Source organism: Triturus cristatus, chromosome 12, assembly GCF_964204655.1.
Source record: "Triturus cristatus chromosome 12, aTriCri1.1, whole genome shotgun sequence".
Classification (NCBI taxonomy): domain Eukaryota; kingdom Metazoa; phylum Chordata; class Amphibia; order Caudata; family Salamandridae; genus Triturus; species Triturus cristatus.
The window spans coordinates 119244080-119316168 of NC_140595.1; the positions used below are offsets into that span (position 1 = coordinate 119244080).

Consider the following 72089-nt stretch of genomic DNA (forward strand, 5'->3'; position numbering starts at 1 on the left):
TATACTCTCAAAAGCCAGACTTTTCAAGGAAATACAGGTTTGGTTGAATGTGCAATTGATACAGGTTTGTATATACTTTAGAAACAGTTTAAATTACTTATAAATTACTCTTGATTACTTTTTCGATGCTTTTGGATTACATCGACTACTGTGGGTGATTTGCCTAGATATCACACCGGGGATCCTACAATACAAGGTAAGTAAGACTTTTTTCAGGTTTAAGATAAAGTTACTTTTCTTCAATATAAACCATAGGTCAACACTTAGAAATTTTTAGGAACAGAAAACTTGTAACATTTGTTCCTACGGAGAAACATTGTTCGCGGTTTCTCAGGTAAGCACATGACTTATGAGTAAGAGTTTTGGGGGTTTGTACTAAGGTTGCCCAAGGACTAGATGGGCATTTGAGTTACATTGTTACACTACCAGCGGCACTGGGGCGGACGGGTGCAGAGTCGAGGGGCCCAATGTTGGCCAACAGGGCTAAGGGGGCCTTCGATTAGGGGCTGCTTATGAGCAGGCCACTAGGGTGTGGGAGCAAAGCTCCCGAGTTTAGGATTAGCACTGTGGGGGCCAACAATCAGCACAGGAGTTGCACCACCAGCAACACAGGGGTGGCCGGGTGCAGAGTGCCAAGGCGACATTGCTTGGACACCATTGGTGGGGTCACCCAAGGCCGGGGATGACCTTCTGCGATGGAATCTTCTGACCGCCTACGGTTGTGGTCCCATTCGTGAGACCGCTCCTGTCGCTGTCGTGGTTTTCTTACTGCCTGCGGTGATCCTTCAGGTTGAGGTTGCAGGTGTCATCTTGAGGCTTGTGGTAGGTCAGGGGTCACCAGACCCTAGGTTCGGATTTCTGGGGCGACCTCCTTGGTGTGTTGGGCCACTCGGGCTCAGGCAGCCGGTTGCAGAGTGGTGCTGGACCGTGGGACCATCGGGGTCTGGGTTCCGGTTTTGGAGTTTTTGGCTTGAGCAAATCTGATGCATCACAGGGGAAAGAGTTCATAAGGTGAGTGCAGGGCAGGTCCTCCGGGCCCTGGGGGCACTGCTGGCTGCTGGACATGCCAGTTCCTTCACTGTAGGCAGGTTGGAGTCGGGACAGGCTGGTAGGGGGCATTTCGGTCCTTCTTCTTTCTTCCTCAAATCTGAGGAGACAAGGTTCAGGGTTCCCCCTAAATACTAGATTTAGGGGCTTTAAAGGGGTGTGCAGGTTGGTACCAATAGGTCCCTTCTTGGGGTGGGTACAGCCTCTATTATGTCACCCTCCAGTGGAATGGGCCACTAGCCTCTCCCTAATTAGCTGAGTCCACCCATTTTCAAGATGGAAAGGATTGAAATGCGTGCTTCACCTCGCCTCCCCCACCTGAGGGGTGGGGTTGGCAAAGGTGGGCACACCTCTCTAACTAGCTTGGTTTTCCAGCCGATTCTCCCACCCAAAGTGGGGGCCAGAACCAGTGGGAGCAGTTGCTGGGAGCAGCATATGGCAGAGACAGCTTCCAAAGGCGGCAGGCCTTTGAAGCTTCCCTTCTTGTGGACCCAGCCCATCCAGGGGGAGGAGGCATGACACCTCTTCCTAGGATGGGCTTTGCTTCCAGACCCAGAGAGCGGAGGCTCTCAACCGAGGGGCCCAGAAACCTGTCTGGTGGTGGCACATGGCGGGCAGCCATTTAGGAGCCACACCTGGGCTGGTCGATTTTCAGGGGGCATCTCTAAGATGCCCTCTGAGTGTATTTTAAATGAAACCCAACACTGGCATCAGTGTGGGTTTAATGTGCTGAGAGGTTTGGTACCAAACTTCCCCATTTTTAGTAAAGCCATTATGAAGCTGTGGAGTTCCTAATGACCACCTCCCAGACCATATACTCTTTATGACTTTACTACACTTACATGTCTAAGAATGGCCGTTAACACTGTAGGGGTACAGGGCTCTTGCCACTGTACCCTCCCATTAGGTCTAGTGCACCCTGAGAGAGTGGTTATTTACCTAGGCCTCAGGCAGTGGGCTGCAGGCATTGCACACAGGGATGCATGCCATGTCAACTCTTTACTTTTCTCTGCACCAAACGATGCAGTCTGCAATGGCAGTGTGTGGATGTTAAGGTACAGTGCCTCTAAGGGTGGCACAATAGGTGCTGTAGCCCTTAGAGTCTGCCCCTGGTCACACTGCCCTTGGTACCATGGTACCTTGTACAGAGATGTGCAAATTGTGGGTACAAAGGTACAGTCTTGGGAAAGAACACAGGCCCTTGAAACCTGATTGGCAGGGACCCAGGGCACGTCAAGTCAGGTTGCGTCAGATATCATGCAAAATGTGGGGGGGCATGTAAAAAGGGTCACTTTCCTATAGTGTCTATAAGGCAATCGACCCCTCCCCCTTTTCTAACAAGCTAAAAAGGCAATACAGTCCAGAATACATGTAATAGACTGCTTAATATGCTTTGTGGTTGAAATTGTGTTTGGAAAATTTATATAGCACTTGTGTTTGACTAGAAAAGGTGATCGTTGTGTGCGAAAAGCAGTGTTTTAGTGGCTTTAGAATTAAGACTTACCTGCAGGGTTGAAAAGGAACTACAAAGTGTGGATTAAGCCTGACTGTATCTAAGGAGATTCTGAATTTAGGAGCACCTCCTGCCCCCCTGTACACCAGCCTGTGCTTAGGGTCACTTGCCCCTTATGTAACTTCTTACTGGTAGTTGCATCTGTGTTCTGACTGGCTTCTAGAGCTAGGCTAGATATAGGAATTAGGGCTTAGGGCTGGGCTTTTGATTGTTTGCTAGGATTGTGATTATCTGAAAAGGCCAGGTCTCTCATTGGTCCTGGGCTTAGGGCTTAGGTTCTCATTGGATAAAAGTCACCTGACCTAGGGCCATTCAACTTTAGGGCTTAGGGCATCTCAGTCTGGCCGTCGAGGCTAAGGCAGAAGGGACAAGGGACTTCCCTGTTTGGGCATGTTGGGGCTAGGTCGGGCCTACGACCAGATATGGTGCCCTTTTTCAATTCACCAGCTGCCACCTTAACCCACCCACATCCACAAAAATAATAACATACTCTCAGCAAATGCACACTGCACAAAACACCACTCTGTCCTATACCACTATCAAATCTATAAATCATAAACACAACACAAACCCACATTTTACATACCCCTAATCCCGACAAACATACACTTCATGTTCATACAAAACAAAAGTTCTACCCTCTACTTCTACAACTAACAGACCCCTTTCTATCATCATCAACCTACACTCAACCCTCTCTCATATCAACCACCACCAACACCCTCCTCTTCTTTCTACCAATACACAATCACACAATCCTTACCCTCCACCATGAATATTACCTCTTCTTGCTACCAAATTTAACACAAGCACTCATAACCCCTGTCCATTCCGTCTCACATACCACCACTTTTACCCCTCAACTTCCACTCACCAGCAGTAATTTACATTCAAATCCTTTGCAGAAATTGACATCAAAATCTCTCAGCAAAACACACAAGATGATGGACGGAATGTTGCACAATGGCAAAACATTCACCCCCAGTCACAGATCTGGGTTTAATCCATCGTTATTTTGCTCACCACGCCACCCCAATTCAGACATGGCCATATGCAAATCAGTCTTGACCCTGTGCCTCATGGGAACAGTCCAGCCCGAACTGCCAAGCCATGTCTTCCCTGGACCGGAATCAAGCATCCTAGGACCGGTTTCTGGCTATCAGCCGTCATCAGCAAGGATAGCTTGACTCCAGTGGCGTAGTGAGCACGGGACCCACGTCTGGGCATACCCTTCCCACATAGGGTGAACAGCAAAACACACAAGATGATGGACGGAATGTTGCACAATGGCAAAACATTCACCCCCAGTCACAGATCTGGGTTTAATCCATCGTTATTTTGCTCACCACGCCACCCCGGTTCAGACATGGCCATATGCAAATCAGTCTTGACCCTGTGCCTCATGGGAACAGTCCAGCCCGAACTGCCAAGCCATGTCTTCCCTGGACCGGAATCAAGCATCCTAGGACCGGTTTCTGGCTATCAGCCGTCATCAGCCAGATTAGCTTGACTCCAGTGGCGTAGTGAGCACGGGACCCACGTCTGGGCATACCCTTCCCACATAGGGTGAACAGCAAAACACACAAGATGATGGACGGAATGTTGCACAATGGCAAAACATTCACTCCCAGTCACAGATCTGGGATTAATCCATCATTATTTTGCTCACCACGCCACCCCAGTTCAGACATGGCCATATGCAAATTAGTCTTGACCCTGTGCCTCATGGGAACAGTCCAGCCCGAACTGCCAAGCCATGTCTTCCCTGGACCGGAATCAAGCATCCTAGGACCGGTTTCTGGCTATCAGCCAGGATAGCTTGACTCCAGTGGCGTAGTGAGCACGGGACCCACGTCTGGGCATACCCTTCCCACATAGGGTGAACAGCAAAACACACAAGATGATGGACGTAATGTTGCACAGTGGCAAAACATTCACCCCCAGTCACAGATCTGGGTTTAATCCATCGTTATTTTGCTCACCACGCCACCCCAGTTCAGACATGGCCATATGCAAATCAGTCTTGACCCTGTGCCTCATGGGAACAGTCCAGCCCGAACTGCCAAGCCATGTCTTCCCTGGACCGGAATCAAGCATCCTAGGACCGGTTTCTGGCTATCAGCCGTCATCAGCCAGGATAGCTTGACTCCAGTGGCGTAGTGAGCACGGGACCCACGTCTGGGCATGCCCTTCCCACATAGGGTGAACAGCAAAACACACAAGATGATGGACGGAATGTTGCACAATGGCAAAACATTCACCCCCAGTCACAGATCTGGGTTTAGTCCATCGTTATTTTGCTCACCACGCCACCCCAGTTCAGACATGGCCATATGCAAATCAGTCTTGACCCTGTGCCTCATGGGAACAGTCCAGCCCGAACTGCCAAGCAATGTCTTCCCTGGACCGGAATCAAGCATCCTAGGACCGGTTTCTGGCTATCAGCCGTCATCAGCCAGGATAGCTTGACTCCAGTGGCGTAGTGTGCACGGGACCCACGTCTGGGCATACCCTTCCCACATAGGGTGAACAGCAAAACACACAAGATGATGGACGGAATGTTGCACAATGGCAAAACATTCACCCCCAGTCAAAGATCTGGGTTTAATCCATCGTTATTTTGCTCACCACGCAACCCCAGTTCAGACAATGTTCAACACTCCGTCCATCATTTCCTTTGGTTTTTGCTTTGTTCGCCATAAGTTGGCAGGGTATGCTCAGACGTGAGTCCCTTGCTCACTTTGCCACTGGATTCAAGCAAGCCTGGCTGAAGACGGCTGAAATGCCAGAAACCGGTCCTAGCAAGCTTTTTTTCCGGTCCAGGGAAGACATGGCTTGGCAGTTCGGGCTGGACTGTTCCCATGAGGCACAGGGTCAGACTGATTTGCAAATGGCCATGTCTGAACTGGGGTGGCAGAGTGGGCTAAAGAACGGTGATGGATTTAACCCAGATCAGTTGACTGGGGGTGAGTGCTTGCAATGTTCAACACTCCGTCCATCATTTCCTTTGGTTTTTACAAAATAGAAATAAACAACTACTCCCACGACTACACAAATATTTTGGGGCCCGATTCACAGAACTAACTTAAGACAAAATCCTAAACTTACTACCATTTTGGTATTCACAAAAGGCACTTACTCATTTTGGTATTCACAGAAGGCACTTACTCATTTCAGTATTCACAGAAGTTAGGAGTCCTAACTTTAGGACTCCTAAATGCCTTCTGTGAATACCGAAAGTCTTAAAATTAGTATTTTAGACAGAATTCAAAATGCTAAACGTGCAAATAATGAATTTTATAAAATTCTCACAGAAGTCTGTAAACCTAAATGCACAAAAGGAACTCATCCCATGACTCAAGAATTTACTAACAAGCTGGTCAATCAATACACAACCAAAGCAGGCATGTTGTACTCTTATTTAATATAGAGGATATAGAGGAAAACCACCAGCACAAATCCATGTCAAACACTCCCCTCCAAGAGGAGGCATCCCCACTTTTCATTCCTTCAAACAGCTGTCACAAAGTGAATTTATGGATCTGGTCAAAGCAAGCAATCAAGCCAGCATACTGCCCTTCTGACCCTTGTCTACCACAAATCTTCAAGAACATTCTTTTAACTACCTCTACTGCCACATCAGTAAGAAAAATCATTCAATAATTCGTTAACTACAGGAATCTTTCCAGAAGACTTCAAAAAGACAACTACAGACCAATTACAAATGGACCTTTCCTATGCAAACCGATAAAAACAGCAGGATTTGCCCTGATGGCACACTTTATTGAAGAGGGGACTGCTCTCAACTGAATCACATCCTGCCTTCAAAACAGGAAAAATGTCATTGATACTCCCCCTTTCTCATCCAAACTGTACTTCACAAAAGCAGGGGCCTCTCAAGGCTCCATCATCTCACCCATGCTTTTTGACAGCTACATAAAGTCATTACCCGCAATGATCAATGAATTTCAGCTTGCATGCCATAACCATACTGATCTTTTTATACGAACAAGCTCCTGACCGTTAACTTTATAAGGCTGTTTATTGATTAAACAGACTCAGACCATTTTCTGATTCAATTGGTCTGAAGTATTTTATTTACTTCTCTTTAAATCTTTTTTTGCATATTCAAACATTATTGAAGCATGTCTTTCTAAAAGACAGACCACCTAAAACATTAAACATATATACACACTGTGTTTAACATTGAATTAGACATCAATTATATACAAAGTGCAACATGAATGAGTTTACAATCAAGCTATCACCAGTCAATATTGAACACAACAGCCATTTCGGTGATTATTTATAAGCAATTAGTCACAAATACTGTAAGGGCTGTTGCCTGCTGGGTACACATTATAGAAGTCTGACAGGGCAAAATTATTTCTAAAAGAATGCTCCACACAGAGAAGTATTGTTCATTAAGAATGTTATCCCAGTAGGAGTTAACGCCGACGCGTTTTGATCCCCTAAACAATTTTTGTGGTTCTCTTCAGGGCTTTTGACTGGATAAGATCTGTTTTGAAAACTAGTGAAACCTGGACTCCTTTGTTAATTAGGACTTGGTGTACAATTAAGTTGACTGCAGATTCTGGTTATTATTTATCGAGTTCTTTTCATTCATGTTAATTAAATCATGAAAAGGCGTGGTAGGCCTTGGCAGTTTGGTATTTCAAGCTGGCTCTTTCCTCTGCTTTTTCTGCCCGGTGGCTTCAAAACATGATTAGTTTATACATTGTCTTGCATTATTGTGTCCGAAACTTCTCTCTGTCTTGGTATGCTCGATCCTTCCACACTGCTGTAAAGTAATAACCATACTGATGACACAAATACGTCTTCAACTGTAAATCCCCAAAGACATTGGAAAGTCAAAAATCTTTATTTGCCTCAGAGCAACTGATCAGTGGAGGACTCAAGCCACCTCAAATTAAATTCTTCTAAAAATAAAATACTCATATGTGGAGACTGGAAAAATATTTGAGGGAAACCTACAATACAAAAAAATATAAAAATACACAAATATATTAGTTTTTACATAGAGCAACACCATCTATAGATCCAGACTTGCACATATGGAACTTTATACAGTACCATTTTGTATTTCTTTATTGTTTCCCTTTACACATGTATACACTTTCTATGTAGTTATGCATCCATATATTTTATTACTTTACTCCTACTGTAGAAAGAAAACAAATCCACTCCTCCGATGTACTACTCTGTCTTATCCTATCACTCTCTCAATATATCCTCTACCTCCACTCTCTGACTCATTCCAAACTTCATTCTGCTACAATGATCTCCCTAAGATCCTTCCTTGAATCTCCCCTCCTCGAATCACCCCAAAACTCAGTGTACTACTATGATCTCCCATGTAACCCTTTCTAGACTCTTCTCTCCTCTATCCCTCCTTGACCCACCCAAACCTCATTTGTCTATGATCTCCCTAATAATCCTTTCTAGACTCTTCCCTTCTCTAGCGCTCCTCTATCATATTCAATCAAACGAACAGACTCACATGTCCACCGCTCAAATTAACAACTTATATTTCCCTATACTAACCCACCACTAATCCTTTGGGTTCCAGAGTAGCATGGTATTCTCCAAAGCGCTTCAATGCCTCATCAGAGATAGTAAGTGATATATAAATACACTTATAATTTAACTCCCCTCTTACCATCTGTGTCTAAACCTTTTATGCTACTAGAGATTCTGAGATACTTCATATTTTTCTATATAAGCTCACCAAATCCTCTCTGGCCTTAGCATTCATTTACTAGCCAATCTACATTTTTTTTATTTATCTTGGGCTGGTTTGTGGAAAGAGAATTCAAAATGCTGAGAGCAACTGAACTTTGGATGAGTGTTGGCCGCGGGCAATGGTTCAGCCCGTGCCGCTTCCCGCTTCATTGGCGCGGACTGGACGCCTCCCGTGATGCCTCCCTTTTCTCCTCTAGCACGTTGCGGTGCTGCGCAGCGGCCTGCTGTTGCTGTTCTGGCATTGCGGGTGCATTCCACAATGCCTATTTTTTGGGTGTCGGGCACGCCGTAGATCCACGTGGTGGCCTGTTGCGGAATGTTTGACTTGTTAGGAATGCCGCAGCTCCAGTCTTGGAACTGCGGCTTCCAATGTAACACTCTGTTGGGCACATTTACACTTACCTTTCACTCGGCGATATATTTAACTAATTTGCTGATTTTCAGTCTTATATTGGGGCCATCTTGTTGCTTTTCTTCTTCCCATGATTCCATAGTCTTGTTCCCAGAAGGCCCTGGGAAGGTTTTGTTCTATCATTCTAAAATGGCGACCTTTCCTATTCTTTTCATTGTCTTCTTCTGATACAAGATGGCAACTAATTACTTCCTGTTACGTCACATCCTCTCTTTGGGCATATAAGGGACTGAACATTTCATTTACTTACGTTGCAACACTCCTTGCTTCCTGCTGGTATGTCCTTGCTTCTGTTGGTGCTTGATCCTGTCTGGTGTATTTTCGTTTCCTGTTAGCATTTCCTGTTCCGGTTTGGATTTCCTTGAAGCCTTCTGCTCTTGCCTGGAATTCCTGTCTTTAAGTCCATTCTTCTTGCTGGTGCCCTTTGCCCTTGTTTTCTGGGTCATCTATTTTTTCCTTTTCCGTTCCTGGAGTCTCTGCCTGCAATAGAGGTTTTTCGCTACTGGGTTTTTTCCCTTAAGACTCCTTCTGAAAGGCACAGTCTGCTTTGGCGTTCATTGGCGGAAGCACAGTGGCTACCAGAAAGGGTCGCCCTTACCTCGGAGAAACAAGAACCTTCAAGAACCGAAGTCAGGAACCATACCAGTGCACCAAAACTGGTAAGAAAGATTCCAATCGAGACAGATGAGCTGATCAAATCATGTTTTTGTTTGCTGCACTGGCTTTCATTGTTTCAGAAACATTTATGGATCACAATGTAAAAATCCCCAGTCCACTGCCTTGGCCCTCCACCTTTCTTGTCCTCAAATGTGGTATGTTACAATACCTATCTATCTATTGATAAATCTGTAGCATTTGACTTTGTGGCTGAGACCGTCACGTCCAAGAGCCATCAACATTGTGTATGGGATCCTTCTTGTGCGAGAGCTTCAATAATTGTACATTGTACACAAAGAAGGCGTAAATCTGTGGCATGGCCGTTCATGGTGGGCGAGCCTTAAACAATTGTTATTCATCTGCTTGGTTGGAGAGGCAGACCTTATATCTTGCTCTCTCCTATCAGCAGCGAGGGTTTTGCAGCAACAAGTTTCTTCTGTGGCATCGGTAATCATTCCTGGTTTTCCCACACGTGCTTTGGAAGCTGTTGATAAATTAAAGCTGTGACACTGATGAGTCATACTAAGCATTAATGATCTATCCCCTGCCAGGCCTGGGAGAACTGCCAGATAACACTGCATGCTCCAAGCAGCCATCCTTATTGCATCATCACCTCTGTCCCAACATGGCGTTCACAAGCACCAGACCAGTTCTGATAGTTCCCTGTTTTACCAGAATACAACTAATTGTTGAAGATGTCTGAACAGTGGTTGCATGTGCTTTGTGTTGTAGTTGGCTGGGCAGCACTATTAGTTTATTTGCTAAACCTATTACTCTCTGCATTAGCGGGGGACTTTACTTGCCTTCAGAAATCAAGCCCCACCAGCTCTGAACACTGTGGTGAGTGATGCTACATTTTCTGTGTCCACTGAACTGAGCCGCAGGGCTGCATCACCACCTCACAGTTTACCCGATAGCTAATAAAAACCCTCCTGTCTTGCTAACACTGGGGTGACCAACCGTCAGTAAATTTCACAGACCGTCTGTTATTTTGGCATGATGTCCATTGTCTGTTGTCAATGTCATCCCTTTTACGTACACCATTTCGCCGTAGTTTTGGGGATTGCAGCAAGCTGTGCTGTTCCCCTGGAGACGCCCTAATAAAAGGTTAAATGCTATTGCTATCAGGGCCAGTGATGGAGCAGGTAGTACAAAATGTTGTATACCTCCCCTATTCTGCATAGAAATATAAAATTAATATAATCTATTAACTATAATATTATTAAACGAGTTTCCATGTATATTAACCAACATTATTAATATTCGAATTACACGTGGGATTTGCAATTTGCATGGCTAAATAAACTTTATAACTAAAATCTGTACGCATACTAACAATAGTATATGTGGTAAATAGAATACTGCATGATATATGTTGCTTTTTGTAATGTTGCCCAAGAGGAGGACCAAAAAGGTGAATATAATGGCTTTAAATGTTGCTATATGCTAGATACAAGCACATAGAGGGATTAGTAAGGGGTTAACATTAGATTCATTATTTCGATGTATGAATTACTCTTTTGTGTTAGTTTAGCTTAAGTTGGCGTTTGGGCCTAAATCAAAGATGGCCGCTAACTCCACACGACGAAGTGGCCACTGTTCCATGAGGCGCGGAGTGAGCTGCGTTTGCGCACAAAATCTCCTAAACCTCGTAGCGACCTCTGTACCGCATGTCCCCGGTCAAGGATATAGGACGGGAAGCCTGCCAAGACGAGAGAACAATCAACCTTACAATAAACCGGAACAAGCCGATATTTGGACTAACTCATGACCTCACCCCTCGAACTGAACTGAAAACTTAAAATTGACATCGGACGATCTCAACCAGCCAATCACGACTTTCCTAAAATATTAAATTGTATCATCTTTACTTCATTGTGTTATAAAAGAAGTAGTAAAATAGAGAGGGTACGTTCGCTTCGCTCTTACTTTTGGGTCACATCGCTTTACGTTGCCTTGCTTCATTTTGCGCGTTCTCCTGAATTTTTGATGGTCCGGATGCTGCCCGATTATCTGATGACTGCGAACTTTTCCTAAAATCCACGGGCAATGATAGATGCTTGCACGTCTCTGGTCCTTTGCCGATCTTTGGGACTGTGGCATGCTGAGCTAAGAACTTTGAGCTTTGGCTTGCTTTCGGACAACTTACGACAATATTACGCAGAGCCAATGAATTAGAGGACTCTAAATAGCCAGATTAGGTAAATATGATGTTCTGCGATTTATTCAAATTTTGATATAAAACTTTCTAAAAAACTTTGACGAAACAAATGCGAATTCAAATCATTATGAAATTTCAGATAAACAATTATTGATTAACGAGAATTCATGAGTTGTGAGTCTCATTTAAGAGATAGATTCTGAAGTATTAAAATGTGTTTTAGCTGGTTCTAAATCACCATCAACCAATCCAACTAATTTGGTCCATTGACCGAAGTGAGAGGAGTGCCTTGATGTTTTAGGATTAAGGATCTGTAGGCAAAAGGGCATTAATGTATATTTTGTAAATGACTTTCCTTCCCTATAGGTTATAAGGTATTCCCCCCATATGTCCGGCGCTTGAATCATTCATCCCTCCTGTGTGTGCAGACCGGTGTGGAAGTAACGTGTTAGTGTTGGTGTTATGGGCCCCACCAATGACTGCATGTGTGAAGGAGTTAGTGTGACGTCGGGTCTGTGACGCAGGGAGGATATCAGTACGGGTAGTTTCCCCGTTGCTAGGGTTTTTGCGCTGGGTCACCAGCCTGCACTTCTCAAACTGTAGAGGCTGCTGGAGCCCCTCCCCGACTTCACACAGCCTGAGGACTGGCCCATGAGTGTCAGTCTGACTTCAGCTGATTGTCACACAGAATGACAATGGGCCCTTGGTTAGTTACAGCAGGGGGTGTCTGCCTTCTCCTGCATGTGCCTAGGGCATGGCATTCTGCTTCTGACGTGGAGCCATGCTGGAGGCATCAGCAAAAATCTGAATGAATGTGAACCAATGTTTTCATGATCTCGTGAGAGTTATAAGGTGAAGGTATTTGATTAATCTGGATGTTAGCGTTGCATTAATGTCCTACTGAGTGCCATTTAAAACACGTTTCATGTTATTAGTCATCCGATAGAAAAACCTGAGTACTATGCCGTTCAATAGAAGAAAAAAACCTTCTAGATGTGCGCTACACACTGGACTCTTTCTTCGGAGTGATCTGGGGAAAAAAGGTTCAGAAACCTACATATAAAATGTAGTTGGACTCTGGCATATGTAGGGTGACATATGTCAAAAGAAAAGGGTTTTCAGCAGTCATTGACAGTATATTCAACATGTCATCTGCACAGTTAAGAACATAGAACACCACATGATGACACAAACTCAGCTGAAGGTCACAGGGTTGACCCACAGCTGAATAGGTACATTTACTGAGATATTAGCTATGCAGGTTTTTACCTGCATTCTCCATACAGAAAAACGGTGAATTGCTCAATTGTGTCAATCTAATAAAAACTTATTTTGACCTTTTCTTATGTTGGTTGTCTATTTACTTACTTTTATACTATTGCACAACTTTCTCTGTGTCTGTAAAACATACCTTTTTTCCCAAATTGTTGTCCTGAATTTTGACCTTTTGTCCTAAATTTTTGTCCTGAATTTTGACACTTTGTCTTGAATTTTTACACTCATTGTCCTGAATTTGCACCCATGCCAGTTGGTCCCCCTAACAAACACAGTCAGTCTGTTCTGCTCTTTGTGTCATTTCTGAGGTAGCCCAGGCCTGCCTTATACACTGATCAGACTGACAACCCTGCTAATGATGCAAGGTCCATGTATGATTAACTGGTTCAGTCCAAGCTTTTATTTGTTTGCATTTTGGGAGTTGTAGTCGACTTTGTCCCATTATAAAACAAGCACTGCAGTCCCAGAAGTCTTGCGGGTGTCACCTGCCTCGGATACCCGCTACTTGGAATCTCTGAGTCCCCGGGGAGATGTTTGGTTGTGGCGCCGTTGGTTGCATTGGCAGGGGCGTGTGGTAGCCTACCACCATGAGTTGGCTGCGGCCTGCAGTGGCCTATCACTGCGAGTGAGACCCCGGATGGCAGAAAACGGCAGGTGGAAAATGAATTACGAGGGAGCGGGCTGAGTCACGGCACCCCCTCCCCAACTGAAGTGCCTGCCCGTGAGCTCCAACGGGGAGTGGGGCTTTGCTGCTGAATTGGCCTTCTTCCTGGGCCTTTACAGCCCCCCCCCCCCCCCCCGAGGACACCGTCGGCATGAGGGCCGTTGCCTTTGGAGAGGCTTGCTGCAGCTGTGGGGCTGGCTGGCCCTGCCTCCTCCGGGTGCCACCAGCGGGCCCCTCCATGAAGCTCTGCCGTATTTGTGCCACCTGCAGCGCCTGCAGCGCTGACTGCTGCCACAGTGGGGACACACTCGACCCCCGCGGAGTGAGCCTGGACTGCCTGGTCAGCGCAGTACCATGTAGTGGGGCCCCTGAGAGCTGCTTGGCACTGCAGCGACACAGAAGACAGTGACTTGAGAGGGGAGCCCCCTTGCTCCAATGAGGCCACACGTTGGAACCAAATCGACCTGGAACTGTGGGGCCTGCTGCTCCTGCAATAGCCCTGGCCCACGACTTTATTTTATGCCAGAGGCAGACATAACACACGTTGTCCTGCCATACCCTGGGTGCCTCGCCTCCTGTCTTTCCCTTCACCTGTGATCAACCCTACCAGTCAGGGAGTGGATGAACCCACGTCAATAGCCGCACCTTAGACGCTGAGTCGACGCTGGCAACTGTTGCCATTCCAGGGTGCAGGCATACAGCCCGGGACTCTCTGTGCCTTTGCCTGTTATAAATGGGCCACAGCTGACATTGTAACTGTCATCTTTTGCTGTGTGGTTGGTGAGACCCCTCTGGAAGCCCTAAGACTTAGGGCCTGCTAACTCCAGGCACCCTCATACATCCACTAGAAGGCTTAGCAGTACCTGCCGTACAGACTATCCCAGGGTGCAATCGCTACATTTGGGTCCTTGCAAAGCTCTCTCCTGGTTGGTCATGACCTGTCTCTCATGAAGTCTACCGTCGCAACATCCAGACACCGATCAGATGGGGAAACCTAGGGTTAAGATGGCGGGGGTGCCGCCTGAGACAGGGGACCAGTCCGGGCCCCTGTCAGGGGACACCAGTCAGCCAACCCCTCTGATAGATCCTATCCGTCTCCACCTGGACAAAATCCTTGCAGCCATACCACCAAAACCACTCTCCAACAAGATGATGGCACAGTGTTGGTGGGCCTGGGCCTATTTCAGGCAGAATATCTCAAACTGGCTGATAGAGTTAAACAAATTGAGACCTCAGCGGGGGAGCTACGACCCAAATGCTTGACACTTACCTTCCAGATGGCGGTGCTGTTGGACAGAGTACGGAACCTTGAACACCGAGCTGAAGATGCAGAAGGGTGTAATAGACATAATAACATATGGGTGGTGGGCCTCCCTGAAGGAGTGGAGCATGATGGTATGGCGTCCTACCTTGAGAACTGGTTTGAGTTGGCAGTGGCCCCGACCCTCCGAACCTCTTTTTTTGCACTGGAGCGCACGCATAGGGTTCTGAGTCGCTCACCGACTCCAGGAAGCCCTCCCTGCCCTGTTGTGGCTCGACTGCTTTGCTACAGAGGCATCATTCAACAGCAGGCACGTACTGGGGGCTCATCCATGGTGGAGCACAGTAGGGTGTTGGTGTTTTTGGACTTTACCACAGCGGTAAAGGCCAAACGGGCCTCCTTCTTTGCGGTCAAGAAGGTCCTCTGTTCTGAGGGTAAACAATATGCCCTGATGATCCTATCCAAACTCCGGATAACGCTAGATGGGACCACACACTTCTATGAAGATCCTGGAACTGCAAGAGACTGGATGGAGGCATACAAGGCAGGGAATGCCCCCCGGCAACTCATCCTAGACTTGACAAACCCAGTTGTAGATCCAGGAAGTAACTCGCAGGACCCAACATGCTAGATCACAGTGAGGACCATTTCCATCACAAACTGAACAGGAGAGAGCACCTACCCTCGAGGCGATGGCGGTTCTTGGGGTGGGCGGGAGGTCCGGCTCAGATGCTGGCACTTCCTCTGGGCACTGATCAGCGCTGTCTGACTCAGGATCTTGCAGGGGAGATGACGATGGGCTCCCAAGAGGGAATAGTCAAAAATCAATTCTCCCTTTTGAGATGCTTCGTCAACCACTCATTCATATACAGATATCTGCTATTGTCATATCCAATCAGCCACACCTCATCAAGGGAGCACAATAACTCAGGATGTCAAGGCACTTATATGATTCATTAATAAAACAAACAATAATTTGATAAAAACATACAGATAAGAATATTCCAAAGTACATTCAATATACCATTAAAAAAAACCATGATGTATTGCACTTTTATAAACTGTAAAATTTCCAACAATCCCCTGGAGAGGAATATAACAAGAGACTCAAATTTTTCATAAAATGGTTAATTTGCAATAATAGACAGCACACTACGGAGGGATTCATTCTCTGTCGTCGTTTGTTTCTGTCTTTTACAAATTTAACTGTAAAAAAAGAAATAATGTAAACTGAGATTCCAGTGCGACGCGTTTCGGTGGATTAAACCAATGTGACCACCTTCACCAGGACAAACATATCATTCATTTTTCTCCTTTTCGTTTTTTAAAAACAAAATCCTAAATCCTGTGCCAACGCACTCAGTAACAGGCCATATTCAAATGAGGCTGATAATTCAAGGATGATTTTCCGTATCTACTAGATATAGTACTTTTAAAACTCTGGATTAGCTCAACGGAGTGGACGATCAGGTCCCGTGTAGACACCGTTAGACTTTAACGCTATAGTTATATTAGTCGGTTATTACATTTTCACAAAGTGTGGAGTGAACCATTAAGACATAAAAGCTATAGCTATATCAGACTTTTTTTTAAGTTCTACAAATTTACAGTGCGAACTGTTATGAAATAAAAGGCACAGTGACATGAGACGTGGTCAATAACTTGAAGAGCTGGTTTCCGAAGGCATCCTCACATTTCTATAGATAAATAACAGTGGGCGGCCAAAGATGGATTGCTGACCCCGGACCGAAGTATCATTTGTTTTACTTAGACACAGTGGTGTCTAGTAGATAAGGAAATTCATCCTTGAATTATCGGCCTTATTTAAATACGGCCTGCTATGAGTGCGTTGGCACCAGATTTATGAATTTAACAAAAAAACTGAAAGGAGAAGAATGCATGATATGTTTGTCCTGATGAAGGTGGGCACATTGGTTTATTAATCCACCGAAACGCGTGGATTAATGGTATATTGAATGTACTTTGGAATATTCTTATCTGTATGTTTTTGTCAAATTATTATGGTTTTATTAAATAATCATATAAGTGCCTTGACATCCTGACTTAGTGTGTTCCCTTGATGAGATGTGGCTGATTGTATATGACAATAGTGGATATCTGTATATGAATGTGTGGTTGAGAAAGCATCTCAAAAGGGAGAATTGATTTTTGACTATTCAGTCTGTTGGTGCTCTGTCCCTTTTGAGTAGGGGGGCCCCTCTCCTTGTTTTCAAGCTCCCAAGAGTGACTCCACAGTCCGTGGAGGAACTGATATAATATCCTTTGTCATTTGAGTTCTGGGTGTGGGAGTACCTACTTGTTATGATCATATTTATGTAATTGTAGAAGATCACCGCTTTTGATGTAATATTCTGTAAGACCTGTCTGTTTCTCTTTTAGGATCTCTGATTCGAAGTGCATCACTATCTATTTGTGGATTGAGCTGGGTTTCTGCACTCTATGTGGGAAGAGGGTCGGCATGGCACAGGCTTCGCCTACCCCTCACGAATAGGCCTCTGCCAGGTGTCTGGAGGAAACGGACGACTGACTATGCTTGCATGTTTTCAGTTTGGACGGCCAGCCATTGCTGGACTGCTCTTGGATTGGGGAGTTTCTGGTTTTGGGTCAATTTCTTTTGCACAGGGATCGCAAAACATGTTGAGCGTGGGGGATTGGGGGAGGAGAGGTCCGTGTGACCTGGGTAGAACATACACAACCTGCAAGGGTCCTGGGTCAAACATCACAGACTCGGAGTTGCACAAAATATTGGCATATCCAAAGAAGGTCTCCAGAAATCTGAGACTGAAGTACACCAAATTCAATTATGTTCATATGACAGTCATGACGCAGCACAACCTCCAGGTGGCTTATGGAGGTGGGGGGGTTGCGCCTATGTCTGGGATGCGGACATATGGACGTGGATTTTGTCCATATGATCTGGAGAAGCCCCCAATCACATACATTCTGGGATGAAGTGACTGACGCGCTAAATGCCACACTGAGACACTCCCTTCTCTGCTCCTTGGAGATCTGTATATTGGGGTTGTTTGCAAGATGACACAGACGAAAAGTGGGCACTGGATTTGTAGACCTGGCTCTAGTGTTGGCCAAATGTGAATTGGGATGCCCTGGAAATCAACTACCAGTCCGGGATGAGGACCTGGACAGCGGATGTGACTCAATGGGCAAGAGCAGATTAGAGGGCCCTGCTTCGAGAGGATGCTAGAGGGGTATGACGGCGCCCAATCGCAGTGCTGTGGACAGAATTTCTTAAGACTTGGGAGCATCTGGAGGGAGACCTGGGTGAGGATGCCGAGTATCACTCAGGACTGGCCGAGGGAGGTGAGGGGACCCCCCCAGGGAAAAACTGCGAGCTGATGCGACATACTAAGTTAATGGCCCTTACATCAGTGCTGCCACAGCCCTCTAGTGATTGGGTTGGGATATGGCTTGATCCTCCCCAACCTCTTGATTTGTTTTAAGAGCTTAGTCCCCACTGGTGAGGCCCTTTGCGTAAGCCTGGAGGGAATAGCACTCGTTACAACGCATGCGTTTTCTACGCATGCCATTACAACGCAAGTCGTTACAATTACGTGTTGTGACATCCCATGCCATTACAATGCAAGCTGTTACAACGACTTGCTGTAGGGGGTGCTGGAGTTTGGAATAGTATAATTTACTATTCCTACTTTAGTGTTTGCAACAGTAGGAAAGGTGTTGGATTGAAAATCCAACAAATCCAACACCTTCTGCCCCCTACAGCAACTCTTTGTAACGACTTGCATTGTAATGGCATGCGATGTAACAATGTGTCATTGTAATTACTTGCGTTGTAATGACATGCAATGTGTCACATGCTTTGTAAACAATGTTTCCCGTCTGGAGGTTGTAGGCGGGCCTTCCCCCCCCCTCCTCCATTCCCGCTGGCCACATTGAGAACAGACTTTATCTGCAACAGCACTTGGAAGCGGATGTTTGCCTGAGTTTGCAACCCAGCGCCATTTTACTTTGTTTTTTCTCGTTTCTTTCTTGTTGTATTATTGGACATTTGTCAGACGTCACAGTTATCCTCTCTTTATTTCTCTCCAAAGTCACCATTCACCTTGATGGACAGTTTAGTCTTGACATCCAACAGGTTAAAGATTACGGGCTCATTTATGAGGTTTTGATGTAGGGCAGCGCAGCAAGGAATCTTCCTGCGCTGCCCTACGTCAAAACAAAAGGACAGGAATGCGCCGTATCTATGTGATGCAGCTCATTCCTATCCGTTTCCCCAGTGCTGGCATACAATGTGCTGCTATGCGCCAACACAGGCAGCCTTGCAAGGGTGCCTGCATTGCGGGGCTGATCGATTTTGTGCAGGAATGGACACCTTCCTGCACAAAATCAATCACAAGAGGTGATTTCCTTTTTAGGTCTCGCTGAGCCCAGCGCTTGCGCTGGCTCGGAGAGACATTTTGTAAGGGACTTTTCAAAGTGCTACCGCTGGCATAGAGCTACAGTGCACGAGGCGTGCACACGCGCAAAGCAGCCATATGGCTTTACATCGCCGCCATGCACTAGGCCAGCCAGCAGCACTAGCGCGTCATCGCGATCACTTTCGCTTTCACAGCGATCGTGATGACCTTCGTGGCTAATGCTTGTTCTCCTTAACTCCGCGCTTTACTTTTAACGTTAAAAGTAAAGCGTGGGTGCCGCGATTATACCAAAAATAAAGAAATATAAAAAACATCTATTTCTTTACTTTTGGTATAATCGCGGGACCCGCGCTTTACTTTTAACGTTATAGGTAAAGCACGGGTGCCGTGATTATACCAAAAGTAAAGAAATAGAAAAAACATCTATTTCTTTACTTTTGGTATAATCGCGGCACCCGCGCTTTACTTTTAACGTTATAAGTAAAGCGCGGGTGCCTCGGCTGCCTGGCGAGCGCTTGTTTGCATAGTGCCAATATCGGCAACACTCAGCACCCCCCCTTCTACAGCAATCTCAGAGAAATAACCAGACAAGACACCTTTTTTGTGGAAAGAAATATTGCTTCAGGTTTATTAGCATTACAACTATGCCAAGATTGGTGGGTTAGCTTACAGGCGATCCCAAGGCAGGCAGCCCCTCGCCGCCTGCCACCTGATGAGCCAAATTACACCGGGGCCTTGCCCAACGGTGTTTGCCATATTTGGAGGAGGGAAGACACCTCCCACCAGTGGGCCAACAGCCCACCCCCTTTGCTCACGCCCCCTAGAGGGGCTGAGCCTGCCAGGCAACCCCCGGTTGCTCAGGTCAACAACCGCCCGTGGGACTAACGGGGCGCCGTCACTCCTCCAGGGTCCAACCGGAGGACCTCCCTGTGGATATTTGGCCTTTGCACCCTTGTTGTGCTCCTGCATAGGGTACCCATATGTCCCTTACAGCCTCTGGATCGCCCTGTAACTCCGCCTGCAACACAAAAGAATACATTAGATAAAACCCCCCACCCACACCCTGCTGATACGCCGGGTATGAGGTAGGGTGGGAAACGGCATCAGGGTCGTGGCAAAGAGGGCACCCAGTGGGCAGGGGAAGGTATAAATACCTCACCCCAAGCCCCCTCTCCCCACAAGTGATGTGACTCTTACTGGACCCTAGGGGGTCCCAAAGACTGGGCGGCTGCTTCCTGTGCCTTCTTGTGGCACTAAGGCGGCCGCCCTCTTAGTGGGTCTCCTGCGTGGACCCCGGGCAGCCGGCATAGTGCCAATATCGGCAACACTCAGCACCCCCCCTTCCACAGCAATCTCAGAGAAATAACCAGACAAGACACCTTTTTTGTGGAAAGAAATATTGCTGCAGGTTTATTAGCATTACAACTATGCCAAGATTGGTGGGTTAGCTTACAGGCAATCCCAAGGCAGGCAGCCCCTCGCCGCCTGCCTCCTGCCACCTGATGAGCCAAATTACACCGGGGCCTTGCCCAAAGGTGTTTGCCATATTTGGGGAGTGAAGACACCTCCCACCAGTGGGCCAACAGCCCACCCCATTTGCTCACGCTCCCTAGAGGGGCGGAGCCTGCCAGGCAACCCCCGGTTGCTCAGGTTAACAACCGCCCGTGGGACTAACGGGGCGCCGTCGCTCCTCCAGGGTCCTACCGGAGGACCTCCCTGTGGATATTTATCCTTTGCACCCTTGTTGTGCTCCTGCATAAGGTACCCATATGTCCCTTACAGCCTCTGGATCGCCCTGTAACTCTGCCACAGATCTGGGTGTGGCCACCATCACCTCAGAGCCCCCCACCATATCCCTTACTTACACCCTGCTGTCCTAAGGCCTCCTCCAGGTCAAGTAGGAACAGGTCCATGCCAACTCTGGACAAGTGTACCCCATCATCCTCCCAACACCCTGTGGCCTTAGTGTGCAGTAACCCATGACGAATGAAGCCAAACCCCCTTTGCCCGGTGAATCTCCTCGTGGCACTGTTGACTTTCCTGCGAGAGACCTCCATGGCTTCTCGTGATCGCGCCCCCTGACACACCAGCCGGGGTGTTATCTCAGAACCCCCTCTGTTCAGTGAATCTGTGCCTGGCACTCTGTTAACACTCCTGCGCAACCCCTGACCGGGCCCCTCCACTAACAGTGGGGTTATCTCTTGCCACTATAACACACAAGCCCACAATTTGTAGCTTACCTTACACCACGACGGTTCCATTTCTGGCCAACCAAATTAACTCAGTGGTGGAAAACCCCAGGCCTCCATTTCTTGAATTCCGCTCGTCGCGCCACTCAAAGGACGCATGGAAGGCCCTTCACCCAGACCTAGATCCTGGCAAAATAAAGAAATGCTGGGTTGCTTAACACCCTTAATTGAGCACTGCATACCATTCTATACACTCTTGTTTGCACCTAAGCCTATTTACCTACATCCTGCTTGCTCGAGCCCCTCCCCAGGTCCAGCAAACCTGTCCATGCCCCTCAGTAAAAGGGTAGGCATCTTTACCTACATCCAGCTGATACCCGTGCCTCTCCCCGGTCCAGCAAACACTTTCTGCAGGTGTAACCCCGTTTTCTTCATAACACCCTGTGGTCTGGCAAGCTAAACTCACATGCCCCCAATTGTAGCCTAACATACACATGGAGGACTTCATCTCTTGCAACAGATCCCTCTTCCCCAAGAGAGTCAAGTGGTTTGCCTGCCCTTTCTATTCGATGCAGGAGAGGAAAAGTAGGAGCACTAATACACTTTCTCATCCAGAGTTTTCCCACAAGTGTACCCCACACCCTGAGGACCTTTCCCCCCTCTAAGGACCCGCTCCTACCCTACTGCTTCTGTTGAGGGGCATCCCCGTTAAATGGCCACTTCCTAGCATGGCGATCGCACGCTAGACTCACATCTTCTGCCAGCTGCGTGGCACTCGCTTATCCCTTCTACTGATGACCGTCCTGTGGTACCCACCGGTTGTGCTGAGGGACATTCTCGTTAGCTGGCCACTAATTATGCACCTCCCCATAACTACTGGAAACTGGCTTGCCCATGTTGTGTTGTAGTCCCGTATCCTTGGGGCATTGTCTTTTGTGCCAAAACAATCCATTAGTCCCCTGCTCATTAAACCTGTTAAAATCTAACAGTGACCTCATGCTTTAGGATGATAGGTCCCCAGGGGTAGACCCTGTGACCCTTCTGTTGCAACCACCACAACACCCCAGCATTCCAGTTCTGTGGCAAGACACCTCCTATGCCCATAGAAAGCACCCTGCCTGCAGGGGCCAGCAGGACCTGCCAGTCCTATTTATCCTTCAACTCCTTGCAGCTTGGCGGCATTCACTGCGACTTTCACAATGTTGTGCCGGTGTAGTGGAAACCTTCCACTAATAATAACTGTGCATACCAAACTCCGTACAATCATAACTATTATTTGCTATTTAATAAAAGCAGAAAATTGAAATGCAACTTACTTTTACTAATTTTATCACACTCAAAGAGTGAAAGATTGAGTTAGTTACTGATGCACTTCCCATTATCAATGGGGTTATCAGCAGGCACATGCCCTAGTGGGCTATCTTTTTTTAATTTTTTTATGAGGATCTATGACCTAGGAATAACACTGCAATCTCTCTGCCAAATCAAGTACACCCTCAGAAATGTACTAGTAATCAAATCTGAGACCTATAGATAAATATATACCTCTAGACTTGCTACATAACATGGCCATAATGCGTGCTACGCCCTCACCTTCTGCCTGCGAATATAACAGCTGTGATCCCAGGCTGATCTCTCTTCCTCGTGCAAGTCATGCACATAAAAACTTCTGCCAGTGAGAACCCTGTTGCGGACCCGTGGGTGGGGACCGGGGGGCACCATCATTCCAGCTACCTAGCTTCGCTCGACTAATGGCCATGCCACCATTGCCTCAACATTGTAGCCATTAGTGCTATAAACACCTTGCTTCCCCCCACTGTGGGACAGCCTCCCCCCTGCTAGAAGTCAGCTTCCTCTCCCCACGTATCTATGGTTGTTCGGGCAGGGAATGTTGTTTAACCGAAGCATCCTGTAACATGACGAACTCCTGGATGGCGACAATCTGGATAGAGGGGAGGGTTGTAATGAGCCCACTATTGCAGTCACTGCACCCCCTGTGGGGTGATCCTTACACAGCCCCTCCTGCTTACTTGCAGTAATCCTATCCCAAGTAACCCTACCTGCTGACCAACATTGACCCTTGGTGCTTAACCCACCACGCCCTGGTTCACTTTCTATCCCCCGGGCTTGCTAGCCCTCCACAGGAAGTGCGTGAACTGGGCGTGCCTGTATTTTGGACGTACTGGAGGATGTATGTAATTTGCAGTTCTTGTGGTAGTTCTTGTGGCAGCTCTGGCCATTTCACCACCTCCCTCCCCTACAATCCATGTAAAAGTGCAATGACTCTAAGTCTTTAGTGGACTAAAAGAAGGTATAAAAACGAAATCACAATTGTAAATACAAACAGTGTGATATTTAAAATCTGGTTTCTCATAATTCATGCCGAAGTTCCAAAAATGTGTGTCTGGACTGCCTGATTACTCTGGAAAATGAGTACTCCTGGATCTCAAAATGATGGTGTTGAACTGGGCTGCTGTCCCCCTGAAGCGCCGGAGTGACAGGGTGCTTCCCAGGGCTGTAATTGGAAGAATGAACACTAAATGGGATGCCTTCAGAATAGAACCTTATTACCCCATGGTGAATTGACAGTTCTTATTCCCTTGGTTGTGCTCAGAACAGGGTGTGGATGTCTTTCTACACAGCCACTCAGTTATGCACCTCTGTGTTTTTCATGCATTCTTCTTGATTGCATGCCTCTAGGCATAGATTAGAAACTCCAAGGAAGCTGAGACGCATGAACTTTCCTTTTGGAATTCCAAGATCAAGTACCCGTCAGAGATACAGTAAGGGTCCACTTATCTCCACAGGTTTCAGATTGCTGCCCAGCACTCCCTACTGGAGTGAATCATAATAGCCTAGACCCGAAGCCTCAGTAAGGGCATCGAATGAGCCCCCCTGCTGTTATACGCGCCTCCACTGGCCATGAGCAAGTCCTTCAGCCTCTCGTGGCAGAGACCTGCATATGAGGATGTGAAACTAAAAAGACTTAATTTTACGTTGCTGTTACTGCTTTGGCTGGTCTCAAGCAACAGCTCATGGATATTAGATATCTACGCTCGACTCTGGAAGAACAAAGCCTCTTTCTGTGGAATGGGCCAATATTTGATCAACTTTTATATTTTTACACACAATGTGAACACGTTTGAGGAAGCATGGGTTAAAATGTACTAACCAGATCAAAACGTCAGGCCTCAGGAATTCAATAAACTTTCCTTCATCATACTATAAGTCCAAGTCCTCTCTCATCCTTGCTCGGAGATTTACATGGCTATGTATCAAGCAGGGAATGCTAGCTGTAGTTTAGCGCTCTTTCTGTCTGTGGGGCCATGCCTTCCGGTTGAAAAGGAGATTGTAGAACATTCAGAGGTCTGCGGACTTCTTCATGACACAGTATTAAGCATCTCTGAGCTGCCTAGGTGTCAGTAGCTTTAAAAGAGACTTGCATATTAATGTCCCTGGTGTCTTCAATTCAATCCTATTTTATAAGAGGGATCTACATTTCATAACTTACGTGAGTTGCCAGAGACTATCAACATCTAGGCTGCTAGGTGATTTGCTGTTAGATCAGACTGTATTTTGTTCTGCAAAACAATAGAACCCTCCGCTATCCTGAATGTATGTGCAGTCACCATCATATTGGAGAACTATAGATGTGATTCGTCACAAAGCTTTACTCAATCTGTCTTCTATACTTGAAGTAAGATGTTCCTACCGATAATCCTATTCAGTTCTGGAGTAACGTGCTACTCACTGAAAAGCGCATTGACGCCTCACCCGAGGTAGTAAACGCTATATAACTGCAATTACAATACATACATCTCTATAGTAGTCCGCTTCATTACCCATTACCTTTTGTGCAGCAGGTGCAGTGGCACCGGAGCCCAGCGCCCTGCGGTGTCCCTTGCCCCCTAGTGAATGCTGTAGTTTACTACCCTAACAGCTGATACAGGGGCCATATTTCTTGTTTGCACCAGGGCCCATAACTTCCGTGCTATGCTAATACCTGAAGTGCTTGGCTTATGTTTTTTGTAGTTTCATATTGCTTGATATCGGCCCATGTGCATAGGAGCGCTTTACATGTGCATAAGTTACATGACACAAGTTCAGATTGATTCATTCTATAGACACAGGGAGCTTAAGCGCATAGCCTAGAATCAAAAGTGTGTCAAGCCAACGCTGGGACCCACGGCTGGTTTCCCAGAACTAGTCAACAGTTCTGATTTGACTTTATGACCCAGAAGATGTTTATAAAACTATACTGCAGCCGCATTATTCTGCTGAGAATAATACCGAAGTCCCGCAGGTAAAAACTTCTCCCTCTCTCTATTTTGCGTCTTAAAACGCGTAAGTATTGTATTGGGATTCATCCCTGTGCCCAAGAGGGTACATAACCATCGTACCAGACGCACATTACCGCGAAGCTTTTAAACTACCAATCACTCCAGCATTTTACAGTGCTTTCAAGCCTCAACCGTCAGTGCCTTAAAACACAGAGCTACTACACGGAGTCTCAAAACTGCGACATTCCGTACAAATGGAGACTCGACATTTGAGCAATTTCCCCAATGATTGGACCCCCTCAGAGGACTTATTTTTCCACTGTTATTTTACTAGCATACAAACCTGTATCTCAGACCACACGCGCTTCGGCGACAGGTGTTATCAGCAACAAGGTGCGATGTCACTTAGATATAAAACTGTGACCATAATTGATCTCACGTGATTGCAGTAAGGCTTTCATGTGTCCGGTTTTGTGAAGTGCAATCTGAACTTAGATCGGGCAAATGCCTGAGACTTCTTAGACCTCCTCCCATCTGCCAGCTCACGGTCGTGGGGCATCAATGACCGTGCCTCATGGAATACCAGAAATCTAGAGCCCCCTCGATAATACCTGATTATGCCACTCCGGAGTCTGAAAAAGTGACAGAGAGCCCTGACGCGTCTTTCATGATACAGGAGGACACGGCATGCGCGCGGGAATTGCCTCTTAAAGTCCGGAAAATATCCCCCAGATGGCAGCGAGGCCACGAAGATATTGTATATCGCACACGCACGGTGGCGTGGAGCCCTGCCTGTCGGCTGAGTGGGCGCGCTGAGGACAACACTGCGCGTTGGCTCGAAAACGGACTGGACCATATGCTTCCTAATTATTATTATTTTTATTTTTTTTGTTGCATCTTTTATATAGCGTTAACTCGACCCGAAGGTATTGGAGCGCTGTACATGAGCACCGTATTTACATTACATATTCACGCACGGGGAGATTAAGTGATTTGCCCAGAATCACAGGATGTGGACGCGACCTCGAGGCTCGAACCCTGGTTTCCTGCACCAAAGTCGGCAGTTTAAGCCTCGGCGCACTGCGCACCCCAGGCGCTCCACACCCCCCACTGCCGTGCATTGCACCTCCACACCGGGAGGCCTGGCGACCATGCGAAGCTGAGGTAAGCGCCGCCCCACAGGCCACAGCAATGCTGACCTCTCGGCGCCCGACATCCCTCTGTAATAGATTACTTTTACAATGACTCCACAGTCGTCGTTACATGGGGCCCCAAGAGCCGCAGGGAGCGGGCAACGTGGCGTACGCTACTGCCCCCCCCCCGATATCTACTCCCGCAGGCCAGTGTTAGTTGGACCCTCCAGGAGTTCGTTGACCCCCTCCCCCGACCGTGGACTGGAAACTGCCCCGCCGAGGAGCAGCAACGGGGGGGGGGCACCTCGCAACATCTACTGCCCCCCTACTCAAACACCAGAGCCCGGTCTGCCGGCTTCTCCAAACGGACTGCACCACCGGGAGGAGGGCAGGTCACAAGGTGGGTCAGAACACACCGGAGGGGGGGGGACACCGACTTGCTGCCCCTCCCAGTCCCCCACAAACAACCCACTCAGGCCTAGGCCCCTAATACCCATGCTGGCCGAGACCCCCGCAGCCGAACCAACTGCCCTACCTCCCCCCACCACCACAAGCGAGGGGGGGGAAGCGCATCTAATGCCACCCCGAGAACGGGTGAACGAATGCGGGGGTGCACGCTCTAAGATGCCCCCCCTCCACCCCCAGCACCCACTGTGGCCAGGCGCTGGCAGCATCGGCGGTGCTGGCCTATGACGCCAATAATACTCAACATCCCCCTCCCAGGCGGACCACAGCCGGGGCCCGGCCGCCCTACCCTGGACCCTGTTGCAGTCAGCGCTCTAGCGGTTCTCGCTAGAGCGCCCTTGTTGCCTGTGACGTGCGTACGCCACGACGGTGGCGTACGCGCGGAGTATAAATAAAAGGGGCGTGCCCATGTTGGGCACTTGCGCACCGACCTCGAAACTGCATGTGTGGTCTCCAGTCATTGCGCGCTACCGCAAGTAGGCCCGCGCCGCGCAGCAACGCAACATTGGCGACGAGGCGGTCGGACCCGCCGTGCACACCCTCAACGGCGCCCCGCTGAGTGCGTGGCGGCAGACCCGCGATCGCGCACCGGAGGCCCCCGAACCTCCCCTGATCCAGCGCTTCTCGCGCTACCGGCATAACCTGCGAGGTGAGCACGTGCACCAAACACAGACCACGCGGCCGCGCGGAAGAAGATTCCCGCCATCTGGCCCTACACCGAGCCTGCTTCTGAGCCCTGGCTGTGCCGCCATAGGCCGCTCTCTGTGCTTCTACATATCCGAGGTCACTACACAGTTGCTGCGCAATGGCAGACGACGAGGCTCCGTTCCCTGCTCACCCGTTCCACCCGCCCACAGGTGTCCTGCCTCCGTTCAGCGAGACGGCTGACCCGGCGACCGCCGCACCACGCTGGCACACGTGGATTGGGCGGTTGGACAACTATTTCATCGGCACCCGAGAGACGGATGGCGCAGTGAAGAGGTCCCTTCTTCTACACTACGCGGGGGAGGAGGTATACCTGTTGTTCAAGCACCTCCCGAACACGGGTAACGCGGATGACTACGATGCCGCTGTGACGGCCCTCAACACATATTTTGACCCCCAGACGAACCCGGATTTCAAGATGTTCAAGATGCGCCAGGCCAAGCAAAAGGAGGGGGAGTCAGTAGACACATTCCATGCACGACTGAGGGTGCTGGCGGACACCCACCTGGTCGGCGACCGCGCAAAGGAGGAAATAAGAGCCCAGCTCATCTACGGCATCCGCAGCAAGAAGTTGCGGACCCTCATCCTCCGCCAGCCGAACATTCCCATGGCCGACATCCTTGTGCTAGCCCGCTCTCACGACCTATCCGACGCACGGGCAGAAGAGATGGAACAAGCACTGACGCGAGGCCCAGGGCCGAGTGCGACAATCAAAACAGAGCGCGCAGACGCAGTGCGGACGCACGAGAAGAAACGCAGGCCTGCAGCCAGACAGTCTACCCCGACACAGTGCGACTACTGCGGGTATGAAGACCACCAGGGAAGAACCTGCCCAGCAAAGGGAAAAACGTGCACGAACTGTGGTACGGTGAACCATTTCTCCTCCGTGTGCAGAAAGCGCGCCACGAGGAAGGAGGCTCGAGGGAGAAGGCCCACAAGAGGCATGGTGAGGCAACTGTCCCAGCTGTCCCTCTCATCCAAAGCTGACACAGGGCAGCGGCACGCGCAAGCCCTACAAGAAGACGACTTGGAGTCCGATGACGACGAAGAGACCTACGTAGTCTCGTTTACCAGGGCACTAAAGAGCACGAGACGTCCCCAGCCCCGGTGCGACATCATGGTCGCCGGATCGAAGGTGAACGCCGTGATCGACACAGGGGCATCTGTCACCGTCATGGGGGTGCAGCAGTACAACCGCCTTCGACCCAAGCCAGAGCTCAGAACCTCGAAGGCCCGGATTTATGCGTACGGCAGCGATGTCCCGCTGCCCCTCCTAGGGAAGATGACAGTGCCGGTGGGGACGGAAGATGCGGAGATCACCATTGAAGTGCACATCATTAACCAAGAGGTAGACACCCTCCTGAGTGGGCACGCCGCTGAAGACCTGGGGCTCCTGGTGTTCCTCCGGAAGGTTCAGGACACGCAAACGGCCGACCTTCTGGATCAGTTCCCTGAGCTGTTCACGGGCCTAGGGAAGATCAAACGCCCGCCGGTCAAACTTCACATCGACCGCTCTGTTGCGCCCACAGCCCTGAAGCACAGGCGAATCCCGTTCTGCCTACGACCACTGGTAGAGGAAGAGCTCCGGAAACTCGAAGAACAAGGGGTCATAGAGACAGTCACCGGACCCACTCCGTGGGTGTCCCCGATGGTAATCGCGGAAAAACCACGCCAACCAGGCAAGATCCGGGTGTGCATCGACATGAGGCTCCCCAACAAAGCCATCAAGAGGGAGAGGCACATCACGCCCACCATGGATGACATCATTGCAGATCTGAATGGCGCGAGGTGGTTCTCCAAACTAGACCTCAACGCAGGCTATCACCAACTAACACTAGCCAAGGAGAGTAGGTACATCACTACCTTCAGCACGCACCTAGGGCTAAGGCGATACCGGCGACTCAACTTCGGAATATCTTCGGCAGCGGAAATATTCCAGAACACCATTAGAGACATCCTGCAAGGCCTGCCTGGGGTCATGAATGTGAGCGACGATATCCTGATTCACTCGACGACCGTAGATGAACACTATCGGCGGGTCAGAGCCACACTGACACGCCTCAGAGAGTACGGAGTTACCCTCCACAAAGACAAATGCCAGCTGTTCCAACAGCGGATTGAGTTCTTCGGATACACATTCACAAATGACGGCATTCAAGTAGACCCCCGCAAATCACAAGCCATCAAGGACGCTCCTGCACCCACGTCAGCCGCAGAGGTGCGCAGTTTTCTAGGGATGGCCACATACTGTGGAAGGTTCATACCAAACCTAGCAACAATTGCAGAGCCGCTTCGACAACTCACGAAAAAGGACGCCCCGTGGCAATGGGGGCCCCAAGAAGACTCGGCGTTTCAGTCCGTTAAGACGGCGCTCCTTGACCAAGCCACGTTAGTATACTTCGACCCGGAGAAGAAGACAGAGCTGATAGTCGACGCCAGCCCAGTGGGACTTGGTGCGGTCCTCACCCAAGAGCAAGAACCAGGCCGGTGGGCCACGTTGGCCTACGCAAGCAAGGCCCTCACAGCGACCGAACGGAGATACTCCCAGATTGAGCGGGAGGCGCTGGCCATACGATGGGGTTGTCGACACTTCCACCTGTATGTCTGTGGACATCCTTTCACGGTCGTGACGGACCATCAACCGCTGGTACCCCTGTTCAGAGGAACAGCTCCGCACCCCCCGCCACGGATAGAACGGTGGGCCATCGGGCTGCAACAGTACCACCTGGACGTAATGTACCGGCCTGGAGCCAAGAACCCCGCCGATTTCCTGTCCAGACACCCAGGCCCCCGCGAGCACATCCCAGAGGGGACGACCGAGGAGGACGAAGCGGAAGCACACCTCGACTTCATCGCGGCCTTAACGTGCCCACAAGTGCTGACAATACAAGAGATAAAACAAGCGGAGGAACAAGATCCCGTGATGGCCAGAACCAAAGAAGCCCTCCTGCACGGATCATGGGCTAACTTCCTACGGTCCGCTAACGCGTGGACACCGGAAGAAAGAGCAGACCTGCAGCAAATCTGGAGAGTACGAAACGAGCTCAGCATTACCAGAGACGGAATAGTCCTACGAGGGGCCAGGATCGTCGTGCCAACAACGCTGCGACGCCAAGCCACCCTGCTGGCCCACAATGGACATCAAGGGACTGAGAGAATGAAAGCCAGGATGAGAGAGAAAGTGTGGTTCCCAGGGGTGGATGCCCTGGTGGGTGAGGTCGTAAAGAACTGTCCAGCGTGCCAAATGACCAGCGGACCGGAGCATCCAGCCCCCATCACAACTGAGGAACCCGGAAAACACCCCTGGGATAAAGTCAGCGTTGATTTTGGGACCCTCCCTGATGGCAGAGTCACGCTGGTAGTGATGGACAATTTTTCCAAGTATCCATTGGTAGAAGCGCTGCCATCCACTGCGTTCACATTTGTAGGACCAGCGTTGGAGAAAATATTCCACATGTTCGGACGCCCGTCGGAACTAAAAAGCGACAACGGGCCACCATTCCAAGGCCACGAGTTTAAAGAGTTCCTCGCCCGCCAAGGAATACGACACCGGCGGATCACTCCACAGTGGCCTCAGGCAAACGGCGAGGTCGAACGGTTCATGAGGACACTGAACAAAATCCTCCGCATTGCCATCACGGAACAGCTGGACCCCGAGCGAGAGATCCAGCGTTTCCTCGGAGAATATCGAAGTACGCCCCACTGCTCAACCAAACAAACTCCCTGGGCCCTCATGCTGAAGGGGGCCCGCCGGGACGGTTTACCCATGATCCCGGGGTGGGCACCCCCACCGTTTGATGCAGAACAAGCGCTACGACGACGAGCGCACCGAAACCAGCAGGTGAGCCGGACGAGAGGGTGTCGGGAGCGCGCCCTCGAGCCGGGAGACAATGTCCTTATCAAGGATCGGCGGCCGGGGAGCAAATTCAAGCCACGATACGAGCCGGGCAGTTGGACAGTAGAACGACGCCAGGGGACAATGGTCACAGTTCGCCGGGGAAGTGAGTCAGCCACCCGAAACATCTCGTGGTTCAAACGCATCCCCACAGCCACAAGACACCGGCCCGAATCGGAGGAAGAGGATGGGGACGCACAGGGGCCCGTGGGGCCGCAGTCATCGCCGCCCAACCAGCCGGGAGAGACGGCAGCCCGGGACGGGCCTAGCTCCGGAGCTGAGGAAGCTGCCCGTGACGACCCGGGGGTCACCAACACCCGAGCAACGGCCAGGTATGAACTGCGGCGGAACCCCCCGCCAAGTAGCCGCCTCAAGGACTTTGCCTGTCAAGTAAGTGACTGATAACAGGAACTTTTGGTCCGAGCTTTTCAGCCAAAGTTGGATAGGGATGTTGCAGTCAGCGCTCTAGCGGTTCTCGCTAGAGCGCCCTTGTTGCCTGTGACGTGCGTACGCCACGACGGTGGCGTACGCGCGGAGTATAAATAAAAGGGGCGTGCCCATGTTGGGCACTTGCGCACCGACCTCGAAACTGCATGTGTGGTCTCCAGTCATTGCGCGCTACCGCAAGTAGGCCCGCGCCGCACAGCAACGCAACAGACCCTAACCCCGATGGGGAGGCCGGGCGGGGGGAGGGGTGGTGTTGACTCACCGCGTGGCTGCCGATCCGCAGCTCCTAATCTCGTCTAAATGGCGTCAGAGTAGTGGGTAAAGCCACCAAAGAGCCCTGGATCTGTCCTGCCCCCCCAAGGCGGCCGAAGCCACGGCAATGGCCGGCTTAGCAGCCTTGTTCCCAAAGGGGGTGGGGGAGGCGAAAGACACTCACCGCATTACACAGAACAGCTCCCGGAGATCATACGGCGTCAGGGTCGTGGCAAAGAGGGCACCCAGTGGGCAGGGGAAGGTATAAATACCTCACCCTCCGCCCCCCCTCCCCACAAGTGACGCGACTCTTACTAGACCCTAGGGGGTCCAAAGACTGGGCATCTGCTTCCTGTGCCTTCTTGTGGCACTAAGGCGGCCGCCCTCTTAGTGGGTCTCCTGCGTGGACCCGGGCAGCCGGCATTATTGGAAATGGTCGGGTCCTCTGAAGAATCTTAGTGATTCAACTGCTTCTTTTCTTTGATGCTCTTGTGGTAGTTCTACATACATGGGAACTTCTTTACGCCTCTATCATGCATAGGCAGTAATTATGTTATTTGCTAAGCACTCTGATACTTCAAGGCGCTAAAATAGAGATACAGAAATGCGAAATCCAGACACGGGGAAGATGACATGGAACAAAAGCTGCAAACACAGAAAGAAAAGAACAGAACTAAAGATCACACCTCCATCACCCAATGCAATTGAGAGGAAAACTGTGCAAAACTTTCCAACAAAGCCAGTTTGAAGTATTGCCTAAGAGTGCTGTGCAAGCTTGCTTGATGAGCGTGCGCCGTACGCCGCTTCCAGTAGCCAGTCCAACACCAACATACGCCAACTTTATTTTATTTTTATTTGAAGTAGATGCATTATAGGTGTGGCTCTGCATGCATGCATGCACACAGTTTATCTTTCCCTACGTTCAGTTAAACAAGACTGGCAGAGGCCAAGAACTCCTGGGGTCTTTCTGCAGCATGAAGCCCTCCATAGCTACAGTGCACTGTTTAAGTCGGACTATTCTAAGTCTCTTTTTTACTTTTATCTTTTTTAATTTAAACTTTTTAAAACTCGCTATTACACGTATTATTGTAATGCTGGTTCTGCGGCTGAATTATTATTTTTTCTTTCAAGGCACTTAAGTGAATAACGGGAAAGTGTTTCCTTTACTCAATGTTAGATGAGAGCTGATTATTTGATAGGCCAGCGAGCATGCCTCGGGTTGGCGAGTTGGGTTCATCCACCTTTCCCAAACTTCTGTCACTTTTTTGTACTCTCTTGAGCTCTACCCCCTGTTGCTGTGGAGTTGCCTTTCCTGCTGTCTCCGGTTTCCATTCTATGACACTTGACTCGTCTGCCCTTTAATTGCAGCTTGCGTCTCCTTCTCAATACTTTACATGTTCCGCTGACATAACAGCTTCATAGTTCGGCCTTCTCCACGGCTGTTCTGCCTGTAATCACCAGGAAACGTTTTAAATGGTAACTCTTCTGACCTCCTGCACCAGTTCAGCACCACGGAACATTTCCAGCGGTATTCCTGCTTTCTGTGCAGTGATTAGCTTGGCTTTGGAGAAGCAGCTCTCGAAGGCAACTTTTAATCGATGCTAAAAATAGGGTTTGACCTTCACGTAGATCTTTTTCGCTTCAGTCTGGAGGGGGCACGCCGGTGCTCTCTGGTGTTGAACACGCTTTAGGGCGACGGGGATATTTCCTTGACAAAACCTTCTGAACATGGGCTCGTTTTTCCAGTGGGAGACTGCCTTTAAAATGTGTCTTTGAAGACTCTGATCGAAGGGCTTGAAACCGATTTTTAAACTTTTAGCTGGTATCTAGCCCCTGCAAGGTCCAGCTTCCTGTTAATGTCCACTGACCCCTCGCCTCACCTTTCCCACCTGCTTTGAGAAGGGGCACAGGAAGTGAGGTGTAGGGTAGGGTGAGCAGATTCTCAAAACAACAAGCATTGGCATAGCCAATAGGGCTCGCCTTTAGGGCCTTAAAAGTGTTTAGCCATGCAGCGCATTATCCTGGGTGCTGTGCCACCAGGGATTGATGAGCGATACAATAGCTACACGCTAGGTCATGCAATCCGAGTTAGGAACATGTGCTTGCCTTAGTAAACACTTTTGAACACATTCCAAGGCTTTTTTTAAGTTAAAGTTTATTGAAGAATAAATTGTAGCATACAAGGAAGTAACATTATATAGGATAAATCACAGCATAATGAATACTATAAATTTATAACAGACAAAAAAACCTATTAGTGAAGAAAAAGAAAGAGAGAGAGAGGGAGAGAGGGGATGGGGAGGAGGAAAATCCTGTATAAGTAAAAGAACCATCAGAGCTTTTTTTTAAGTTAAAGTTTATTGAAGAATAAATTGTAGCATACAAGGAAGTAACATTATATAGGATAAATCACAGCATAAAGAATACTATAAATTTATAACAGACAAAACACCTATTAGTGAAAAAAAAGAAAGGCAGAGAGAGGGAGAGAGGGGATAGGGAGGAGGAAAATCCTGTATAAGTAAAAGAACCATCAAAGCCTGAGACTCTATTGCATAAACAAGAAATCTAGTAAATATACTGTAATTATAAATTCATAAAATACAATACTGAAAATAAAAAGGAGTAATATCGAAATATACACTTAGCACTAAGTTAAAAAGACAACAGAAGATTTATGGAGGTTTTCTGACTTCATCTGGAGTATTAACTATAGTGGCGGAATAAGAAGCTATACCTGTTAGGTAAGAAGATAAAGGAAGCCATAAAAGATCTCTTTTAATAGATAAAGATATGGGAGAAATATTACTTGTGTCCAGTCTATGATTAAAACAAACAGCATTCCACCAAGCATTGAAAGTGACTTTGTCAGCTTGCTTCCAATTGGAAGCTATTAAATGAAGGGCTATAGCTAACAATAAGTCAATTAAAGAGGGATTGGGAGTTGGGTACGACCAGGAAGGTGACAAGGAGCCTAAAAAGACATTAGATAGGGAAAATGGAATTTGGGTATTGAAAATGTTATTAATTTGGGACCAAACTAGGAACCAAAAACGGGAGAGGGAGGGGCAGTCAAAGAGCATATGTTTTAAATCAGCTGAAGTCCTTTGGCATGTCCAACAGGCCGAAGAATAGTCTATAGAACATTCCAAGGCTTTTTAACGCCATGACACAAAAGCAAGTGACTTGAAGCAAGTCAACAGCACTTTAGCATTCTGTTTGTGGCCATCTTGAAGCTGTTTCCTTGATAAATGTTACAAAAAATGGAGCATGCATCACTACCCCCAATCTCCATGCTAGTTCATGACAATGAGGTATCCTTTGTAATAAATAAGCATGTTTTATAAAAATGTAAGTCATACTCCTTGCAGTATCGTATCTAAAGAATAGTCCTGGTTTGCCAAAGTAATATCTTAAATTAATTACCACGAGATAAAAATACAACACAAATTATTATGAATATATATTTCCCTGTCTTCAGTACACTTGGAAAGCTGTCGATAATACAAGGGTTTGGGGACATACAGGATCAAAACCAGTTTAAAGAAAAGACAGCGCATCCTTAGAAGGTCAGATGAACTGGTACCCAGATTCCGTTCAGCATTCCCATACAACAATTTTCACATAAACCCACTGAGCTGCTCCCGAGTTCCTGCTTTGGCATAGCTTGAAATCACTTGCTGTTATAAAAGTGTTTCTGTGCCTTCCTTGTCTGAACAGAGCAGGGGAATGTTTGCATTCCTTTTAGATAACGCTGATCAAAACACCAGTTTGATTAATGAGGCAATAAAACTCCTTTGTTAAGGAGCTTCTAACAGTCTTCCATAGAAAGAAGCAAATGTGGCTACACATGGATGTCAGCCAACATAATGAAAGTACTAGTAAAGGCAAAGTTACCGAACTTTGATTATTGTCCCATGAATGAAAATAATATTTAATGTTAATTTTATGAGAGCATTGGCCGAGACATTCACTCCTAAACATAAAGTGCTTCCAGTTTACACAAGCACTGAAGGGAAGGGGGTCCTTGCAGGGAGGCGCGGGACGGTCGTCTGGCCATTCCCATGGAGAGCTCACATCAAATGCCTTACCCTTGCAGCGGACAATAGCTCTCCCGCCAAAGAGGTTTGGTGTAGCGCAGATGGCATATGTATATATTTTTTTACACGTGTGATTCATACACATATTTAGTGAGCCCGTTGAACAGAAGTTGCAATGCTGCGGCAACACCATCAGAGAAAGGGAGAAGGCGTGACAAGGCACTTTTGCGCTTCCGAGCCGCAGCACTCCCGGCTCATGAACTGCACCCAGGAACGACCCTCAATTGAGCGAGACTTAAAATGCAATCAGCGGCTTGTGTTACATTCAGTTTCCAGCAGAAACCTGCCACTTTGTACACAGACATTCAATAAACAAATGTTACTAGAATGCTGATTGTTAAAAAAGTGTCCCGTTTTTTAGTGCGTTTTGTCCTTAAAACCAAGCATTGGCAATGCAATAGGTCTCGCATTTACACGAGTTTAAGCTATTGGCATTGTAAATGACAATACCTTTTAGTTATGTTTTAAAAACGAAAACAAAAATAAAAGGCATCGTCATTTGCAATGTCAATAGCTCTAACTCGCGTAAATGCGAGACCTGTTGCATTGCAAATGCTTGTTCTATGTGTGCTGCATTCTGCGGCACACATAGAAAAAGGAAAGCACGAGGAGAAATTAACAGAATTCTCCTCGTTGTGCCTCCCTAACGCCATCTCTGTTGTGGCGTTAAGCTCTGACGTAGTCCCAGATTTCTCGTAAATCTGGGAATGTGTCAGGTTCCATGGGTGTTGCGTGGGAACAACCACAGCCAGCAACATCCATCGTTTCTCCGTGAAATGGGCACATATTTATAAGGCCATGACAAGCCACGCAAAGTGGCTTTACGTGGCCTTATAAATATGCCGTGGCACATTGCGCCACTGGAACGTCACAAAAGAGATGTTCCGGCCTGTATGCTTACTGTACATTGAATATTTTATTGCTCACCATTGCTTGTACACATCCTGGACATCTGAAGATTGTAAGGCTTTGATTAACAATGTTATTTTCTGGGACTGTCCACACCCTCAGTGTCTATTATAGATGCCAATAAAAACAGATGTTGAAAAAAAAAACCTGTTTCTTCAAACATGTTCTGTTTCAAGACACCAGGTACAGCTTTTGCCTGAAGGAAAAAGGAGGGGTTGGGAGGGCATTAAAAAGCCCTGCGACATCGCAATCGACCTCACTTCCAGTGCCAGCCGCCTGCGCCTTCTTCCTCCGGCTCGTGGTTGAGGTAAGGTTCATGCGCAGTTGTCAGGAGGACTCTCGGCTGGGCGCCCATTACAAGGAGGCTGGGTGTGTGGGGGGCGCCGTGTGGATTGAAATGTTGTTTATGGTCAGAATTCACAAAAGTCTGACCTGTACGCGTATTTGCTGCAGGAATAGGGAATGAGATTCGGGCCGGTATTTACTACTATTCGTGTGCAACAGCCCCAATTTCAGTTTCACCGACTCCGAGCGGTGGTGAAGGCGGGAAGAGCGCGAGGGCACCGCAGACGCCGCGGGCCGGCAGGAGCGGGCATTCTGTGCCGCTCTCATGGCAAGCGGAGACGTTTTAAGACAGGGACAAAATGGTTACTCGCTCATGTTCCCCGCCTTGCAAGGGTCTCCTGTGAGAGTGAACCTCGCTCTCTTTGGCTCTGTCTCTTCTATTTTTTTTTTGTATCTAATCCTCTCTGCCTCTTTGGCTGACTCTGTCTCTGCAGTGTCATCTTAAAGATTTTTGGGTCCCAGGCAAGACATATTTAAACTGTTGGCACCATGTGGGCTAGGTGATGGGTAATGCAATTCAAAGCTGTCCTGTACAGGGGACCCAAAATATATTTTCCCCGGGGCTCCATAATCCTTAAGGTTACGCTGATGCCATGAAAAGGGTCTGGAAAGCGCCTGGACGCCAAAGCCAGGCGCTGCCTGAAGCCTGAGTGCGCTGTGATTTACCGGCCACATTCACCAGCTGGTAACATCGGTTCCGGTGTTCACACGTCTGGGAAATCCTTAGCGGGAACACCAGGCCGGGTATGATTGGGCGAAGCAGGACACTACCTGGGAATACCGCTCACCCGACTTATAACTGGAGCTTTTGAGGTCGGATCTGGGGGACGACAGTCTGGTTGACCAGGTGACGTCATCAGTGCGTTAATGATAACGTTGATTTTCAGAACACTCCGCGGATTGAAATGTCATTGCTGCCCAAAGAGTAGAGAGGTCAGGGCTGTGTTCTAAGCAAGAGGCTTCTTTGGAAACATAAAATGTCAACAATACATTTACAGGCGAGACAACCGGATGACTGTATGTACTCGAGCATTATTTTCTAGTCCTTGGCTTTTCATTAATTTCAATGTGCGCTCTCGGAGTTCTGCAGAAGTTTTCTGCCGGTGTCCTAACCATGGAAGCTCCCCTTATGTCCGCCTCCCTTAAAATTGGAGTAGTGCAGAAATATGCAAAAATATTTGAAAACCCGATCATTTACTATTCCAGCACTGTCAGATATTTGGGGAAGGAGCATTTTTGGGTGCCTTGCGAGCTCAAGAGTAAATGCAGGCATGGTAAAGCGAATTCTTAAACTTACAAAAGCTGTGGGGGAGTGGAAGGATGGGCTCACTAAATGTAGAGTGTGGGAGGATGGGCTCACTAAATGTAGAGTGTGGGAGGATGGGCTCACTAAAGCTGGTAGGGCGTGGAGGGATGGGCTCACTAAAGGTAGTTGCGTGTGAAAGGATGGGCTCAATAAAGCTGTAAGGCGTGGAAGGATGGGCTCACTAAAGCTGGTAGGGCGTGGAGGGAAGGGCTCACTAAAGGTAGTTGCGTGTGAAAGGATGGGCTCATTAAAGCTGGTAGGGCGTGGAAGGATGCGCTCACTAAAGCTGGTAGAGCGGGAAGGATGCGCTCACTAAAGGTAGTTGCGTGTGAAAGGATGGGCTCAATAAAGCTGTAAGGCGTGGAAGGATGGGCTCACTAAAGCTGGTAGGGTGTGGAAGGATGGCTCACTAAAGCTGGTAGGGTGTGGAAGGATGGGCTCACTAACGCTAGTAGGGCGTGGAGGGAAGGGCTCACTAAAGGTAGTTGCGTGTGGAAGGATGGGCTCATTAAAGCTGGTAGGGCGTGGAAGGATGCGCTCACTAAAGCTGGTAGAGCGGGAAGGATGCGCTCACTAAAGGTAGTTGCGTGTGAAAGGATGGGCTCACTAAAGCTGGTAGGGCGTGGAAGGATGCGCTCACTAAAGCTGGTAGATCAGGAAGGATGGGCTCACTAAAGCTTTATGTAAAAATAAGTTTTGTGTTTGAATCTTGTTCGTTTTTGTATCTTTTCAACACTTTGCGCGTGGCTTTTCACAAACTATTCACTGTATAGCCATTGAATTGAATGTGGTTAATCTTTCTTTTTCATCGCACTAATTGTGAAAGTTTGAAATGTGTTTTTTGTTAAATACAACTAAAGTGATTTTGAGGTCATCTATTAAGGTGTTCCTCGTGTATAAGTAAAGATGTATTCGAATCTCACAACCACCTGTTATTGTATTGTGTTTGCAGCTTGCACTAGAAGGCATTAAATTACCAGTAAAATCTCAAACAATTACTATCATGGTTAGTGCACAGTACATAAGTACTGTTTTGCACTAATGTTTAAGGCCTGTACTTGTCTAATTAATGTGCCACTGTTGCAGAGTTGACTCAACAGTTGTTACCTGTGGGTGTTTGCTGGCTGTCTTCCATCTTTAGAGATGGCCTCCTGCCGCACTCCTCTGCCCAGAAATCCTTCACTCTTCACCTCTCCCATGTATACCCTGCACTACTGACGTGACTGATGGCAGACATTGGGATTACCAGACCTGGTTTATCAAGACTAGGCCCAGCATGTGCCTTGTCTTCAGAGGGTGATGTTATCCAGCCTAGTGCAGAGTCCAACCTCTTGCCTGAACCTTCTCAATGAATCCCCAGCAGGGTGTTTTACTACAGGGAGGTCCACTTTTGTTGTTTTCCCATTTTTTCCACACTTTGAAGATCTTAGTTTACATTTGATTGCAGTTTTTCTCCTCATAGTCAATTCTCGCCACTTAAACTGATCCTTTTCATTCAAATCAAGCTCTGCCAAGTTACAAAAGGGTTACAGAATGTTTCTTTGCACGTGTATAGTTGCTGAGTCTTCCTAGGCACCAAAACATTGTGGAGGAGATCGTACGCAGAACAATTTTGTTAGTATTAAGGGATGATATCCCACATAAATTGTCCCAGAAGTCATGATGTTGAGTAAAGAAGCATTTGCCGCATTTTCCAAAGACCTTCATGAAGATGCCAAAAAAAAAAAAACATTGCACACACCTGTCCAGAAAGCACTATGGTCTGAGGCTGATTCACACCTGTCTGTTTTAGTCCTTCCGGAAGAGATCATCAGTTGCTGTTGATGGGCAATCCAACCTAAGGCCGACTTTACCCTTTAACTGGATCACTTGTTAGGGTGCCGTCATCCAGTTTGGTGCGGATTCCACCAATGAAGACTTCAAAGGGCTCTGGTCTGTCCAATGCCTCCATCTGACATGATGGGGCTTTTGGAAACAAAGTAAGTTATTAAAGCCATGGGTACAGCAGAACCTTCTAACTCTGTGCTCCAATATGGTTGCAGCCACTACCCCTTTAGCTGGCTTATTTGGGATCTCCCACAATAATGGCTCTCCCATGGGAAATTCGTCTACTGCCTGGCTTCTTGATATCATTCCACATCAACATTCCTGCTCCACTACTCTCACTTAACTCGATGCTTGGGCAACATTTTTGTTACGTAGGCATAAATGCACGTGATTTGTAGGATTTCATATTACACCAGGTGCGCAACATTCCCGAAACTATGTCAAGTCCTGTAATTATGAGTTTGTTCAGGTAAAAATCCTATTGCAGGAGCATGGGGCATTGTGAATGAATAGAACGTGAGCAGCTCTTGTTCACGCCACTTGTGTGTTTTGCGTTTGTTTTTTACCCATAATGCATTCTTGCACCCAAAAAGGTTGCAAAAACGCATTTCGCAATACAATTTAGTTATAAATGCAGCATGTGCATTGCATGTAATTTTTTCCGATTTTCATGTAATTACTCAAAAGGAAATTTCGTGATTTTTCGCACACCCCTACCTAATTCTGGTGACTTGCCATAGGTAGGTATTTAAAAAAAAAAAATGTTTGTCCTCATATGCCACCAAGGTTTTATATGTGTGATCTATAGGTTAACAAGCGATATGCTGCCTCAGTACATACCGACTGGAAGGAACAGGCATGGAGCGAGGACCTCGTCCCACAGCGATAGGGCTTGACATACCTGCGATCTCCATATCGTAACCTTAAGGGAGATTCTGGAGTTCAGCCAGAATACTAAAAGAAGTATCAAAGCACTGCTTAGACCCAAAAATGGGATAGATGGCTTAATCATTGGACCTGGGGAAAAAAAAAAAAAAACCCCAGTCACTCAATGATCCCATTTCAAGAGGCGCCAAAAAGATCGTTTATCTGGATTCCCTACTCTGGCCAAGTCCAGCTTGGAGACCTGCAGGGCAGAAGCAAACCATTCATTGATAGAAGGGGGTGAAGAATCCTTCCACTTCCTACATATCTCCCTTCTAGCAAGTAGTATAGCATAGAAGACTAACTTCTTTGCCAATGTAGAAACCCCCTCCAAGATTCCGAAAATCACCAACTGAGGATCTAATATTATGTTGAAGTTTACTGAGGACGACAGGGTCTTGCAAATGGCTTCCCAGAACTGAGACAAACGAGGGCACTCATAAAACATGTGGATGTCCGAGGCTGCCAAGAGTCCACATCTAGCACACACCACCATATTCCCCTGAGTAAATTTAGAAAGTCGAAGGGGGGAGTAGTAGGCTCTGTGAATAGTATAAAGATGATTCCTGTGCAGCCACGCCGGTTTCACAACATCCCACATCATTCTACATGATGTTCTCCATAGCTCTTGCAAGTTAGTATTGCTTATATCTGGCCCCCAAAGCTCATCTGGTAACAAGAATGCCCCGTCCATCTCCTCCAAGATCAGGTTATACCAAGACGAAATCTCCTTCTTAGCAGGGGGTTTATCAATCAACAACGTTATAAGGGTGCTATAACCACCTAATAGGAACTTGCTTCTTCGAGAGGGCTGTGCAGTATAAGATCGAGACCAGCTGGACATCTGCAGGTATTTTAGCCTAGCTAAGCCTGGGCCAATCTTCCTACTCAAACACTCCCAGGAAAGCAATTCCCCCTCCACAAATAAGTCTCCCCAAACCTCCATCCCTGCCTCTCTAATAGGTACTGCAAGTGAATCTCCCAGCCAGGGCGGATTATCGGGCAGATCCCATAAGGGAGTCCTGCAGCCATAGTACCCTATTTTAATAGATTTTAATACCTGGGCCCAAGTCCTTGCCATTCCCAATAGAATCTTCAATTTAATTTTTTTAAAGAACTTGGGATCACCAAATTTTAAAAGGAATCCAAACTGGCTAACCCCATCTCCAATAAGCAGTGTGGTGTATAGAGTTCCCACCCCATACTCTAATAGGTAGGTATTGTAAAATGTACACTTAAGCTCTTGGGTATATTATACTTCTTATGATTAGTTAGGAAGTGTAGGAAAGTAGGATCTTCTTCTTATAGTTACCCCCACTTTTTGCAGAATGTAATACTGTTTTTGACTAGTGTGACTGGGATCCTGCTAATCAGGACCCCAGTCTATCTGCTTTCTGCTTAAACTGTTATGCCATGTACTTAGGTACACTCCAGTTTGGATACTGGGGTACCCTTGTCAGTCCCTAGTATATGGTACCCATGTACCCAGAACATAGTGTGAGAAAGTGCCCTATTTCTGCATAGTTACTCCCACTTTTTGCTGAACTGCAGATGTACTTTGACTCAGTGTGCCCTGGGCTCCTGCTAATCAGGTGCCCAGGGCCTATGTTCTTTCCCTAAAACTGCATTGAAGCCTAAACCCAATTGGCATCTCTGGCTACAGGTTAAGCCCTGGTAAATGGTACCACAGGCACCCAGGGCACTGTGACCAGAGAAGGCCCCTAAGGACAGCAGCACTTATTGTGCCATCCTTAGAAGTCCTGTACCATTACACTCACCCGCTGCCTTTCCAGGCTGCGTGTTTTGGTGCAGAAAAAAAGTGAAGAGGAGTCGCCATGCCACACAGTGGAATTTAATGAAAAATGCACACAGAGGGCAGTGGCATAAATGAAAATTGAAGGGGGCCTCCTCCAAGGTATGTGAAGGGGCTCCCTCCGGACTCTATCAGGAGTTCTCCAGCCGAAGTGCTCTGCTGAGCGGGCCCCCTGGAGCTTGGGGGCCCCGCACCGCATGGGCTGCGAGGGCATGTGTTATGCCCCTGACAGAGGGCATCTTAGAGATGCATCCTGAAAACTAACCTAACACTAGTGTCCAGGCTGAGTGGCAGCTCGCCTGCTGCTAACACCAGACATGTATCTGGACCCCTGGGTTGAGAGCCTGCTGCTCTTGGGGGCCTGAAACAATGCACATCCTGGTACGAGGTGCCAAGCCTCCTCCCCCAGGATGGGCAGGATTCACAAAGGGGAAGCTTCAAAGGCTTGACGCCTTTGTGAGCTTCCCCAGGCCACTTGCTGCTCTCAGCAACTGGTCCCCACTGGTTCCGACCCCCACTTTGGGCGGGAGAACCGGCGGGAAAAACAAGTGAGGAAGAGAGGTGTGCCCACCGCTGCCAACTCCAGCCCTCAGGTGGGGGAGGCGAGGTGAATCACAACTCTCAGTCCACGCCATCTTGAAGATGGGGGGACTCAGCCAACCAGGGACAGGCTCATGCCCCCCTCCCACTGGAGGGTGGCATAATAGGGGGTGGACCCACCCCAGGGAAGGGACCGATTGGTCCCTACCTTTTACCTACCTGTAACGCCCCTAAATCTAGTATTTAGGGGCACCCCTGGACCTTGCTTCCTCAGACAAGAAGAAACTACAAGAAGAAGAAGGACCGAACAGCCGTGCAGCAGCTAACAATAGGAAGATGCCCACTGACTTGGCCCCAGCCCCACCGGCCTGTCTCCCCCTCGAACCTGCTCCTGCGAAATCCCGGTGTGTCCTGCAGCCAGCAACCTCGAAAGCCCCGGAGGACCTGCCTGCCTTCAAGCACAAAGACTTTGTCTCCTGTGAACATTGGACTTGTTCATCTGCAACCTCTGGCTCCGACCGGACACTGAGAATCCGCCCCACTCTGCACCTGCCGTCCACCGCCCGAGCCCGAGTGGGAAACACCACGAGGAGGTCACCCCGGCGATCCTAACCCGAGATCCGGTGAACCCTAACCTTCCCCAAACATCCAGATGACACCTGCAGTCTAAATCCCAAAGGTCCCCCCAACTGCGACCAGGACCTGGTAAGAAGATCTGACCCCAAAAGGCACCCCTGAACCCGACGCCCCATGTCCTTGGGTGCTCAAACCGACAGTGCCTAACCAACCCCTAACTTCCCAACTTACCTCTCGAAGTGGTGGTCGCACCCAGAAGACCTTCGTCTCCAAGCCTGTAGTGCCTTTGCAAACCGGAGGTACCCCATTGAAACAAACAGGGGGCCCGATGTCAAAACAGCACCCTGCACCCGGCCACCCTAGTGCCACTGAGGGTGCACCTTTGGTGCTACTTTGTTTCCCAATTTGCCCTGACCTAAAGTCCAGGAGCTTTGCTCCCACAGCCAAGTGGCCTGCTCGTCAGCAGCCACCACCCGGAGGCCTCCTATTCCCCATTGGATTACATGGGCCTCAGCACTCTGCACCCGGCCGCCCTAGTTCCGCTGAGGGTGTAACTAGAGTGCATCCTTGACCCTGGGGGACCCCTGAGTCTACCCCCAGAACCTCAACTCCCACTACCAAATACTTACCTCAAAACCGATAACACTATTTTCCTCCATAGGATAACATTGACTGTTTTTCTTGGAAAAGTTTGAAAGTGTGGAGTTTGAAAACCTTAAGAAATTCTTTAAAATTGCACTAACTAACAGAAACGATTTTACTTACCTGTTTACAGGAAATGTCACAGAGTAGTATCCAGGTATACTACTCTGAGTAAGAAAAGTAATCTCAAAAGTAACTTACCTTTAATTTTACTGAAAAGCCCATTCAAGCCTATGTCCTGTTTTTACAAAGTATTGCATTTCTCTGAAACCATACTGTAAGTCAAAACAAAGTGCATATACAACTTCAATTCAAACCGTTTACAAACTGCATTACTACTGTAAAGCATTTATTGCTTACCTGTGCCAGGCTTGCTTGGTTCTAGAAAATAAAATAACTAAAAGAATATTTTCTTACAAAAACAATTGGTCTGAAGTTCAGTCTTTGAGTGTGTGAATCCATTTGCTGACTGAGTATGTACAACAAATGCTTAACACTGTCCTCTGATACTACCTTACTGCTTGACCACACTACCACAAATAGAGAGTGAGGTGCTATCTAACTTTACCTCTGCCTTCCTTTATGGTTCCACTAGACTCTGTGCACACTATACCACACTTTGGTATAGTATATACAGAGCCAGCTTCCTACTAGGCCTGGGCAAAAATTTCGTTCCGTTCGCGGAAATTGCGATAATTTGACATTTTTGCGTTCCGCGGAGAGCGCGAAAATGTCAAAAATTCCGGTTTCCGCAGCTTGGCGATAATTTGTTTCTTGCTCGCGCTGTAAAATGATACATTCTCGCGCGCGCGCGATCGCCTTACCTGAATCCCTGCGTTCGCCGACAAGTTTTCTTGATCCGGTCGCGTTCTCCATGAGATGTTGTATTGTTTTTAGCCATTTGCGCTGTCTCGCGACAGTTCGCGCCCGCAGTGACGTCATGCGTCGCGCGATCACGTCTTTCTTCTCGCGATCATGCACCGCGAGAACAACTCAAAACAAGATGGCCGCGCCCGCAAGCAACCACATGGGTAAGTTGGCGACCCGCAACCATGCAGAAAATCTCGCGAACATGCCGGAAAAAAACTTCCGCATCTTCGCGATATTTCTGCTTGTTTGCGATAATTTTAAACATTCTCGCGATAATTTGCGAAGGTTAATTCCGCAAATTCCGCCCACCCCTACTTCCTACACATAGGTACCCCAGAGAGCTCCCATGACTGAAGCATGTATTATGCCACCCATGAGAGGCCATGCAAAATGGAACCTACAGGCCTGCCATTCCAGCCTGTGTAAGTTGGTGCATGCACCACTTACTTAAGATACAGGTTTACTATCTCTAAGGGTCACTGCACTTAAAACCTATAGGTCACCCCTCTAGCAGGCCTTTACAATCCTGAGGGCAGGGTGCTTGGTTCTAAGTGAGAGGGTGTCACTGCATGAGCAGGACACCCCTGCAGCCTACGGAGTCCATTCTCCCAGGTTGTCAATGAGGCAGCCATTTACGATATATAGAGTGGCATTATGCGACCGCGCGATGACCAACTCTAAAACGGCTGAAACTAACCCTATCGTGTTTGATGTCAAACATGTTGGAATTATACCCCCCACATAGGTAACCAGTGTGGGAGGTATGATTCCACCCCTCAGAAGCGAATTTCATGGGGTCCCTGGTGTTCCCGGTACCAGCCTTCTAGTCCCGGACAGCACAAAATGGTTGCTGCCGACCAGAGACACATTTCTGCCCTCCTGCTGCTGAGCCAAGCTCAAGCAGGGGAAGGCAGAACAATAGGCATCCTGTCACAGGGAGGTGTGACCACCTCCCAGACAGGATTTAGTGTATTAGGGTAGGGTGGGTGCGCTTGCCAGTGACCGAAAGTCTGCATGAGTGGCACATTTGGTGTTCCTGTGCAAAGTCCAGTTCAAACCAGTCCTGGGAGCCGTTGGCTCGCGCTCTGGTGTGAAACTGGACAAGGGACATGGGAGTAACCTCCTCACTATCCAGACCCTTCCCTGGGAGGGTCCCCTGAATCTTGGCAACCCCCTTCCATGGGAACAAAAGGGCTTGCCTGGTTGTAGGACCCTAGATTCGACGTGGACAAGATTCTGAACCAGAAACCACTGAACTTCGACCGTCTGGACATTCTGGACTTTGCTGGACTTCGTTTGGGCCCGACCTCATCTCCCACTCAGTCTGCTGCTTCCTCTGTGCCCACCCACCATACAGGATCCATGCAGAACCTGTGGAGTATCAAAGACAACCGAAGATATCGCCATTGGATTGAAGGAGTTTCTCCCCTACATCTGCAGGCACCACAACACTGCTGTCTGGTCTGCTGCCCCTGAGCTCCTATGGACTCCAAACGCTTCAGCAACACAGGCTCGGGTTTCAGCAACACGTTACTTGAGGTCTGAGCTGCTCTCTCACCAAGTTTGAGGTCAGAAACCCTTGTGGGGGCTGCAATACCCAAACTCCTGTGCACTGCGTACATTTGCAAGTCCATATGCTTGTTGGTGTTTCTCGAACAAGTGCATTGGGCTCCGAGTAGCCCCAACCTCTGGCACCATTTCCTACCAAGAACTCTGGCCTCCTCGCACCGAGTGCTCCAAGGGCTGGTGTTTGTCGAAATCGCTCGAGGTCCTCTCACAACTCCTGTGCCTCCTGCCTGTGAGTCCACTTGAGGGTCAACTCTGCTTTTCTTGGGCAACCCTGGTTGCTCCAGACCTGCCCTGACTCCCCTTGCTTTGGTGAGTCTCCTGGACCTTGCTGGTCCGAACCGTATCCATCCTTGACCTTCTGCGTGGGTTGCTGTGTCCAAGGCTTATTGATGCTCCTGCCGGACACTGACCCCTCAGTACTCAACATCCTTTGTGGGACTTCTTGTATCCGGCTCCTGGTTGTCCTCGACATCTCTTGGTCCCCGTAGCTGCAGAGTCAAGAACTCTATCAATACACCTAAAGCACCCAACATCAGTGGGCATTCGTCTATTGAGCCCCTGGTCACTCCTGAGTGACCCAGACTCTGTCCCCTCTGCTTTCAGGTTCTTCTAGACAAGAATCCACCTTTGGATTCCAATGGACACTTTTCTTCTTCGAAGTCCTCCATTGAGTTCGACATAGGTTTCCAACGCCACTTCAGACCTATGCACCCGGCTTCCCTCGGACAGGTAACTTGGTAACTCGGTATCCACGGGTGGGGTGGCTCTCCAACCTTCTGTCTTCCATGGGGTTTCTTCGAAGTCCACCGGGATGGGTCCTTAAACTCTAAAACTTCAACCGCGGCTTTCCCATAGAATTGTACAGAGCACGCGGTCGTGTTCCCACACTGTACCCGTCCTCCATGGGGTCCCTGCTTACTCACCTTGGGTGGTCCCTAGGGGTCCCAGCGATTCTATGTCCTCTCAACACTGTCTTTCCTCGAGTCGTGGTTCTTATACCACTATTTTAGTATATGGTCTGGTTCCCCCTTGGGCCTACTGTGTATTAGTGATATTTACTATCATTTTTGTGCTTAAGTATTGTGTGCTTTGTGATTATCTCCGTGTAGGAGATACTGAGTGATACTAGAGAGTGTTATATTAATAAATACATATTTTTATAACTACTGTGTGGTTCTCCTTTCATTTAACCAATACTATAAGGTTGCATTCTGGTAAGACAAGCTGCTTAACATTCCTTCACGACTAAGCCTGAAGGTTGCTCTCCACAGCTTCGTTACAAAAAGGAGCTATAGAGGGAAAAACTAAAGCCAGATCACCCTCCACTCTTCAATCATTTAAACAACGGAGACCTGGCTTTTAAAGGATTGGCTTAGACTGAAAAAATGATCAGCTGTTAGGTGGAGGTAGATACCCCTAAACACCTTTCGTTTGTAAAAATTCAATGTCGCCACTTTAAAAGCCAGGTCTCTGTTGTTTAAATGCTCTCCACAGCTACCACTTGGATAGCTTCCTAAGGTTATCTTTGACCTCTTAAATCACCATAAGGGTTGTTTGGACTGGTGCAAGGTGCCCTACTTTAATGCCGTATTACGGATGTTGGGGCAATGGCAAACAAGCCTTCTGGAAGTGCACCACACAGGATGTGGCACCCAGTTAGTGTGCCCCCCTAAGACAACCCATAGAAAGAGGGCTCAGAGGCTTCATGGCCTCAAGGCATTCCCCACAGGTTGTTGCAATTACACACTGCACCCACCAGCTGGGGGATCTCTGTCCTCTCTTAAAAATGAGGGAGGGGCTGCTTCTATTCGACTGCGTATCTGCGCCCTGTCGCTATCATATGAACTTAAGGACTTTGAACAGGGGACGACTTCATAACTAGTTGCTCAGTATTTTATTTATTTGTTTCGGGTACACCCATCAATGTCGATCCTGGTTATTGAAGACATCAAAAGAAATGAACAAGGCAGGAACAGCCACCTCTATAATGGACCGCTCACGACTATAACCATGTTACCTTCATCAGGGTTAAAGGACCCTGAAGAATCCACACTGATTCACATTAGTTTGAAATTTGACTTTACGGCAGCCCCAAGAGCAGAGGACAACTGTCTCCAGGATAACCAACCACCAGCAGCTCACAGCTATCTCCAGTCTCTAACTCTAAGGTTTAAGCAACACTGTGCTCTCTATTCCATGAAAGAACTTGGAATACAAAATTAACAACACAACACTCCCAAGGCAAGAGCTTGATTGCATAAGTCTCTTCCAAAACTTCTTCTGAAGCATCCCTGTTCCAGTTGATGTTGCTAAACCAAATGTTACTCATCTGGTCCACCTTGAAGAAACTCAACTTGGAGACATTGTATCTGGTGTACTGACCTCTGATCTGCAGTAGGTGCTTTAGGAGACTGGGCTGTGTCGACCAGCAGAAATGTGATCCACTCAGACTCAGACTTAACAATGGAGAAAACAAGATCACACAAAGACAGTAAATCTAGGAGGAGGGAGATGAAATGGAACTACAGATTGTGGGGGCAAGATCGTGTTTGCATATGAAATTTTTATTGAAATGCCCTCTTGTGTTTTGTGTCATGGGCATGTTATATATTGGCTCAGTGGCCGGTAATTTAAGCAGTGGGGTGGATGGGCCGCACATGCACACACATACTCAAACTCACCCACCTACATGCACACTCACTCATACTCCTCCATTCACAAGTTCACAACTGCACACACATACATCCACCAGTCACAAGCACATACACACACACCCCCCCATTCACAGTACGTACACACACACAAATATACGTATGCACCAAACGTTAGAAAGGGCTTGGAGCAATGATCTCAGGTGGTGAGAGGGAACGCTTGGTGGGGCCTGAAGTATTAGGACCGCATTCTATTGGTCACTCAATGAGACAAAGCAGCAATCCCGTACTCGTCACAGTATGGGATGGGGTCAGCAAGACTGCTCACCCCACCCAGTTTTGTGACGAGGTGTCACTGATGGACAATCGGCACTGGGCACTTCAGGGCTGAAAACTAGACCACCCAGGTCAGTGTATATCTGTGATGCACTCCCTCGTCATGAGGGCGAGAACCTCCAAGCTCTTTGCTGGTCTGAGGAGGTCCAGAGACTTTAAGGTACGAGTATAATGGGCAATTGCTGGGGGCTCCCATCCTCCAAAGGGTCCCCTGTAAAAGTAATTTTTCCCTCTTTGACAGGATGTATGACGTAACAACGCATGTCATTACAACACGTGCAGTTACATCGCGGTCGTTACAACGACTGCGATGTTACTACGCTATGCCATTACAACGCAAGTCTTTACATCGACTTGCGCTAGATGGCGTGCTAACATTAGAAAAGCGTAATTTACTATTCCAACTCCAGTCCACTTAACAGTAGGGAAGGTGTTGGGATAGTAAACTACACTATTTGTAATGTTAGCACGCCATCTAGCGCAAGTCGATGTAAAGACTTGCGTTGTAATGGCATCGCGTGGTTACATCGCGTTCGTTGTAACGACCGCGATGTAACAGCATCGCGGTGTACTGAATGCGATGTAAACGATGTTTCCCCTTTGACATCTGTCTAATCTATTTCTCTGCCTAAACCTATCTCTCTGCCTATCGCTAACTTTGACTCTGTCTCTCTACCCCGTGTAATCTTAAGGGCTTTTGGGGTTCGAGAAAAGATATATTTCAATTGCTTTTGTGCCTAAAGGGGCCGCCCCCAAAAAAATGCCTTGCCCAGGGCCCCCCAAATCCTTAATGACACTGAGGAGGTCGCGCCCACAGGGCTGTGAAATGTTTGGCCCAGAAAAGTCCAGCTCAGGCAGCCAGGTGCCTGGGCATTTACCACATGTACAGTGCCTGGATGCCTGACCTTACATGAAAAATGTCTGTTAGACTGACCTTTGCTCAGACGGACAGACACTCTTCATATCTGCAATAAAAAGGTAGGTGGGTGGGCCCCTCTGCCCTAATGGACGGGCCGCTACTGCTTCGGAGAAGCCCAAAGAAGAAACAAATCATAGAGAAATCAAAATAAAAGAACTGTGCTTGACACTGACAGATAGACGTAGGCAGAAGCTGTCCTTTACACTAGGAAAGCGAAACTGCATAATTTTCTTTTTGGCTATAATTTCCATTAGCAAAATTAGCAAAATAAGGGTTTAAACTAAAAAGAGGATTGTCTGTCTCTTGTATGACTTTTTAAACGAAGAAGTCTTGTATGATCCCGACAGGAAACTTGGGCATGTAGATAACCCTGCTAGTATATTTTTTTTGCAAACCAGTCTCCTTCCAGCAAAACGTAATGAAATTTCACGTAACACGCAATATGGCCATTTCACCGAAGTAATTACAATTTTGCCCAGGCGAGGCCTATTTGGAGCACACCAGTCATCGAGAGGAGTTATAGAGTTATATGTTGGGCTGGACCAGAGGGTGAGAGGGGACTGTAGGTAGTTCTCCCTTAATAGTCAGTGGGTCATTACTGCTTGATAAACACTCCCTTTGCCATTTTAAATCCTAAACACTGACTGCGGTATTACTTTCTTTACAGGTCGAAGCACCAGTTATAATGACTCTGGAACAGCTCTGTGGGACCATGCTCCAGACCTTCAAAAAATACTCTGGAGGAGATGGCAAGAGTGGCGAACTCAGCCAGCAAGAGCTGCAACTTCTTGTGAAGACTGAGTTCCCAACTTTATCTGTGAGTACATTCTGGAATGAAGATTGGCTGTCGTAGGAAGTTTATTTCCCCTTTTCATATATATGATTTGCACAACCAATCTGTACTTTTTTGCTCTCCATTTCAACATGTAGAACTACTTCAACCCGAATTTCATCATAAAGATGAATGGCATCTGCCAACATCCCTTGTGGTTTAAGTATAGTACTGATGTTTCGCATCACAGCTGGACAGAAATGACCATGGTCTCCTTTAGAAATAGTATTCAACGTCTAGCTCTTTTACAAGGCCTAAAGAGCAGCCCAAGGGCCAGGTCCTAAATACCCCATTAAAAGTGCCCTTGGAAACCACATGTGCTGTAGACAGCCAGGGCCTGATTCACAAAGGTAAACTGAGACGAAAGTCTAACTTTATGACTTTTAGTATTGACAAAGGGCATTTACGAGTAGTAAAGTTAGACTTTTGTCTCAGTTTAACTTGAGTTTTGGTCTCAGTTAGACTTAAGACCAAAACTTAAGTTAAACTGAGACATAAGTCTCACTTTACTACTCGTAAATTCCCTTTGTGAATACCGAAAGTCGTAAAGTTAGACTTTTGTCTCAGTTTACGTTTGTGAATCGGGCACCCTGAGTGTATGTGCGAATTCCCAGAAAGAGGAAAGTGGGAAGAAGATCCCGGCTAAAATACCATTCCAAGACATTCACTCCCGAGCCAGCCCTAAAAGAGGAGAACTCCTTTCTGCAGGATATATGGGCACTAGCCATACAAAACGGACTGTTCAAAAAAGCAACATTATGGTCTAGTCTTGACTATCTAGAGCGGGGTATGTACTTCCACCACTGATTTTGTATTGGCACAGCACAGGCTTGTTGCTGGATCTCGCCACGGCCCAGCAGATTCAGCGTGGGTTCTATGGTATGTCTTGGAACTTTTTATTGGTGCCCGTGGGTGAGGCGAAAGCTCATGGTGGTTATGAGGAACCAGGGAGTCTAAAAGAGGGAAGGTCTCCTTTATTAACAAAGCAGGTTCTTTTGCATGAATGCAAGCTTCCCAGGTAATGCCCATAGTTCAGGATTAATCCACCTTCACATTGTCTTTGAAGCTCTTACTCTCTCTTGTGAGGGACTCTGGAAGCGGTAATACACTCAGTGCAGTGCTCTTGTCTGTTTCAGCTGAGCAGGTTCTCCTTTAAGGCTGCCGGTGACTGACAGCAGCAACCCCAAGGACAGCGCTTTAGGCGTGATCCCTATCTAGAAGGACATAAGTTGGACTGCTTGATGGAGATATTTTTAGATGCCTCGAAAGAGCAGCCCCCTCGAAGGCAGAGTGGGTAAATCAATTCCGAGACTAAAATGGGTCAACAGAATCTGCCAGGGTATGGGGATTGAGCATCCAGGCTAATGGCTCCTCCCATCTTAGGGTCTGGCCTGCCAGGGCAAAACTAATACCTCGGTCTCCAGGGGCAGGAGTTCTCTGTGCTCTGGATAAACAGACGACTGGGGGAGGGGAGCACACCTTCCAATCCTTACTCACAGTGAGGGAGTAGATCTTGCTGCAAGCAAGGAATGTACTTATCTTTTATAGACCGTCCTACTGATTGTTGCCACCCCTCCTCTTCTGCAGGCCTCTGGGAAAGATGAGAAGGCGGTGGGAGAAGTGATGAAAATGATGGACATGGATGGTGACAACAAGGTTCCCTTCAAGGAGTTTGCCATGTTTCTCGCTGTTCTGAGTATGGTAATGGAAGAAGAAACCAGTTAAAAATGGTGGTCTCAGTTGAATAAAAAATATTTTTCACACTTTTTGTTTATATTTTCTTGCTTCAAAAAGTGCCTGTTTTTTTCAGTGCGGTTGCTAAGTAGTCAATAGTTAAGGGGAGATATACTGAAGTGTTTCTTGTTTCCATAGAGTGAGAGAGAGCGGAAACTACAGAAACACAAGGCAAAAGAAATTGGGAACCAGGAATTTGCTGGTGTACTCGGCTGGTTTGGGGCCTCACCAAAGGCAGCTTTAGATGTATGGGAGAGCTTGTGTTACCAATACTTTAAAAAGTGAATATAAGGAGTGCTGCATAGGGGGTGGCTAACCTGACCTGTTCAGCCATTGGCTCTAATATATTTGTAATGGTTTGCCATTGCTTGGATGAGCTATCAATCATTCACATGGCGTTTCAGGGAAGGTTATGTTGTCCCATTACCATTCCCTTTAGGTTGTGGTCCTCGGACAAGATGAAGTAGTCATAGAGATCTCTGTCCATTGTTCTAAGCCATTGTACCTCACCACTCTTACTTCTCTGTCAATGTGTATTTCTGTTCCTTTTTTGCTCAACTTGCTGCACTCCTCACAACCCGTGATTTTGCATTCCCTTGCTTGCTTTTCTCTTCTTCCCATCTTTATGCACTCCCAGCTTTCTTCAACTCCAGTGCTATTGCTGCAGATCAGGGCATACAAATTCTCCCTACTTCCACGGATAGAGTAATTTCACAGATACACGCACATACACTCATCATACGCTTGGGCCCATTTCACTAGCATACGCTCGATTACTCTATCAGCACTGAACATGAGAGAAACTCCTGAAACACCCTGTATCTACAGTAAGGCCGATGCGACCAGTTTGTTACTGTCCTGAGTCATGATTTAAACACCAATAATCACATTAGAGTACTCAATAATCGACAAGAAATAACCACCAACACTGTAATTCATAAATGATATTTTATCTAAAATTAGTTCAAATGAAAGTCAAACATTAGCAAAAATCATTATTCTCATAGTTACCTATTCTAGCTAAATGTCATAAATGGGTCTGGACAGGTCTCTCAGTAAAGTCTCCCGAGTCGCCGTCCTCACAGCATCGATCCTCACCAACGCGGGTTTGGGAAGAAGTGGCCTTAGACCCTCCCTAGTCTAACATTATTTATAATAAAAATTGCAAAATAAAGCAACATAAAAAATTCTAAATGTTCATTGAATCACCAAGCGAAACGAGCAGGAAAGGATGTTGCATCGCAACATTTGTAAGAACCTCCGCTCAGAAAAATCACAAAAATAAAAAGACGGAAGAAGGAAACTCGAGTTTTGCAAAAGTTACTTTCGTGAACGCATTTCCTCGGAACCATAGCGAAGCCACCGCTGTAATCACAAAGTTCATTGTGGCTTTCTTTCCCTCCAAGGACATTTGGATGCCTGCCTAGAGTCGCTGTCATCACGGAAACTTTCAAAACCCAGGCAAAGGCTATGGTCAGGTGACTCTCGACCATGTTCAGCAAGGCCCTCTCATCAAAATTCGATCACTCGAGTGCAGGCTGTAAAAGGCAGCCATCTTTTTCTAGGCCAAAACGGACCATCTTAATTAAAAGAGACAAAAACAACGTTACCACAGCATAATGATAAAACAGTGTTAACCCCACTAATACCCTTATGTGTATGTAATTATCTAGCCTTTTGCAACACAATAAAGCATTAGTACACGTTATTTCAAAAGCGTTTTGTGCTTTAAAACAAACAGCACTTAGCAACATTCATTTAATTAAACCTGCACATTATTATTAAGCAACATATATGCATTCCCACGTGTAGTTTCTCCTGTTAGTTATGTTGGTTATTCAAAGTTTTCGCACAAAACCAATAATTATCGATTATAGGTTAATAATTTTAGTCTCGACTTATAGACAAAACTGGAGCTTAAAACCCGATAAATTTTCAACAGAAAACCCTGCTCCAGCAATCCCCCCTTTGGTGATATCATCACCAAATAAACAACCCAAAAAAAAAAACAAAAAAAAAAATTTAGTCCCACTTTAGGAGAAATTGGAAATGTCTTTTTTTCTTCTCCACAACACTACACACCAGACTCCCTTTCATCATCCCTCTTCGTCTCCAAGTACACACTCTCCCTCAATTCTTCTAATTCTATCTCTTGTGGATCTCTCCTTGACCTCTTTTGTTCCTTTTCAGCATTACTTCTAATTATTCTCTTTTTCCCTCCCCTGTTTTTACAACACAAACACACCAATCTTAATATCAACAAAGCAACAATTACACAGGTCAAAGGAAACAATATCTTACCTATAATAGTACTACCTATCTCAGCAATAAAACTCTTAACAGCTGTCACTTTATTAGCTAATTTAGTCCAGATACTTTCAGCTTCAAGTGGTACTAGTTCTTCATGCAAATCAGTAATATTTTTGATATAGACCGTCAGGTCTTTGCTTTCATCAGGAATGTAAGTGCAACAATGTTGAACTTTCAGCATTCCACAGACCCCACCCTCCTTGGCCAATAGAATATCAAGGGCAAGTCGATTTTGCATAGACATGGCACGTACGGCAATCATCTCCGTATTCACCAAAAGAAACCCTCCAGCGGTACTTGTCGATAAGCGATCCACCACTGTTGACAGTTTCCGAATCCCATATGCATTTAAAGAAATTCCCACTGCTGGAATTAAAGCTCCAAAAATATCACCTACAATTTCTGACCAAGTTTCTCTCTTAAAACGTGTTAGTAAATTAATATGTTCTACATCTTCTATCCTATCTATATGAAAGATCTTTGGAAAGACCAGGCCCACATAACACGTGCCATACCAATGGTCAGGCAACCTGTAATAAGCCTTGTTCCCACAAACATAATACACTCCTGGGAAAACTGGATCCTCTCCTCCCTTGAAACCCCATCCTGTCGCAATGAAGTATGTATCATGACACTCACTAGTCCCAACAAAATATGTATCATATTGGGATTTCTTTCTTGTAATGCACAGTTTACCCTTCTGTGGTGCATCTAGAGCTAAAGTTGGACTAGCCCCATTCTTCAACTCTTTTCCCATCTCAATGTCCCAAATTGTCTCACTCACTTTATATTTCCCTGCCTTTTCATGCATGCTCATTCTCCTTTCCTCCACCATATTTAGGAAAGCCTTCTCCTCTTCTTTCAAACTGCAAGTAAAATTGTTCTTAAAAATGTAATCTAATGTTAATTCTTCTTTCTCAATAAAAATTTCACCAAAAATGTTAGCTTCTTTAGCTGGATTCAGCCTTTTGTTCATAAGCAATTGCCCAAAAATGTTATCTTTGTTAGACATCTCATAATCTATTTTCCCTAGCAAATAAAAAACACTACTCAGCACACTACAAGAAATTCCATACGTAGCTGGTAAATGGTGATAAGTAACACCCTCTGAAACGGATGCAGGTAATTGCATACATACGTAGCAATCCCTAACTTCCATCGTCTTCACATATTCGTACAACAACTTTGAAAAAACATTGCTAGAAAAATCATTAATTGACCTGTCTTTATGTATGTAAGTGTTGCTAATTCTAGTTGGAACTACTTTATGCAAACTCTTCTCTGCATTAGTCATATTCTCAGTATGTATTTCAAATGTACCTATTGTAACTCTAAAAGTAACTAATAAAGCTAGCACACCCCATAATAGCATTAATAATCCAGTACAGCAGCAGCACATTCTACACCATCTTTTTAAGAAGGCACATCTACTTTGATTATTCTCTATGTTAGCCATTTTACTACTTTGACCGTGTCTTTTGACTTAGCCTCTATTATTTCACTACTGGCACTTCTAGAACTTTGGATTACTTCAAAACGGCTTAATTTCAGACTTTCCTTTCTTCACTTTTCTCCAAGTGACTCCTTTAGTTCACTCAATTTGGATATTCATCACTCTTCACTTCAACTTCTTCGACATCAAATTGTATTAGATCATCAACAACATCCTCAGTATCTGACTTTTCTTCAATGTCAGTCAAGATTACTTTCAGGATTTCACCTGTATCTTCCTCAACCACTTCTCGTACGGTCTCCTCTGGATTTCCTCGACTATCTGCCTCTTCACCTTCAGACAGTGCCACGTACGTCCATTCCGGCGACCTATACTTCTGGTTAGGTTTTCTGATTCTTTTGATCTCCTCTGGTTCTTTTGAAACCTTTTGTTTTTCACCTTTTGCTTGATTCTGACTCGACACCTCGTTCACTTGTTCAGCTTTTGATGTATTTGCTCGTGTCAGTCTGTATCTCAGCCTCTTTATCCTGTTGTTAGGCCAAAGATCTCCTCTCACAACCTTTTTCGGTCTAACTTCTCTATTATTCCTTTCTCCAATCCAAGTCCTTTTTCTCAGAACTCGATCCTCTGATTTCTCATTCTCACTTTCATCTGATTCTGTCTCAATTGCCTCTTGTTCTTCAGCAGTTTTCAGCAGTTTTCTTTAGCACCACAGTTTTTTCCACCACCGATTGAGATTTCCCTAACTCTTTCCCTCCTCGGGTCTCCGACACGCAATCTTCTTGCTGTCTACTTGTCCCTTCACCTAACTTATCAGGAATGTTCCCTACACCTCCTCGGGGGTCTTCCGCAAACTGTCCCTCTCTAACTTCTACTGACCCTGCTTCTTCAGGTGTAATCTCAAGTGGATTCTCAACTTCTTCATCTGATTCAGGAGTAGTCACTGTGGAGTTGTTCTTTTCTCTTCTGTTTTCTCTACTGCTCGTTGGAACTTCAGACACTCTTACAGAATCTGATCTCTCTTCTGAGACTTCCAATGGTTCTCTTGAAGCCTCCTCTGACTCTCTTCCAGAATTCCGATTCCTTCTCACTGACTCAGTTTCTTCATCATCGCTGGAATCTGACTCTTCAAAATACTCCTTACCAGTCCCATCCTTTGGATTTGGAACTCTCAGAGTATGACTTGCATGCACCCAGTTTTTCACACCAGCACACTTTACTGCAGTTGTCGTAGTCAGAATAACTTGTCTTGGCCTTCCCCACCTTGGCACCAAGCAATTCCTTCTTCTGTGCACTTTAATCCTCACCCAGTCCCCTGGACTCAGATCATGAGCTTGCTTCTTCTCAAGTGTTGTAGCGTCTTCTCCAACCTGGTGAAACACAGAATGAACTGCGTCAGCCAGGCCTTTACAGTAATCCAAAATCATGTCATCAGTTATTGTCATCAACTTATTGACAGGCACAAATGCATGTCGCATTGCGCGTCCCATCAAAATCTCATGTGGACTCAAACCAGTAGTTCTATCTGGAGTAGATCTGATAGTCATTAGCACTAGAGGCAAGACATCAGGCCATTTCATTCCAGTGGCTAAACACATCTTACCAATCCGGTTTTTGATTGTGCCATTCATCTGCTCCACCACGCCAGAAGCCTCTGGTCTGTATGCACAATGTAACTTCTGCTGTATGCTCAATGCTTCACAAATTAAACTCATGAGCTCATTATAGAAGTGTCCACCTCTATCAGACTCAATCGTTACTGGAAACCCGTACCTAGGAATCAACTCTCTTAACAGTAACTTTGCAACTGTTATTCCATCATTTCTCCTAGTCGGATAGGCCTCCACCAATCTCGAGAACAAACAGACTACCACTAGAACATACCTCAATCTGTTCACTTGGGGCATTTCAATGAAATCAATCTGCATTCTCGTAAAAGGACCACCTTCTCTGTCTATCGTTCCCAGACTCACCACTGTCTTTTTCCCAGTGTTAAATTGCTGGCAAATCAAACATCTTTGGTAGGTGCTTTCTGCAATCATCCTGAACTTTGCATTATACCAAGTCTGCTTAAAAGACCTGATCATCGCATCCCTTCCCAAGTGTCCCTGGCCATGATACATTCTTGCCATTGTCGACAGCATAGAGTTGGGCATGACTGGTCTACCATCTCTATAGATCCAGACATGATCTGTTTCTCTTGGGGCACAACCTGCCTTGATCCAATCTTTCTTTTCTTCTTTTCCTGCCTCATCCTGCAACTGTTTCACTTCATCCCACGTTTCTAGGACATTAGTAAACATCACAGAACACAAAGACATTTCCTTTTCTCGTTCCCTGTTAATCGAGTGATTATTTTTAGCACAATACTGTGCAATGTCGTTTGCAAAGCGATTTCCAAGGGTAACAAAATCATCTCCTTGTCCATGAGCAGCACATTTTACAACTGCTAATTCTTTAGGCAGCTGTATCGCCTCAAGTAATTTCCCAATCACTTCAGCATTCTTTATTGGAGTCCCACTCGACGTCAAGAAACCTCTCTGTAGCCAAAGCTGGCCAAAATCATGCACGACTCCAAATCCATACTGACTATCAGTCATTACAGTCACTCTCAGATTCTTTCCAATCTTGCAAGCTTTCGTCAATGCCACCAATTCAGCAACTTGAGCAGACTTCACTCCTTTCAATGGTGATGCTTCCATAACCTCTGAAACTTTGCACACTGTACACCATCATCATTCCTCAGACATGATCCATCCACAAACAGCACATGGTCACTTTCAGGCAATGGAAGATCTCTTATGTCTGGTCTCGGCTGCCCTTTGTTCTCCATCCAGTTCTAATGGATCTTTCACCTCACTTTTTGTCAGCTTAATCAGTGGCTTTGCTATCAGGGAGAAATTACTAATCCACTGACGACAATAACCCACCATTCCCAAAAACATCCTCACTTCTCTCTGGGTCCTCGGGGCTCTCATTTCCCTGATAATTTTGATCCTGTCATCAGTCACTTTTCTCAGACCCTTCTCAATATTGTGTCCAAGATAATGCACCTCTTTCTTGCAAAATTGCAGTTTGGCTGGAGATACCTTTAACCCTCCATCTGCCAGATGATTCAGTAAAGCTATGGTATCTACTTCACAAGCTTCACGTGTCTTTGATGCCACAAGCAAGTCATCAATATACTGCACTAGCACTGAGCTCTCAGGCATGATCAAACTCTCCAAGGACTTTTTCAACAGCTGATTGAATATCGAAGGACTCTCTGTATACCCCTGTGGGATACGACACCATGCTAAAATACGCTGGCCAAACCGGAATGCAAAAATCGGCTGGCTGTCATGATGCAATGGAATTGAAAAGAAAGCATGACACAAATCAATCACTGTGTACCACTCAGCATCATGTGGAATCTGATACAAAATCACTGACGGATTTGGCACAATGGGACAACATGCCACCACAATTTTGTTAACCTTTCTCAAATCTTGTACAATCCTGAACTTCCCAGTCAGCTTCTTTAGCCCCATGATCGGTGAGTTACACGGGCTACTCAGTAGTTCTCTCAAAACTCCTTGCTGAATCATTTTCTCAATAATAGGAGTTATTCCTTCAATTATTTCTGGTGTCATTTTGTACTGAGGGATATTAGGATAAGTAATTCCCTCTTTCACTGTAATTTTCACAGGATCTACATTATTCATCAATCCCACATCTTCTCCAGTAAAATCCCAAACTGTCGTTTTCACTGTGTCTCTCAGCTCTTGAGGCAAGTCCTCTGGATTAAACACAGCATATGTACCAACCATCTCACTCTCTCTATTATCTAGAGTCATTCGGTACAAAACATCCTCATCTGGTGTTTCAAAAGCTATTCCATCCGGAGTACAGAAAATTGTACAATTCATCTTGCACAACAGGTCCCTACCTAACAAGTTCACTGGACTAGTGTCACAGACCACAAACCTGTGCATGTCTGAAAATTTCCCTATTCTTACCCTTACTGGTTCAGTAAGACGTGTCTTGATCTGTGTATTTGCTACACCAACTACTTGGATTGCTTCATCCGAGAGAGGAAGATTTCTAATATCTGCTGACCTGACAGTTGATCTCGTCGCTCCTGTGTCTACTAAAAAAGTAACACCTTCTTCATTTATTTTCCCATCTACAAATGGTCCTGCCTGGTCTATTTCTAGAGTTGCACCAAGTATGCACTCTTCCTCCTCTCTTCGGCACCGTCCATAATCACCTTCGGACTCACTCCCTTCATTCTTTAACAAATACTGTTGTATCGGGTTAGAACGCCTTGGTTTGTTTACCTGCTCATCATTGTAGAATCCCGAATCCTGATTGTACTTTTGGGACCCTCTATTCTGCGGCAAGGGCGGTCTTGGCTCTTGACTCTGCTGTTTAATAACCTTCTGCTGTTGCTGCTGTTGATTACACCCCTCAGTCTGCACCTGTTGATTTAAGGGTTTACTTTCATTATTCACTAATGGTGGATTGGTACACTCGGATCTCCAATGTCCCAGTTGACCACAGTTGTGGCAAGGGAACTTTTTCTTTGCCTCTTCTAAATTTCCCTTTCCTTTCCCCACATATCTGGGCCTATTCCCTGGATTATTTGCCTGTTCCACCAACTGTGCTTCTTGTCTCTCTGCAACTTTCACCTGTGCCCACATTGCCTTTTCTTTCAGCTTTCTTTGTTTTGCTTCAATTTCATCACTGAAGTATTTTGCATGTCTCAGGATTTCATCTATTTTCTTACTCTGCCAGTCCACTGTATGCTCACGAATTCTCTCACTAATCTCAGGTCTCAGGCCATATACAAATCTGTATACAAAATGACTCAAATCCTTATCACCCAGGTGTTCATCCCCACTGAATTGTTTGAAAGCCAGTATCAGCCTCTCATAAAAAGCATGAACTGATTCTTTTGCTTCCTGATGTGTTCGGTCTATCTTAACCCAGTCTGTCTCTTTTGGAGGTACTTTATTTTTCAGGAATACAATTACCTGATCGTATTTTTTCATTACTTCTGGATCTGGTGCTCCTGTTTTCTGATCTCTTGGATATTCCTCAGTAGGCCAACTGACAACTATTTTACACTCAGCCCACAAGTCTGCTGGAACAATTATATCAAACAGACTATTCAGATCAATCCACAGCACCTTCGACAATTTCACAAATCTGTCTACCTGCCTATACCACTCGACGGGCTTTTCATTCGTAAATGATAAAATATCCTGTCTGGTCCATGGAACATGTATATATCCTCCTCCAGGTATTTCTCTCATAGGATAAGCATCCACTGTTTTCTCTTTTTCTCTCACAGGAAACGCTGAATAAGTCCTGTCCACTGATTCTTCTCTTTTCTTGTACCACCTATCCTTCCATCTTTCTACATCACCCCATTTTCGCAATAAGGCAATCATCTCTTTAATCTGTCCTGTTCTGCCAGCACCATTTAGATTTTCAATATCCTTATCCGTGAAATCCACCCTGTAAGGTTTCTGCAAAACTTTCACCTTATCCATGTCAACTCCCTGTTCACTCGCTATTGTTCTTAACCTTTCATGTGTATTCTTAACCTTCCAAGTGATGCTTTTGCACATGAATAACAATTCTCCATCATGATGGTTTTTGAGTATGTCTGTAGAAATTGTCCCTGCAACAAGCTCCTCCAATTCAATGCGTAACCTGGCTACATCAATTGCCTGTGAATCTTTATCCTTCTTTTGAAGGGCTTTCAACCAATCATTCAAATCTTCAGCTGTTATTTCTGTAGACTTTTTCACTGCACTCACTTTCTCTGGCATTCTTTGTGGTTCCAAAATCGGCATCCCTGACCTACTAGTATCACTAGTATCCAATCTCGAATTAGACTGCACCTCTAATCCTCCACTATATGTGTCACGTCTTGATTGTCTCAAATCATTACTTTCTGTCCTTATTCCTGACTCTCCTGAAGGACCAGCCAAATTTATTAATTTATTCCCAACATATGGAACCATCAAACCACTCTCACCCGTCCTCTGCTTATCAAAAATAGGCATAACTGGACCTATGGTTACAGGCACCGTAACAGCTTCCAAATTCTTCGTCAGCTCTCTAACCTTTTCAGTCAGTTCAGATGTAGTTCTGGCTAATTCTCTCGTATTCTCGTCACCACATCGATTCTCTCTCTCTTTTTCTCCGAAAGAGCTACCACCTTTTAAATCAGGTGTCACAACTTCTGTCTCAATGATACGCAAAGTATCTCTTATTGGAGTAGCAACTGGTGTGCTCTCTTCTGGTTCTGGTCTATATGGAGGTGGTCTCTTGTAAATCATGTCATCCAAGACCTCATCCTCATAATCATTAACTCTATACCTTTTCACTTCTGCTTCAGGTACCCCTCTTGTTTCCTTTCTTTCTTCCTTCTCTTCAATCGCCCTCATAGGATATAATCCTTCTGTCATGCTAGCATCTCGCCATCTCCTCATTCGATCATGATGAGTTTCACGATCATATTTCCTCCCAAACATATACCTATAGTTGCCTCCAGACCTCTGTTTTTCTCGCTCATGTACTACATCTTCCCATTCCACCAGCGCCTCAAACTGTGTCGGCCTTGGTCTTGGGTCAAGACACAACATCTTTTCCCGTAAATTTCTCAACACGGCCATATTAAATGAACCATGTTCCGGGAAAGCCAAAACACCATCATCTCTAGTGTACCTAATCCAATTGTCTAACCATACACAGGTATGATACCCATATTTTGCAACCATGAAGGATGCAGGCGTTTTCGCTGGAGGTAACAATTCACCTTCTCTTGTTTTAATGTCTTTATCCTTGTCGAACCATCTTTTTAATTTACCGAACAAGGATTTCTTTTTTTTCTCTTCTTGGTAATACATTTTAACGTTTACCAAAATCTTCTAATCCCTTCCGTAACGCAACTGTATGGTACAATCTTTTCGTCCAATAACAGCGCGACTCACACCAACGCACCAATCCTGGAGCGTCTACGTCACCCTGTACTCCTTCCAATCCCTGCGCGGCTCACACCAACGCACCAATCCCAGCGCGAACACTGTTCTGATTCACTACCCAATCAGAGCGCGGTCTCTTTGACGTCACCAGTCGCTGACTGCAGCTTCTGCTCTGTCTCCTGTCACTCGTCTACCCCTCCTTTACAAAATCTCCTCAGTAGACTTCGTTTAAAATTTTTACAAAATCTATTAGTTACAACATATAAACATCTCCATTGTCTTCTTCTCTAACCACAGAATAGTAAAGAAATCTTTTTCACAAGAATCCCGTCTTTCCCTGAAACAGCACTCACTTCTGCTCCATTACGGAATTAATACTCTCGTTGACACAGTAGCACATCCCTCTACTCTGCCCTTCTAACATGCATTCATTAACTGTTTCCTCTAGGACTGCTCCAAAGAGTCTTACAATCAATTCAATGCTCATACATTCACGCACTTTCATACCAGGAAAAATGTAGTACATACACACAGAATCCTGCTTTTTCCGAGAACAGCAAACAGTCTGCCCTACTACAGAATTATAACATACGTTAACCAAGCAGTGTTTACCTCTGCCTAGTCCTTCAAACAAGCTCAGAGAATACCTATTACTTCTCCAGCGGTAAGCTTTAACGGCAAACCTTACGGTTCCCTGGGACTTAAGACCAGAGTTTCACAGATAACCTTCGCTACCTATACGCACTCCTTTTATACCGAAAATATGTCCCTAATAGTAACACACGACGATGTCACTGATTCCGAACCCAGACAATGTGACGCGCAACTTCAATTGTCACATGTTTCTCCTGCATACATACAGGACCAACAATCCCGACTTTCCCGAGAGCAGCATATACTTCCCACTGCCCTACTACGGAACTGCCATCAGCTCCCTAGTTCCAGAAGCACTACATAGAACTCAACACGACGACTTCAACATATAGTATTAGTACATATACCAACATCAATCAATAAATCAATGAATCAAAAAGCCAATATACAAGCAATCTAATCAGATCAAGACAATAATCAAAAACATTACTCTGCTACCAGGAAATTGCTGCAGATCAGGGCATACAAATTCTCCCTACTTCCACGGATAGAGTAATTTCACAGATACACGCACATACACTCATCATACGCTTGGGCCCATTTCACTAGCATACGCTCGATTATTCTATCAGCACTGAACATGAGAGAAACTCCTGAAACACCCTGTATCTACAGTAAGGCCGATGCGACCAGTTTGTTACTGTCCTGAGTCATGATTTAAACACCAATAATCACATTAGAGTACTCAATAATCGACAAGAAATAACCACCAACACTGTAATTCATAAATGATATTTTATCTAAAATTAGTTCAAATGAAAGTCAAACATTAGCAAAAATCATTATTCTCATAGTTACCTATTCTAGCTAAATGTCATAAATGGGTCTGGACAGGTCTCTCAGTAAAGTCACCCGAGTCGCCGTCCTCACAGCATCGATCCTCACCAACGCGGGTTTGGGAAGAAGTGGCCTTAGACCCTCCCTAGTCTAACATTATTTATAATAAAAATTGCAAAATAAAGCAACATAAAAAATTCTAAATGTTCATTGAATCACCAAGCGAAACGAGCAGGAAAGGATGTTGCATCGCAACATTTGTAAGAACCTCCGCTCAGAAAAATCACAAAAATAAAAAGACGAAAGAAGGAAACTCGAGTTTTGCAAAAGTTACTTTCGTGAACGCATTTCCTCGGAACCATAGCGAAGCCACCGCTGTAATCACAAAGTTCATTGTGGCTTTCTTTCCCTCCAAGGACATTTGGATGCCTGCCTAGAGTCGCTGTCATCACGGAAACTTTCAAAACCCAGGCAAAGGCTATGGTCAGGTGACTCTCGACCATGTTCAGCAAGGCCCTCTCATCAAAATTCAGGCTGTAAAAGGCAGCCATCTTTTTCTAGGCCAAAACGGACCATCTTAATTAAAAGAGACAAAAACAACGTTACCACAGCATAATGATAAAACAGTGTTAACCCCACTAATACCCTTATGTGTATGTAATTATCGATTATAGATTAATAATTTTAGTCTCGACTTATAGACAAAACTGGAGCTTAAAACCCGATAAATTTTCAACAGAAAACCCTGCTCCAGCACTATCGCTTGCCATCATTTTCGTGTATTGTTCTCATCTTTCTATTCCAGCAGTCCATGTTCTTCAATGGTAACCTCCTCACTGTTGACACTCTGCAGTCCTGAACATTTCACTACAAAGGATTCAATTCTGGTGCTTTAGTCTCATTAGATCAATGGAAGCAAAACTCAGAGGTCATTAGGCTATCACACAGACGTCCAGGATTGAAAACATTGTCCATAATGACCTGAAGGGAGATGGTCACTCTAAGCGTATCACCAGCTGCTCTACGGGACCTCTCTGACTGTCATACAGACACATCTGCAGAGTTGGTTCTTCTGTGGCCTGGTGGTGGCTCTTCACCTGTGCTCAGAGCCACTGACTCTGCATGTTTTGATGGGGTGTGAGTGTCCAAGTGGGCTTGGAAGCTGAGCCCTCCGCTGTCCTCATTCTCTGCGGGAGGCGGCGGTGTCTCCTACACTGGGATTCAGGAGAGAGGAGGCTACTGCTGCAGGAGCGTGGCTGCTTATGGCCGCCCACCCAGCTGTTTCCTGCTTCATGTGACAGGAACTTTTCCAACAAGGGTGGCTAGTTGTGCCAGCTGGTGTGTACAGCATTGCTGGTCATAATGAAGATTCAGGAAGGCATCAGAGCTGGGTTTCTGTTCGGATCCTGTGCACTTTGCACATGATTGAGTCCTGTCTTTGCCGGTTGCTCCACCACTGTTAAGACTGCTGTTATACTTCCACACATTCTAACTCGCTAGCATGGGACTGAGATGTCTGCAATGCATTAAAGGGATTAACATGCTTGAAATTGGCAAGCAGGAGTTTGCTGTGTGCTCTGCTCTTTTCTGGGTCTTACCAAAGATGAATACAGGTGCCTGGGAGAAATCATGTTACCAATACTTTAAGTAGTTAATATTAGAAGTGCTGTAGGGGGAGTGGCTGCCCTATTTAGCTATTGATTCTAATGTATTTGTAATGGTTCACCATTGCTTGGATGGGCTGTCAATCAAGCCCATGGCATTTTGCGGAGAGTTATGTTCTACATTGCTGTTCCTTTGAGGTTTCGTTCATGGAATAAGATGAATTAGTCGTAGACATCTTTGCTGCTTGTTCTAAGTCAATGCAACTCACCGCTCTTACTTTGCCTCTGTCAAAGCTTTGTTGCCTTGATACCCATTCCTTGATTTTATAAACCTTATACAGCAGCCTGTGTGCAGGGCCCAGCCAATACTGAAAGTACAAGACCATGTAATGAGGGCAGCTTTATAGTCACACTAAAGTACTTGCAGTTGACCAAACCAAGAAAGGCCAAACTGTCAAGCCTCTTGATGGCAACCAATGCATACTCTGATCTAATTCAGACTGTGATGCTTATATGCAGGGCAATAGGCCACACCCATCACTGAGCCTCAGGCTCCTTACCTTACACCTCCTCATATATGACAAGTGGCATCCTCTCATCCATACACTCTGAAATGCCAAATAGGAACTTGGTACAAATCGGAGCACTTTTTGACTTTAATGGGGTATCAGAAGCTAAAAATAAAATTCAATACAATATGCAATCTGCCTGAGAGGCCTAACTAGTCTGACTGGTCTGGGGGTGCTTGAGTTTCTGTTCTCATGGGACCTGGCCTGGCAGTTTGAACCAGTCTGTTCCTATTGGAGCAGGGCATGGCTGAAAATGAATGATCAACTGGAATATAGATCTGGGTGATTTGTAGCAGCTTAGACTTTGAAAGCATCACCCATCCCCATCCCCTTTTGATGTTTTAATATGATGCCCTTTGTGTGATGAGTATGACCAGGCCTTGGTACTGTAATAGCTGCGCAAAACCAAAGGGGATGATGGACGGAGTGTTGAACATTGCAAGCACTCACCCCCAGTCTACTGATCTGGGTTTAATCCATCATCATTCTTTAGCTCACTCCGCCACCCCAGTTCAGACATGGCCATTTGCAAATCAGTCTGACCCTGTGCCTCATGGGAACAGTCCAGCCCGAACTGCCAATCCATTTCTTCCCTGGACCGGAAATCAGCATCCTGGGACCGGTTTCTGGCTAATCAGCCGTCATCAGCCAGGCTAGCTTGAATCCAGTGGCAAAGTGAGCAAGGGACCCACGTCTGGGCAGACCCTGCCAACTTAGGGTGAACAAAGCAAAACCAAAGATGATGGACGGAGTGTTAAACATTGCAAGCACTCACCCCCAGTCTACTGATCTGGGTTTAATCCATCATCATTCTTTAGCTCACTCCGCCACCCCAGTTCAGACATGGCCATATGCAAATCAGTCTGACCCTGTGCCTCATGGGAACAGTCCAGCCCGAACTGCCAAGCCATGTCTTCCCTGGACCGGAAACAAGCATCCTGGGACCGGTTTCTGGCTAATCAGCCGTCATCAGCAAGGCTAGCTTGAATCCAGTGGCAAAGTGAGCAAGGGACCCACATCTGGGCATACCCTGCCAACTTAGGGCGAACAAAGCAAAACCAAAGGAGATGATGGACGGAGTGTTGAACATTGCAAGCACTCACCCCCAGTCTACTGATCTGGGTTTAATCCATCATCATTCTTTAGCTCACTCCGCCACCCCAGTTCAGACATGGCCATATGCAAATCAGTCTGACCCTGTGCCTCATGGGAACAGTCCAGTCCTAACTACCAAGCCATGTCTTCCTGGAGCGGAAACAAGCATCCTGGGACCGGTGTATGGCTACTCAGCCGTCATCAGGCAGGCTAGCTTAAATCCAGTGGCAAAGTGAGCAAGGGACCCACGTCTGGGCATACCCTGCCAACTTAGGGTGAACAAAGCAAAACCAAAGGGGATGATGGAAGAAAGATATCTCGGTTCTGGGCAGAAAATTAGGGACCGTCAATAAGATTGTTTCTTGTTGCCCTCACACATCCCTAGGGATGTCATAATTAATCATTGGGCAGGTGGTCCTCATCGGACCGGCTCTGCAATGGCCTAAGGGTCCCCCAAAGAGTCACTTTAGAGGAGATTTGGTTTTACTGCTGTTTGATGAATGCGAGGGTGTCCAAGTGGGAGGGTTTGTAATGTGTGCAACAAAGTGAGCTAAAACTGACTAGGGGATGTCAAATTAACCTTTAATATATAGACTTCCCGTCCAGGTTATAAAAAAGGGAGGTTGGTGCTTCTTTTAGGCGTTGTAGTGTGCCCAAGTAGCTCTGTGTAACTTTAGTGAGATAGAACATGGGTAAACATGTTTCACGCCTCTGTGGTCTCTAAATGATCTGTGGTGCTTCTTCAGGACCAAAACAGGGTAATCAGCCTACCCCGCATTTAAATCTGTCCAAGTCCAAATGGCCAAGTCATCGGGGTGGTCAGCACGCAAACAAATTGCTTCTCTCTATTTACCACTCACATGTCCCCATGTCTGCCGGGACCAATGAAGTTATTGAGCATTGCCGAGCTTGGTGTTGTATGGTCTCTCAGGCCCTCAAACTCCACCTGGGACCAAAGCAGCAGAGAGCGGGTAGGCTCCTGTGGCATGGCAGAGCCACAGCAGCGAGGTAGTGTGTCTCAGCCGCCCCCTTGCTGTTTTCTGGGAGGCAGAGAAATCACTACCCAGCAACAACCTGCTTTCACAGAAGCAGGCAGGAGAATCAATCAATCAGGATTTATAAAGCGCAGCAAATCACCTGTGAGGGTCTTGAGGCATTGGTGTTGCTAGTTGCTTTGCGGTGCTCTGTTCATTCGAACAGCCAGGTCTTGAGTCCTTTTCTGAATTCCCGGAGCGCTGAGGCAGCCCTGAGGTGCAGAGTAAAGTTGTTCCAGGCTTTGGTTGCCAGGTGAGAGAAGGAGCATCCTCCACTGTTGGTTGGATGGATTTGGGGGGGGTGTCTGCAAGGAAGAGGGAGGCGGTTTGCAGGTGTCTGGTTGGTTGGTGGAAGGTAATTTTTCTGTTGATGTATGCTGGTCCTTCGCTGTGCGTGGGTCAACGTCTTGAACTGGCCATCTCTTCTGGAATGGGAGCCACTGTCGCTTCTTGAATTTAGGAGTGATGCAAGTCCATCTGGGAAGGTCGAGGATGAGTCTTGCCACTGAGTTTTGTATTGTCTGTAATCACTTCAGGTGGCGTGCAGTGATTCCTATGTAGAGAGTGTTCCCGTAGTCCAGCCTGCAGGTGATGAGGGACTGAGTGACGGTCCTTTAAAATCTTACGGAGAATGCATAGAGTGGAAGCAGGTGGATGAGACTGAGTGTATCTGTTTCTGCATATATAACTTGCTGTCCAAGATGATGCTGAGGTTGCGGGCAAGGGTCTGTCACGGTGGTGGAAGGACCGCGGTCAGCAGGTCACCAAGCACCAAGCATCGTTTCCTGGCAAGGTTATGTTCCCGAAGATGAGGACTTCCGTCTTGTCCGTGTTGAGCTTGAGACAGTTGTCTTTCATCCAGTCGATGAAGGTCATCATACATCTGTGGAAGTTGGCCTCTGGTGGTGGAGGGGTCTTCTGACAGTGAGTGGATGATCTGGGTGTGGTCAGAGTAAGAGATAATGTTGAATCCATGCGATCTGATGGTCTTGGCCAGGGGGGTCGTGTATGTGATGAAAAGTGTGGGACTGAGAAATAAACCTTGTGAGATGCCGCAGATGATCTTCTTGGGTTCTGAGGTGAGCATTGGGAGACAGGTTCTCTGGGTTCTTCCGGTGAGGTATGAAGTGATCCATTTGACGGCGTCTTCCTAGTTCTGATTTTGTGGAGTCTGTTAATCAATGTG

General features: G+C 46.7%; 1 protein-coding gene across 1 annotated transcript; it reads left to right on the plus strand.

The window, feature by feature from the left end:
• Positions 1-37726: 37726 nt before the first annotated feature.
• LOC146772822 (protein S100-P-like) lies at positions 37727-54459 on the plus strand. The gene is made up of 3 exons (XM_085639408.1): positions 37727-37853; positions 52532-52681; positions 54284-54459. The coding sequence occupies exons 2-3, from the start codon at positions 52550-52552 to the stop codon at positions 54419-54421; spliced, it is 270 nt and encodes an 89-aa protein (XP_085495534.1). The 5' UTR covers positions 37727-37853; positions 52532-52549; the 3' UTR covers positions 54422-54459.
• Positions 54460-72089: the final 17630 nt, after the last annotated feature.

What these genes read in the sequence shown, in the direction of transcription:
- LOC146772822 (XM_085639408.1), top strand. Translation starts at nt 52,550, where the DNA reads ATGACTCTGGAACAGCTCTGTGGGACCATGCTCCAGACCTTCAAAAAA. An exon ending in CTGAGTTCCCAACTTTATCT is followed by an intron (nt 52,682 to 54,283) that starts GTGAGTACATTC and finishes CCTCTTCTGCAG; the next exon opens with GCCTCTGGGAAAGATGAGAA.